The sequence below is a fragment of the Anastrepha obliqua genome, chromosome 4 (assembly GCF_027943255.1).
Source record: "Anastrepha obliqua isolate idAnaObli1 chromosome 4, idAnaObli1_1.0, whole genome shotgun sequence".
Taxonomy (NCBI): domain Eukaryota; kingdom Metazoa; phylum Arthropoda; class Insecta; order Diptera; family Tephritidae; genus Anastrepha; species Anastrepha obliqua.
In genome coordinates, this window is record NC_072895.1 from 116210683 (window position 1) to 116282771 (window position 72089).

The 72089-nt window shown below is 35.1% G+C and overlaps 4 non-coding genes across 4 annotated transcripts; 2 read left to right on the forward strand and 2 right to left on the reverse strand.

The window, feature by feature from the left end:
- Nucleotides 1-6683: 6683 nt before the first annotated feature.
- Nucleotides 6684-6755, forward strand: Trnam-cau (transfer RNA methionine (anticodon CAU)). Its single transcript has one exon. It is a non-coding gene; the product is annotated as a tRNA-Met (tRNA).
- Nucleotides 6756-16105: 9350 nt separating this feature from the next.
- Trnam-cau (transfer RNA methionine (anticodon CAU)) lies at nucleotides 16106-16177 on the forward strand. The gene has a single exon. It is a non-coding gene; the product is annotated as a tRNA-Met (tRNA).
- Nucleotides 16178-25893: 9716 nt separating this feature from the next.
- Trnam-cau (transfer RNA methionine (anticodon CAU)) lies at nucleotides 25894-25965 on the reverse strand. Its single transcript has one exon. It is a non-coding gene; the product is annotated as a tRNA-Met (tRNA).
- Nucleotides 25966-69966: 44001 nt separating this feature from the next.
- Trnan-guu (transfer RNA asparagine (anticodon GUU)) lies at nucleotides 69967-70040 on the reverse strand. The gene has a single exon. It is a non-coding gene; the product is annotated as a tRNA-Asn (tRNA).
- Between the last annotated feature and the right edge of the window lie 2049 nt (nucleotides 70041-72089).

Genomic DNA, 72089 nt, shown 5'->3' on the forward strand with positions numbered 1-72089 from the left:
TTGGTTCAAATGCCAACTTTAGAGATTTGTAGCTCACTGAATACAGTTTCAAAGACACGTTTTTAAAAACCAAAATGGCAGACTCAATATACAAAATAAATAATTAGCGCGTACACTTCTGTTTGGTGCTTGGCCAAGCTCCTTTCGTCCTATTTGTCGAGTGCTTGATGTTGATCCTCTTGATGTTGTTCCACAAATGGAGAGACCTGCGGTTTTAGGACGACTCGAAAAGGCAGATATTTTTATGAGGAACTTTTCCATCGCAGAAATACACTCGGGAAAGTTTCCCATTGCCTGCCAAGGGGCGACCGCTATTAGAAAAAGGTAGGTTGATTCATTTTTAAATATTGTAAAAATTTTCTAATCAATCTTGGTGGTTCTGAAATCGAATTTGTGATTGAAAATGGGATTCTTATTTTGCCTTCTGTTGGTATAGAGCGGTGTCATTACAGTTAAATTTTCAAATATTTGATTTGATTTGAAAATTTTTAGCATTTTTCATTATAAAAAAAACTTAAAAAAAAAATCCAATTTTTATTGTAAGATTTAAATTAAAACGAGTCTGGAACTCGAACGAATTACATTTTGTTTAATTTTTTAATTTTTGTAAAAGTTTGATGTCATATTTTTAGTTTCGAAATTTTCTTTTACTGCACAAAGAAGTCAGCAACTCGAACGAATTTCATTTTGTTTTATTTTCTAATTTTTGTAAAAGTTTGATGTCATATTTTTAGTTTGAAATTTTACTTTTACTGCAAGAAACTGAGCGGCTATAGTGATCTGAAATTTTGTTTATCCATATTTAAGGGTTTCTAAAGCTGAAAAATTTGGCTAACTTCTGTGTGTTAAGAAGTCGGTTTCTAGCCAAATATTTGGTTTCAATGCTCCACAGTGCGGTGCAACCTGCCATAACGCGCGCAAAATCAGTACTTTATTGAAGCGTCCTCTTGGTGTGAGCGCACCATCTCAAGAATTAGTCTTGTCCACTAGTCGCCGAGGCTATTCGCTTTAACGCTTGTGTGGGCATACGTCAAATCACTGGTTTGTGGTGATAAACCAGATACGATCCTCTCTATATTGAATATTCAAATTATCACAATTTTTTTTAACAATTTTTTATCTATTAAAATGTAGAGTCTGTAAAATGAGTTTATAGCTTTCCAACAAAGATGATTTCTGGTCGAATTTTCTTTCTTTTCACTCCTTCCCTCTGACTGCCAGCATAATTTACTTCTTTTTTTGCAGTTATGCATAAATATTCATATGCAATTATCAATTATTAATTATGTTCGTTTAATTATCCGCGAATATAAAGGCAATCCATATGTGATGATATGCGCGAAATGCAAAAACAACAGTATTATCAAGCACATACATACGTACATGTAAATTTGTGAAGGTGTGAGGCGCAGGAGAAATCGCGTTAATGCCCGTGGGAATTGGAAAATATTAATAGAGGGAAATATGCATGTGTGTTTGTGTAGCCAGATTTGAGTTACTTGTGCCTGTGTGAGTATCTACATATATGCCACTCTGTATATGTATGTGTGTTTGTGTGTTATTCGCACATTTTCCAGCTCATTTATTTACTTTGTGCAAAAATTCAATTTAAGCATTAATTACTTTAGTGTTTTGCTATTGTGTTTATGCGCCAAAGCATAAGGGATAAAGCGGTTTTAATCGAAAAATATGCGATGCATATAGTTATGATGAAATATGCATATGTATGTGCGCATAGTAAAGTTGTGCGGAGAGAAATAGCATAGTTGCGATGAAGAATATCCAACTGTGGTTTAATTCATTTTTCTCCAGTACAAATTTTTATTCTTTCGTACAAAATTAGTTGAGCTTTAAAAATTACAGTTTAAAAAATTTCTTAACTACAAAAACTCAAAAGTATTTTCAATCTAATTTGAAAGCTTAAAAAATAACAATGTTTAAAAAATGTGCGCTGCTTACGGCAGTGGAATTTGGATTTTTTGGCTTGACTATAAAAAACTATTCTAAGTAACCAATTGCTTCTATTTTTGAATATATGGCTCATATTATTCTATATAAAATGGTCCCGGTCAGTAGTAAAATCACTAAAATCACACAAATTCACTTCCAATAGCATTTGTTAGAGGTGAATGGATTGCGCTATGGAGAGGTGATTAACGATTTTTTATGGCCGGAATTGGATGGTACGGATCTGGACAACGTTTATTTTCAACAAGACGGCGCAACGTGCCACACAAGCAACGAAACCATTGATCTTTTATGGGAAAAGTTTCCGGACCGTGTTATTTCTCGAAGAGGTAATCATAATTGGCCACCGAGATCTTGTGATTTAAAACCTTGTGACCTTTTTCTTTGGGGTCACGTGAAAGAGAAGGTCTACGCACACAGCCCAGCGTCGATTAAAGACCTCAAAGATGGAATTCGTGAGGCTATCGAGGATATAGGGCAGCCACTTTGCAATTCGGTTATGGAAAATTTCATGAAAAGAATATTGTCCTGTAAGCGTGGTCGTGGTGGTCATTTGCCTGATGTTAGTTTGCACTATTAACGGTATACTTTCCTCTTTATAATGAAATAAACATCCGATCATTTATACTAAAAAATAGCATTTTTCTTTGAATATCAAAATAACACCTCTTATTAAAAAATCCTATTTCTTTTATTTAAAAATTAAAATTTCTTAAGATAATATTTTTTTTGTAATTTTATAATCAATTGCACCAGTTGTAAAAATATTTTCATCTACTTTTAATGAGAAAATTGCGTAAATAATAGGTCTATGAACAAGTTCGTGCGGTTTTTTTTCGAAATTTGAATTTCGGATCATTCCCATGGCTTTTAAACGTTTGGAAATGGTTGATTGATCAACTCCCAAAGTTTTTGCAACCTCTTCTTGCGTTTGAGCCGGATCTTGATCGAGCAATTCCTCCAATTCGGTATCCATGAACTTTGGCGGCGCGGCCAAAATCACCACTTTTAAAGCGTGCAAACCACTTCTGGCACGTTCGCTCAGCTAGAGCATGCTCACCATAAACTTCCACCAAGATACGATGACTTTCGGCTGCTTTTTTCTTCATATTAAAGAATTCCCCGCAAAAACACATTATTTGGCACGAAGTTCGACATTTTCAAGTGTGGTAAAAATATTGTTGTTTACGCTTCAAATAAAAAACTTATACTGACGTTTGTGCCTTACGACAGTAGCTCTCCAATGAATGTTTGGAAATGTGGATCGATGGAATAATAATCAAGTTACGCCATCTGTTGTAAAACCGCACGAACTTATCCATAGACCATCAATTTTTTTTTGAAAATTTTGTAAAACTAAATTTTTTTGGAATATTTCCTGATATTCCGGTTCAGCCTTTGCACTGGGACTACCTAAAAAGTCATCCGGTCAGATTAATATTAGAAATATATCTTAGACTTGCCATCAGCAGCATCTGTGCAAAATTTGGCTTAGATTTCACAGCTTCCTACATCTCAATAGGTGGTACGAGAAATTATTAGTAGGTACATTTCAACATTAGATTCGCCATTTTTAAAGTTATTATTTTATTTATCTTCTGCTTGGCTACCATAATAGTCTGATTAGACTTTAGAAATGCAGAATCTTCATAACATGTAGGCAGTTCTTAATTATTAAAGTCAAAGGAAACCCTTCTAGCGATTTTGAGGTGTTCATTGAGGATAGTGCGGTTTTTCTTAATTTCTCCCGATCTAAAGTATTTAAAAGAAATGTAATGATGCAGTTTTATTTTAAGTCTAATTATATAACAAATGTAAATAAAAAAAAATTATTTTCAGTATTTACTTAAAAAGTTATTCACGAAAAACCAAAAAAATGCACTGCCAAAAGTGTACATACGTCATATTAAGACACTTATTTTGCTCTTATTTTCTGCGAATACTTAACTGAAGAGTACCGTTTGTTTTATTTTGTAGGATCTACTTTGCATTCTTCTTAAACTTTATGGTATTCTGTCTTTTGAAAATGTGTACGATCGGAAAATGTCGCTCCGCAAAGAAATCTCTACTGATTTGAGAAAATTAGTTGTTGAGTACAGAAGTAATAAGAAATCCTTTAGTGAAATAGCTGATTTATTTCCTTTAAGCAAGTCTACGGTACAAACTATTTGTAAAAACTCCAATTCTCTGGAGAGTAAGCCGCGTAGTGGCCGGCCCAAGAAGCTCAACCGGAGAGATGTATCCTTTATTCGCAAAGCAGTGAATCCGAAAATACATGCTACTGATTTGGTCCAGGAGGTAGCCAAGTGGTATCAATTTGTTGTCCACCCACGTACAATAAGCAGGGCCCTCAATAATAAAGCTTACAACTGCAGAACTCCTCGCAAGAAGCCCCTTATAAGCGAGGAAAACCGAAAGCTTCGTCTGGAGTTTGCAAAAAATTTTGGAAACTAGTTTTATTCACCGATGAGTCCAAATACAACATATTTGGATACGACGGCAAAGCCAAAGTTTGGAGAAAACCAAACACTGTCATGGATCCTAGGAATCTGATTCCTACTGTAAAGCATGGTGGTGGCAGTGTCATGGTTTGGGGAGCAGTTGCAGCCACAGGAGTTGGAAACCTCGTTTTCATTGAAGGAAACATGGATTGCTTCCAATAAAAGACCATTTTGGAACAAAATCTGATGCTATCGAGGCCTAGGCTCGAGCTGGATCTTCCAGCAAGATAATGACCCGAAGCATACTGCGCAAATCGTCAAGAACTGGCTGCTTGCTTACGCTCCACGGCAACTATATTCACTTGCACAAAGCCCGGACTTAAACATTATTGAGCATGTTTGGAAAATTTTGGAGCGAAAGATTCGGAAGCACACTATTACTAGAGCTCCAATCCTCAAAGAGAAGCTGTTGGAGGAATCGCCGAATATCTCTGTGGAGAAGCTTGAAAACTTAGCAACTTTAATGCCCATGCGTTTGCAAGCAGACGTCGATGCTGGTGGTGGCCCAACAAAATATCAATTTCCACAAATTTAATCAGTTTTCCTAGATAATTCTTATTTTCTAAGTTCGTATGTACACTTTTGTCAGTGCCTGTTTTTGGGCTTTCGTGAATAACTTTTAAAGTAAATACTGAAAATAAGTTTTTTTTTTACATTTGTTATATAATTACACTTAAAATAAAACTGCATCATTACATTTCTTTTAAATGCTTTAGATCGGGAGAAATTAGGAAAAAAGGGGTCATACGGACAGTTTTGTCTGCAACTGTATGTGCATTGTTGTTATTGTTGTTGTAGCAGCATAAACGTTCCCATTTACATTTACATGTATTGCTGTTAAAGTGACAGCTCTTGGCCGAATATAAATCTGGTTCGTTCCGGTAAGCGAGAACCGAGTATTGTGGGAAGTAGTGGCCATCAGGCACCAGAAAAATTGTTTGAGGTATCTCCATGGTTTAATCGCGTCAAAGAAACAATTCCTTTATTCATATTGAAAATCGGATTTGACTTATATTATTCGGTATTTGCATTTCAGAAAAAGGGGTAATAAAATAGCAATAAAAATAATAAAAAATATTTATTTTTTTAATTTTGATTTTTTTTTTGGCGAACCTTTGGAAAAAAATTCCATTATTAATATTGAAAATAGAATTTGATTTATATTTTGCGCTATTTGCATTTCAGGAGAAGGGGTAAAAAGATAACAACAAAAATAAATTTTTTTTTTTCAGCGAACCATGCTATTTTTCTGTCCACAACTGTACGTGTACTGCATTTGTTCTTTTATGCAAATTAGTTACTCTACAACTATAAATTAAGCCGCAGTATTTCTCTATAGCAAACTATTATGAATGTATGGGTGCGCACTCTGCTTATAGTTATTGTTGTTGCTGTTTATGTTTTGACGCTATAGTGATGGCATTTTATTTATTTTTCATAGATATTTAAATGCCGTTATCAACATTAAATGCATCAATTAATGTAATTACACAGCGGGGATATATTATAATTTGCGTAAATATGAATGTGTGCATGTACGTTTGTATTCCTTTCGGAGAGCCGACGATTTGAATTTGGCCAAAATCAGATTTCTGCATAACCCAGAGCGCCATTTAATTTCACATATTTTGCCTTTGTTTATTACGCGCTTTCAGCTTTTCAATAGCCAATTAACGCGCACTGCTTTAATTTTATTGCTCCATTATCTGCTGTGCTGCGAATATTTTGGTTGGCACTGTGCCAATCGAAATTTGAAACATATTTAGAGTACCTACTATTTTATATGCACAGCGCGCAATGAGCCAAAAAGCGATTACCGGCTAATTTGTAATTCTAATAACAAATTTAGTCATTGCCGTCTATGAATTGGCAAGAAATAAAATTTAAAAAAATTAATAAAAATCGCATCTATCTACTCATATAAAATGGGTTTTCCATGCAGAAACCAATATATGAATTAACTTTAGATATAAAGCAGCAACAAACTAAAAATATTTGTGAGCATTTGAAGTAGAAAGAGTTTTTTGCCTTTTTAAATAAATCGCTATAAAATATTACGTAAATTTCCATAGTTAAACAACTCTGAATTCTTTTGTTTTTTTCTTTATTTGCATTTCCCTAATATTTGTTATTTGTCGTCATATGATTAGTATGCGTAAAAGAGACAACAGCAGCGCTTGCTTATATGACTCGTTTGACAACACTAACACACCAAGCAGAGTGGCGCAGTGGAAGCGTGCTGGGCCCATAACCCAGAGGTCCGAGGATCGAAACCTTGCTCTGCTATATTCGCTGGCGCTTGATTTTTTTTTTAATTTTGCTTAATTTTTTTATATCTATTTTTTTATATATTTTTTATTTCATTTTGTTCAGGGTGTTTTAAAACTCATAAAATTAATGAAAATAATGATATTTTTTTATTTATTTTTGTTTTTAAACTCATAGTTTTTTTTTACTTTAAATTCCTAAAAAAATAGTTAAAATTCATTTTTTTAAATAAACCACCGACCATAATTTTTTGGTCATTTGTGAAGGGAAACCAAAAGTGGAAATTAAATAATTTCGCTTTGAAAACATTTTGCACCAAATATAAGGAAAGAAAAATTCGATAGAGAAGAGATCAACTAGAGAATAAATACTTTTGATCTAAAATAAATAATAATGAATTTCTATTGTATAAAAACATTTTATACCGGAAAGAGAAATTCAATAGAGAAAAGATCAAATAGAGTTTAAATAATTTTGATCTAAAAACATTTCATACCAAATTTACGGAAAGAAAAATTTGTTGGAAATAATCAAATAGCGTTTAAACAATTCTGATTTAAAACATTTTATACCAACTTTACGGAACGAAAAATTCAATAGCCATTTTTAAGTCATTGGCGGCACTGGTAAAAATTAAATTAAAAAAAAACTAAAATTATGAATAAAAAAATAAAAATAAAAAAATACGACTCCCATTTTATTGACCATAGAATAAATTTAAGGAGCTGAAACAAGAATTTGTTTGAGTCAACCTTATTTACAGGGTGGAATTTTATTTTATTCGTCTGGTATTTACGCACGAATATTTGTATGTATTTAATTTATTTTCGATGTATTTTCCATTAAAAAGGCAAGCTTTACGCCTTTGTGGGTGTTGATTTTGAATAAAATAGAATTTTTCAAAGAAATTATTGTAATTTCTCTTTATTATGATAATATTGGTATGGTTCAATTATGTATGGAAAAAAATATCGGCCAAATGGCCGCCGCGGCTTCAGCGGCACACCTCATAATTGAGGTCCTATGCCATTATTGTGCCGAATTATCGCATCCTATAGCTCTTGGATTTTTGCTGGCTTATCGACGTACACCTTTTCTTTCAAATAACCCCAAAGAAAGAAGTCCAACGGTGTCAAATCACATGATCTTGGCGGCCAATTGACATCGCCGCGACGTGAGATTATTCGGCCATCAAATTTTTCGCGCTAAAGAGCCATTGTTTCGTTAGCTGTGTGACAAGTGGCACTGTCCTGTTGAATCCACATATCGTCCAAATCCATATCTTCCAAATCGGGTCATAAAAAGTTCGTTATCATCTCACGACAGCCAAAACTATTCACAGTAACTGTCTGACCGGCCTCATTTTGGAAAAAATACGGCCCAATGATGCCGCCAGCCCATAAACCGCACCAAACAGTCACTCTTTGTGTGTGCATTGGTTTTTCGGCAAATACTCTTGGATTATCATTCACCCAAATGCGGCAATTCTGCTTATTGACGAATTCATTGAGGTGGGAATGTGCCTCATCACTGAAATCACGAAGTGCGCGATATGCATTTTGATTTGAACGCCCGTTTTCATAATAAACCTGAATAACTTTAACGCGTTGCTCGATTGTGTATCTTTCCATGATTTAAATTAAGTTAGTCTGAAATTGAAAAATGTCAAATGAAATGCAGAAAAAAAACTTGACGTTTAGGTGTAGTTCACATTCAACATCGGCCCTTGAAATGTAACCACCCTTTACATGGAACAGAATTTGATTCAAAAGACTTCCATAGCAGGTTTTGCAATAGTCCCATTTGTCAAATCCCCGTTTTGACTGCATTTTTGTGAGTTTCAGCATTTATTTCACCAATGGCAAGCAACTTCGATTTCACGCTTCAATGCTTGAATCGTTTCTGGTTGGTGGGCGTAACATTTATCTTGAATAATAAATTTTCGATATATCGCGAATATTATTTTAGCTGCCAAAAAAGTTAAAATTTCACCGTTAGATGGACCACCCTGTGAAGAAGAAATACATTTTTAATTTTTTTTTATTTTTATATATTTTTTATTGCAGTTTAATTTGGAGTTATTCTGAGAATGCCAGAGAAACTTCATGCGAAGATTTATATCATATTTATACTTGAAATTTCAAAATTCAGAAATAAAAATTTCGCAAAATGCTTGCACTTATCTTATCTTAGATGTGTTGGGAAGTTGGAATGGAATATTTCATTTTTCACATTTGCAAACAAAGATAGAGCAAATAGTCCCGGAAATCCTTGTTAGTAGAAATAGTTTGATACGAAATATTGGCTACCTGAGGTCAAGTAACTAATTATCAACCGATCTACGAAGGAAAGATCAAAAAGAAAAATTCTTTCTCTTACACTTTCCCCCATTCGCCAACTAAGCAATTTGAAAAAACCCATATCACTACAGATGGCGTTTTTTGAATTACTCTGACACTCATCATTTGTGCTTACCTGCCTCCTCTTCCCTTTCCTTCCCTTCCCTTACATTTCTAGCTGCATTCACACTTTAATTTTTATTTCATTGTGACTTCCTGCTTAACATAGTCGTCACAAATTCATACCTTTTTGCTGGTGTTTGACCCATAGGGAGCTGCAATGAACGCGTGAATAAAAGTGAAAAAAGTCCACTTCCGTTAGAACTTATGAATAAATAAAAGATGAAATGTTGGTTTAGTTATGACACGCCTTAGGGGAGACGGGTTCAGTGCACCCTTTTTGACACACTTATGGGGATAACCAAAACTAGAGAAAAAGTGCAAACAAATAAGTTTTAAGTGCTTTTAGTTTTAATAGTAAAAATATGAAATTAAATGAGATTAAAATTTTAGAAATGCTGCGTTGAGCTCGCTTGTAAACAGCGAAGGCATCAGCGAGGGGAATAACAAAGGTGAAGTAATTGAATTGAAATCGAGCAGTGGCGTAGTGGAGGGGAAAAGTAGAATATAACGAGAAATGACTGAACTAGAATTTGTAGCAAAAAAAATGGCTTTTATAAAAAATATGAATACAGTAAAACCTCGATATAACGAATTTAAAGGGGTTGGACAAGCGTTTTGTTATATTTATGGAATTACAAAACCCATATCGGTACAAGGAAAAATACAAAGTTTTGGGGAAAAAATCGTTACAAGTATAGTTGGTTTTTTATTTTTATTTCCACATCAAACAATAAAGAAAGCATAGGCTGTTTTGATTTTTATTAATAATTATAACATTAAAAGTTTTCAATTCGTACACAAATTTTCTGTTATTTGCTTTTGTGTCAACACTTCGTTGCCCATGAGACTTTAAACGAGTCAAATATCCAGAAGTAGAACTACATTCCACACTGGAAATCTAGGAATTTTTGATGATGATGATATTCAGAATTCACTACGTAGAGAATTTTGCTAACGGGACTCTAACAGCCAATATACGTATGCAGAAGGGTTTCATGCTCAAAATTTCTTCATTATATTCATTGTGCGTTTTTGTGTAGAAAATATCACAATAGCGAGGCTTAATTTTAATTCATAATAAACTAGAAATGCAGTATTTTTTCAGGAGGCTCAGCAAATATTTTCTTGGATTGAATTTTTCGTTTTAGCAAGGTTCGTCATATCGAGGTTTCACTGTACATATATACAATATACTGTATTAATACAATCAGAAATCAATTGAGCTCTAAGCACCCTTGGTACTGTAGTACGTTTCACAAGATAACTGCCATACGTTGAGCTTGAAGTTCGGACACTCAGAAGATTTTAAAATCCTTGGAATAATTTCGAGGAACCTGTGACGGGTCCGAGTATGGTTTTGGATCGCTTTTCGGCTGCACGTGTACAAGTGAATTTCAGGCCCCCTCAACAAGCTTTGAGTACATACAAAAAATATTGTGCCTAAAGCGGGTGTAGATGGGAATTTCGGTCGAAGTTTTGCAGAAGCCATTAAGTGGATTCGAGATCTCATGCACAAAACCAACAGGCGCCGCTTGAAGCAGTCTCAGCAGATGTGAAACAAGTAAATTCTTCTTGAAATAGTCTCACAAGATGGTGTCGGAGTTGTGCAAACAAAAAATAGTTACGAATGTTGGTTGGATTGATGACAAGACAAGTTCGACATCCGTGCCGCAATTGTCCACAATGTTTTAGGTGAACGCTACCATGACGCATATGAGCTCTGTTCAATTAATCTGACACCAGTCACGACTTAAAACCGACCTGTGGACATACGCCTCTGAAATGCATAGAGTTGGAATCGCGTGCGGCTATTAAAATCACAATAAAAACAAGAATGGATTGGAGATTTACCATTTGAATAAGTATGGCATTCAAAACCCCTTTCAATCCTCCGCTCGCTTATTCGTAAAATATTTAACCGCCCTTGGTGTGGGTGACAAACACCTCTGCAAACTTTTTCACGCCTGCCAGGTGTTGCTGACAGTGGACAAGTGGCAACAATTAGAGTAAAAACAAAAGCAACAAATTTGCTAGGAGCTAGAAAAAAGCATCACAGCAAAATTTGAAAGATTCATAACTGCGAACAATAAAATGAGCAACAACAAAACAAACAAAAATTATCATAAAAGGTCTTAGACGTTTTGGTCACAACGCACAGCAACAACAATATAGGGTTTACCAATAAGGGCGGGTCTGTGCGGATCTGGCGTGAAATAAGCTGTGTGCCAGGTATTAATGAATTTTTTTCAAGGAATAGAATGGAATATATCGAGAAAGGTAAAATTTTATATTACTCTGTTGCATGAATTCGGCTGCATTTGTTTAAGAGTTTGTGTCATGTCGACTTTGGGGGAATCAGTCGGATGCGGCATATTGGCATAGGGCTGTTATTTCAGAATACTCTACAAGAAAAAGTCTAGTGCCGTCAAATGGCGTCAACTGGTCTATGTTATACATACAGTGACGTTCACAATAATAGCAGTGCGATATATTGTATGGTTTTGAATATTTATTTATTTATTTTCTCATTTTTTATTTTTTTTTATGAATTTATACGACAAAAAAACTATATGTCTCAAAGTTTCAGAGTGTGCACAAAATTTAAAATATTAAAATTTTTTTAGTCAATTTCATACTTTTTTCTAAAAATTTTCTAGGAAAATTCTGAGTATGCAGTTTTGTAGCTTCTTTAATTCTGGCCTATTATTGTGCTAATTTAAAGTAGCTCAAAGCTCGCGTTGTTTTTTAATAAATTTTTTCGTTAAAGATGTTGGGTATTTTCTTCTTTCTTAAAAAAAATTGTCAAAAACCAACGCAATTTTTTAGCCCTTGGACACTTGCATTTTTTGAACCAAAATTCCATGAGCTATAAAACTTCGTAGTGATTTTTTTTAAATTCTGATTAAAAAGTGTGAAAATTTGCTTGAACTATTTTTATTTGAGCTGATGGCTTTGAAGCCCTGCTCATATTTATTCTATTTAGCTTTTCATTTATTATAAGTTTAGTAAATAATAATAATTTTTAATTTTTTTAAATTTTTTCAAAGTTTGAAAATTGGATTCATATAGTTTTTGCAGGAGAATGAACTATATTTTGATAGAAATAAATAAAAGCTATTAAAAAAAAATAGTCAAAACTTTGCATTATTTCAAGCTGCTATTATTTTGAACGTGACTGTTGTATACTTAGCTGAACTCCTTCTACAATTTGTAGTTGTGTGCATCTTTCTGTTCTTCCCCAAATGCAGAGAGCTACCGGCTTATGCCGCCTTCGAACGGCTGTTGGCTTTTTATGCAAACCCTTTTTCTCTATTAGAACACCCTTTACTTCCAAACCAGCAGCAAGTAAAGCAACATTAACAACAAAGGGGCAAACGGCGAACAAATGCCACATCAACACCAACAGCTTTGCGCACTTTGTCACATTTTCTAATTTATTTAAATGAAGTTTTAGCGATGTTCGCTGGCACTCAGCGCATCCCTCCGCCAAGCCCAGCCAACTTTGTGCCCCACTACATCCAATTCGAGCCCTTGTGAATTTTTCTGCCATTTCTACCCTCGTTTATGATGCCGCATTGTAACAGATTTTCCATTTTGCATAATTTCATGCAGCAGCAATGGCTCACCTGCTTGTCGTTTGCTGGAATTGCCGAACTGCTGCTCCCCACAACACCTCAACGGGTGTTGTTGTTTTGTAGTTATTGTCAACTTTTACTGCATTTTGGGGTTAAATTACCGGAAGCGCGTCACAATAATAACTGCGTGCAACCTGCTGTGATTGTTGATGACTGCTGCTGCTCCTGGCTGCTGCCTGTAAGCTGATGGCTCCTGACTCTTGACTCCTGACAGTTTATTGCTAAATGTTGTTTGCATTGTTGTTGCTTGTTTGCATAGAAGTTGTGTGTGTGGGAATGGCGCGGCGCGTTGGTTGTTTTTACAGCCACCAAAGTTTGTTATTCTTTGCTGCCGCCGCATTTGTGCCAGCATTACAAATGACAAATACAATTAAGTTAATGTAGTGTGCGTGTGATGAACACACTCTCCTGCTCACATTCACCCTCACTAACACAGCTTCAATACTAATACAACCTTATACCTATTCACACATTGTTTTGTGGCTTTTAACGCCAACAAATGTTGCCACCATAAGTAGTTTTGCCTTCTGCTACTGTTGTTGCTATTGCTTCTCTGCTGCTCCGGCTGTTCGTTGTGTGTGTTGTTGTACAATTGTTTTCGTTTATAATTTGTTGAGAAATTAAATGAGTTGAGCACAAATTGAAATACATTAAATGTAATTAATTTGGACGCACACACGCACACATACACGCATGCGGCGTGCGTAGGTGAGAAAATATAATACATAAAGGCAAAAACAACGATTTCAGTTAACTTTATTAAAATAATAGATTTTCGCACTAATGCACTCGAACATACCAACATAACTGTGAATTAATATAATGCAGGTGTTCTCATCTACAACACAAACACACACACAACCATAATTTTTACGTTGGCACTCGCAGATAGACATGCCTACTGGCACAGTGCTGTATTTGCAAATTTCATAAAGGGGCCTTATGACGGGGCGGCATAAAGATGGGGCGGTGATTTTTGTGCAGGAAAATATTAAATTAAATATTTATTATATATATAGGGTGTTTTTTCTTGGTGCAAGAAAACTTTCGATATCGCTAAGAGCTGAGAATGGCAAACCGTGTTGACATTTCTGTCCAATATGGTTTGGTAAGTCATCATGAATCGCTTAACGCCAGAACAACGCTTCAAATGTTGGAAATTTTTAGTTTGAAAAAAGAAAGAAATCTGTTCACGAAGTTCATAGAGTACTGGCGGCCTTAGCGGTTCTTATTTATTTCGCAATGAGCAGGTAGCTGCCGTTGCGCTGAATGGCCAGCGCTATCCAGCCATGCTGACTCAGTTTTCGTTGTCAAGAACTAATCAGCTAAACATCGACGACATTTGGTTCCAAGAAGCCGGCGAAATTTGCTATGCAGCGCGCTTAACAATCGATTTATAGCAATATTCATGTCACCCTTGACCCCATACGGCCAGATTTATTGGAAAAATAGTCAAAAACTGGACTGACCGAATGTACCGCGTAACTGGAAAAAATAAATCCCATGAAATGTCTACCAGATTATTATAAAAGAAAATTCATTCCATAAGTATTTCTGTTTTTCATTATCATTTTAAGTTCTCAAGCGCTTAAACACCCACATTCACTTTTTCCATTCCGATGGAAGTAACTCCAAGAAGAATGCTTTGAATGCATTAACTACTCCTTCAAATATCGAAAAACCTTGCCTTCGCAATTTAATTTTGATGTGTGAAAACAAGAACAACTCATCAGTACTGATGACTCATCAGTTCGATGTTTCAGATGCTCTAAGATTCATTTATTTAGGTTGAAGTCCACGTGCTGAGTAAAACTCCCATTAAAAATGTCAGTTATCATTATCTTAGATCTATTATTGAATTATTCGTGTTCTTCGACATTCTTTAAGTCACTTGAGTAGATGATCTTAAAACATTAATCATATCTTTATATTCTACATTAACGATGGCATTAAAAACTGTATATATATATACAATATATAATTGGCGCGTACACCATTTTTGGGTGTTTGGCCGAGCTCCTCCTCCCCTTCGTGGTGTGCGTCTTGATGTTGTTCCACAAATGGAGGGACCTACAGTTTCAAGTCGACTCCAAACGGCAAAATATTTTTATGAGGAGCTTTTTCATGACAGAAATACACGCGGAGGTTTGCCTTTGCCTGCCGAGGGGCGACCGCTATTAGAAAAATTTGTTTCTTAATTTTGGTGTTTCCAAATGGTAGTCACGCACCAACCCATTCGGCTACGGCGACCAAACCATTAAAAACTTCTTCGAAAAATTGGTTTCGGTTGCTTTAGTGATTCTAGCTGAATTTAAGCTGCACTCATTGAAAATTACTATGTCGCAATATTAATTTTTGAGTCCACTTTTAATAGTTAAATTTCCTCAACAAAAATTCAGATTTCTATCCACTTCCACCTACAGCTAAATGCAAATTCAAGTTATCAACAAAGTTGATCGCCGAGATCTAACAAACCGAGTGCCTCCTTCTTTGCCTTTTAGGGGCTTGCTAGCTTCCCGAGCGCCACTCGCTTGAAACTCACAAATACGCCGCTGTACTTTCGTTTATTATTTGCATTCTGATTGCTGTGTATATTTGTTTTTTGTGTTTTTTTTTTATATTTTTAACAGGTTTTGTAGCACACAGTTTAAATGGGATTTGGATATTGTTCGCTTCAGCCAGCCTGTTATTCAATCTCATTCATCGCTAAAGCTATTCATAAACGCATGTAACGCAGAAAATTGCCGACTATTTTCGAACAAAGCGAATTAATTGCGAAATTCTCTGCTAATTGCATATTATTAATTACATTTTTCTTGATGGGTGGAAGATGGCGATGCGATTGGATAGACTTTTGAAAAACTATTATTTACGGTAATTAAACTAAATATAATGGAAGTATGTGAAAATTGGATGACATTTTGAAAATTTCCGCTTCACATTCCGCTTTCGACGTTTTGAATATTTCTACTTTAAATTTCAAAAAATTATTCGAACAATATTGGGTAAGAATTTAAGAGCTGGACTTAGAAATTTACTGAGAAAAAAATAAAAACCACACAAAGATTCATTACAATTTATTATAGAACTAACGAAAAATTTTCTCATTCTCAGTAACATTTTGTAAAAATTTGAAAAATAAGCCAATCATTTTTTTTAAATGCGCAAAGCGCAAACTGCAAAACTTGTTGTGTAGCATAAGGGCAGTGCAAGCGAGGGGCAAGGGCATGACCAAGTAACGGCTCACAAATTGGGCGAGTAACGGTATGTAAGCAGAGTGGCGCAGTGGAAGCGTGCTGGGCCCATAACCCAGAGGTCCGAGGATCGAAACCTTGCTCTGCTAGTTGATGCGAACAAATTTTTGCAGTTCTTTTTTTGTGTTTTCAATATTTTTAGTTTTAGAAATAAAATATGAGTTTTAATAATTTTTTTTTGTTGATTTTCCTGCCAGTCAAGCAATAATTTTTGACTGAGCATTAATGAAAATTGGCAACGGTGTGTGAATTTTAAGACCTACTACTTTTGTGAGGTCTTCAAAAAAGTGCATGCAATTTTTCTTTATTTTTTGTTATATAGTTGCGGTATTCACAAGTGGTCGTAAATGTCGTCTTGTTGTATTTCGTAAACCTTAAGGGGGGAGCCTGGTTTATGAGGTCTAAAAATTGCATCTCTTTGCGATTTTGTTTTTAAGGAAAAAATTAATCTAGCACTGCAAAATTTTTTCTGTCTTTTAATGAACATTTAAAAAGTATAAAAAATTTTTGTACTGGTTAAAATAAGTTGAAAAAAATGTTTAACATAGAAATTAGTAGAGCGCTGCAACGCTGGAATTTCCAACTGGCGTACAAGATACAGCTCGTAATTATTATCTAAAGCAAAAAATTCAAATGGATTTCTAATTATCATGATTTCTTATTCTAGATGAACTAAGAAAACTGAGAGAAATTCCAAAATTTCAACTTTTTGGGGGTTTTAAAGAAAAAAATGCCTTTCTATAAAAAAAAAATCACTTCAACTTGGTATAAAAATCTTGAAAATTTTTTTTTTATCTATTTTGTAGAAGAGAATTTAATACTGAAGGGAACAAGCTATGATTCATTTCAAAAGGTTCATTAGTTTTTTTTTCATTCATGTACGCCAATTCAAAGAAATCATAAAAATGAAAAGTCGAGAAAAGAAGATAAAGTTTGTACTATAGCTGTCCGGTCACAGCGTAACTACCTAACGCTCGCCTACCTTTGGCTTTGTATCTACGGAAATATTGAGAATTAGGATCTGTAACTTTGTGTGAATATTCTGAAATATATAAGGAATCGCTTAAAACGAAAAAAAAATTGATTTTTTTGACCTTATAAACCAGGCTCCCTCCTTAAGCGGTTGAAAATGTATTTAGGTGGGTCGCAAGGCGCCATACAAGTCATATTATGAATTTTCACACAGTGAACAAATAGTTGGTTGTGGTACCAAGTTCTCGAAATATTTATTTAAGGTCCAAACAGTACTGTTTGCAATTTTTAAAAAGCGTAAAAAAATTATTTTAACAAAAAGGCTACTATATACTTTTATAGGAAAACATCTTTCGGTATTGTGTGGTACAAAATTTTGTTTTTGAGTTGAAAATAAAAAAAATTAACTTTTCTATTAACATATTTTTTTATAAAATTGTTTTTTATTAAATTAGAAACTTATTCGTCAATACTCTGTGGAGAAAAAAAAATGATTTTGTTCATAATCTTAAAAAGTTGAGTTGTTAAATACTCAATTTTAACTTTTTTGAAAGTTTTGTGTGCTCAGAAGGAAATATGTGAAATTTTGTAATTAATGAGAACGAAGCTTGACGACCGTTGTTTTTAAAGAGGTAAATTATTAGACTATAAATGCAAAATACAAATTTAGATTGAAAAGTTCTAGGAAACAATTTTTTTGTATATACAATAATTCTACCTATAATGTCAAAAATCTAAAAAAAAAACAATTCCCTCCCACGAATCTCCATGCATGAACAACAGAAAAAGTATTTTCTAATAGCGGTCGCCCCTGTACAAGCAATGGCAAGCCTCCAAGTGTATTTCTGCTATGAAAAAGCTCCTCATAAAAAATATCTGCCATTCGGCTTGAAACTGTAGCCGAATCAAGACGCGCGCCACAAACCTAACAGAAGTGCAAGCGTCTATTATTTATTTATTTTTTTTTTTTTATTAGGTCCTCAAAGTAAATATTAGGTGGGGCAAAATTAATCATCCAATTTTGGTTTTGAATAATTTATGTAAAAATGAAAAAAAATTCTAGGGATGGAAATCTTTATTTTGTTCCATATTATAAATTCTCCGATGAGGTGATTAATTTTGCACTACCCTAGACTTAATTTCAACTTACAACAAACCAACATAAAATACGTTTATTTTTTAATTTTATTTTTTAGCTCATTTATTTTTTTATTACTGATTAAAATATCTGAAATGTCCTACATATCTTCACTTTTATCCCTCAAAACTCGATTTGATTTCTTTACACTCTCCCTTTCCAAGTGAGTGCGAGCGCTTAACAAACGACTTAACCAGACAGCCACAAAATTCACACAATAAACTGCTTTATTAAATTTTTCTAATCAAAAGCAATAAACAAGATTTAAATTGTGTATTATTTCATGCGAACTGGGTCAGCAGTCAAGCAGCCGCAAACAAATACTTCCATGGCCAAAGTCAAATGTTCTCTCTCTCTCCTATATCTACTTATACATACTTACATACGAGTATTGTTGCTCATCGTCTGTCTTCTGATGATACTCATATGAGTGGCTGACAGCAAATCTATTACTTCGTGTAATAAGTGAACATAATATTGAGTGTCTGTATGTACGTATGCATGTTTGTAAGGGCTTGGCGGCAGAAATAGTAATGAGAATCGTGATGGGCAAAGGGTGAAGTGCATGTGCGGTTGCAGAGAGTGAAAATGAATGGAAAACGTCATTAGTGCATGTTAACCTATTTTACAAACTAATTGCCGAGTTCAGCTCTTCTTTCACGAAAAAGCGTTGGTAACAGAAATGAAATATTTCTCGGAGTATATAATTGAAAATTTCCATGTGTATATGGAACTAGCAGGGATGCTGAAATATGATACATAGACAGGTTTAATAAATATATAAATAGTCTTATATACCCGATGCACTTTTTTGCAGTTTTTTGGAATATAAATTTTAAAACAATTATTAATATAAAATTATTATTAAAATATTAGAAATTTGTATAATTTATTAAAGTAAGAAAAAAAAAAATCTCTTCTAGTTCGACAATTGAATTTTAATTCGCAACTCAAAGGCTTATACATCTCTCACGAATTCATTAAAGGTGATAGCACTAGACCAACAACATCAGAAAATCACGACAATAGAAAGTAGACAAGAAAAAGAAAAGGACGAATGGCGTTGAACAGCCTACATGCCGTTGGAGCTACAAAAAGAGCTCATTTATCCAAGGTGGTGGTATTAGACCAACAACAATGGTTTGTGCGTTTGATTGTCAAAGCAAAGTATTGGCAAAGTAGAAAAGAAAGAATGAATTCGCCTTGTTTCATTCTGGGCTGACAGCTACATGGACACGGCGAATGAAAAAACACTAATCAGCTGGTCTACTGATATCACCTTGAATAGATTCGACTTGATAATACTTAAACTTGTAATAACAGTTTTTTTAACAAGCTGTGGTTGATAACTAATGAACGATTGAATTTTTTTATATGGAGACATTTTTTTATATGCAGAATTTTTTTTATATGAGGAAAATGAGAAATACCGTTAAGGAAAAAAATGATCAAAACTCAAGTAGAGTTTTTAGCTTGCACTTTGTACTAGAATATAAGGGGCTACAAAACTGTGCACTTGAATTTTTTTCTGATTAAAAATGTTTATGAATCTTGAAATTTTTTATGAAAATTTTTATTTTTATGAAAAGTTGTCGAATTTTTATGAATCTTGAAATTTTTTTTATAAAAGGAACAACAGCGTCAACAAAGTTATCAAAAATCAACCAAAATTTTTTATTGTAACGTGAATTCAGTGTTTGTAAAAAAAATAAATAGTCAAAATTTTGTAAAATGTCGCTGTGCCTTAATTGTGAGCACTTTGCATATACTCGTACGTACGATTCAGATTGGCAAAATTTTTAAATTCTGGGCAATACAGTGGAGTCTTGCGCCGCCTGAACACTCTTGAGTGCCCCTTCAGTGTCTCTTGAGTGCCTTTTGAGTGCCCGTTTTAAAGAAACTAAGTCGAAATATGTACTGGGTACAAAACTTATATTGAAATGCATGTAACTACAATTATATATGTATGTGCCCCAATACATGCACATCCCCCACATAAACGCCCTTATTTGGATGTGTTCGCATTACATATGTCCGCTTCCCTATACTCCTCCTATTTGCACGCTACATTTACGTTTGTGGTCGAAAGTGATGGTTTAAATTAAAAGGAAAATAACCAGCAATCTATTACTAAGCTAAAAATTGATACACTTCTGCCTGCTGAAGGCGGAAGTCCGGCGGCGATGCGAATGAAGAGCCAGTGAGAAGCTGAAATGATGAGTTGACCGACGTCCAGAGCAGCTGCCGGCATACCACTGAACAGGGCAGCTATTGCCAACAGCAACTACAGCCAGGCAGTAACCAGGAGATTGCCAAAAGCCAACACGGTAGCGCTCTTTTATATACGTACGAATACATACATATGAGTTAGTCTACTCCAAAAAATGCCAGCAAATTTCTGTACGTATGAGTTTGTGAGCATTTTTTATTCGTCTGGCAACCAGCAATTTGCCTGTAATGAAGTAATGCGGTATAGGCAACAACGTGCGCGCCAGGCTGGTCAGGAAAATAATGGCAACACATTTGTAAGTGTCTGTTAAATTTTTTGGTTTCTTATTTGTTCCACCACCAACATTAGCGCGTTTTTTCGCTTTTATTTTCGTCCGCCTTATTTAATGCATATACACTGGTGCTCACAATAAGAGCAGCGTGCCATAGTGGTAAGTTTTGACTACTTATTTTTTTATATATTTTTTTTATATAGAAATGTAGTTTAAACTACAGCAATAATCACACAAATTTTGAACAAAATTAAAAAAAATTCCAAAAATTTTTATCAAAATTTTAATTAATTTGTTTTTTATCAACACCTTTTTTTAGTCTTTATAAAAATTTCAAGTATGCAACTTTATAGCCCATTAATTGTTGGTATAATAAAGTGCAAGTTTGAAGTAGCTAAAAAATCACTTTGATGTTTGAACTTTTTTTTGCAAGCGGTATTGTGTTTTTTGACCACATAAAAAAATTTAGAGCACGGAAGAAATTGCATAACAACGTCAACAAAAAAATGAATGAAAAATATAGAAAAGCAACCAAAATTTATTGTTCTGCAAAACTGCATTCTCAGATTTTTTCTAAAAATCCTGACTGACACGCAAACAATTAATAAAAAAACAACTTTAACTAAAAACTTAAAAATTAAAATTTTCATTCAATTTAAACAAATATTAAATTTTTAGTTGATTTTTATTTAAAAACAAATTGACTAAAAATTAAAAAAAAATAAAAGTTTTAAATTAGAAATTAAAAATTAAAAATTAAAGAAAAGAGTTGAGCTCGCCTAGTGCCTTAATTTAAAAAAAAAATTAAAATTTTAAAATTTTTTAGTTAACATTTTTTTTAATGGAATGAATTATACATATTTTCGTAAAAATTAAAATTTTTTATCTAAATTTTAATTATAAATTACCATAAATTTTTTTTGTAACTAAAAAACTTGTTTTACAAAGTTTGAAGCTTAAGTTATATGGTTTTTATTGTATTTGAATGAATTATATTTTCAAAAAAAAAATTAATAAATAATTAATAAATAATCCAAACCTTGTCGCGCAACTATTATCGTGAATGCAGGTGTTTATTCTGCGAGTATTCTGGGTAGAGTTCTTTGGATCACATTCCATCACAGCCATCATGGCAAAGCTAGCGACGTAGGCCATACTTGCAACACAGCAGCCTGGGTATATTTGTATGGATATGTAGCCATGCCGTACCGCAACAGTGCGGCCACTCCGTGATGGAAATCATCGTCAACTATTACGTCGCTACGATGTGGCATATCATCTTCATTAAGCAAGCGTGCGGCAAAGGCACACAACAATAAACAACACCAACGAATTCTATGTATGACACCGCAGCGTGCCAACAACAGCCGCACTTACCCCACACCACCGCTCGGTCAATAAGTCACTCTTCCCTTCGCTTTAGCGGCTGCGGCCAGTTGCTGTAAATTCATCAAAAACAAAACCAGAAAAAAAAAACGGGAATACATTTACAAGGAAACAATAACACTGCACCATAGATATTTTACATGCAACGCTCATTACCGCAAATGACCGCTTCCCATCACACCGCCTACTTTGGTTGCCCCATATACTTACCGACGCGGCGCTTCTCATTCACTTTCATTGACTTTTTCCACCTTAATCCTGTAGGCTGGTTTGATTAAATAACCTTAATCTACTGCGCGTTATCCACTCTATGCACTCTCTCCCCCTGATGCTGCAGATTTATCATTTTTCTCGTGCTTTAACAGGCCCAACCGACAGCGCGTCATTCCACTCGGTTGGCAGCAAAAAATGAATAATGATGGCTCATCATGTGCCCATGCATGATGGTCAATAATTACGCACAAATACACATACCCGCACTGGCATACTTTGAGTTCATCCTTTGCAGTTGTGTAACTGTATACCCCCTCAGCGTCGCATTTGTTTGGCATAATGATAAGTAATAAAGGTGTAGGTACGGCGCTCGATTTAAGAACTCCTGCTTGTGAATTCTCTGGCGCTTTATTTGAGGCTGTTTATGCTCTTTAATTTGAGTCAGCGTAGTTTGTTGGGGAGTCGTAAGTGATTTATATTAAGTATTTTAATTTATTTTAAAGTATTTCTGAGTTGATTGATACCGCAGGTTAGTCGAGAATTCGAAACGAAATCTATACTCACTACTGTGGCTATTACTTCGCAGTTGTAGAAAATCTCTTAACAAGATAATATCATGCGACTAAAACAAAAAAGAAACAAACATTTTGACAAATTCTGAAAGTTTGCGGTAGTTTTGTATAATTTTTTCCTCTGCAGCGATAATACGAAATATCTTCTGGGGGAAAAATGATCAAAAACCAAGTAAAATTTTGAGTGACTTCAAACTTGCACTTTGTTACACTAAAATTGAATGGCCTATAAAACTGCGCACTCAATTTTTTTCTCAAATTCCGAATAAAGATTTTAAAAATCTGTGAAATAAAAATTAAAAATAAAGTAATAATAATAACACAAATTTTAAAAATATTTAAAATTTAAATTAAATTTGTTTTTAATTTTAAAAATCTTTAAAAATCTTGTACAAAGTTTGATTGTTATGTCTTTATTAGGGACTCAACTATATTTTTATAATAAAATAATTACAACTTGTGGTGCTTCAACAATAATTCCAGGGGTGTAGTAAAACAATATTTGTAGTTCTACTCTTTTTAAAGGACTTTGAAATTTGAAGGAAGTGATTAATTAAAAAAAAAACTATTTAACAAAATCACAGTAATGTAGAATTATAAAAAAGGTATCGAAAAAGGGAAAATGCTCTGAAATTGACAAACAAAAACAGTGTGGTATTATTTTTGGAATACATATTGAGAATGTTCTTTTAAAACTTCATAATTAATTTTTCTTGCAAATTTCCAAGAGCCATTTTTTCAACTAAAATATACTCAAATATTTTCCAGAAATTTCGCACAAAAAATAGAATTTTATTTCTCAAATAACTATTTTGTTTTCAAATTATATTTGCCCTAAAAAAATACGAAAATAAAACCAAAAATGTTCAAAAGAGCGGAAAATATTTCACTTCAAAAAATTCTAAGCCTTAATTTTCAATAATACAAGCGTAAGTAAGCAGAAACATCGAATCCCCATTACAAGAATTATAACCTTAGCCGCAAAACACTTTTTTTCCAAATAAAAAATTTTTGAAGTGAAACTTCTTAGGCGTCGATGGGCTAGCGAGAATGGAGAGTAAAATTTCAAGGCCATGCAACGTTTTGGGCATTTTCGTTCCGCGAGAGAGAGGAAAAGGAGAGAGAGAGCTATGCCATATATATAGCTTAGAAACACTTTAGGCTATTTTTCCAGGGTTTTTCCTTGTGGTCGCTAAGTTCTATTTGTATTCTCTGCAAATGTTGTGAATTTATTTTGATGTATATTCTTTCTCTCTCTCTTTCATTCTCTCTGGTCTCTCCCTCTTTCTTTGTCTGCCTTGAAAGTTTCACTAAATTGCTAAAAGTAATCGAAGATATTTCATTTCCACACCATAATTTTCAACATTTCAATATTACAAGATGAACTTCCTCCATCTTCCTCCTTCGCGGTATTAAGGGCGAGTCGGACGAATGCGATGCAACAAACGCTTCAAAACGTCAAAATAGAAAATTGCATTGACGGTGTGGCCCGTTGGCACGTTGTGAATACTAATTTAGGGCGGACGGAATGTTCATTGTCATTTATGTCCTCACAAGCATCTCTGAAATGTGTAAACCACTCATGAACTCTGGCGCGAGATAGACAAACCATCGCCATAAACATTTTTCATCAATTAAAATGTTTCAGTAAACGTTTAACCGATTTTGAAACCAAATTTGGTGTTACCTCTTTGTTCGAAACTCAGTTTTGTACCGATGACACAAACATACTGACACTTTAGACGCAATAACTTCGCTTCCACTGAGCCGAGTATCACCAAGCTCTTACTGGATATTAGCTAGGGATGTAACTTTCACCGCACCAACTCATTAAAAAGATGGCGCCATCACAAAAATTTTTATGACACCAGTCTTGTTTATTTTGGACTTCACCTTGTAGTAAATAGATATGTACACCGAATCCTATTACATGAATCATATCCAGAAAGTTTTAGGAATTACTAAGGCTTAGCTATTATTGAAAAAAAATGTGAGAAAAGTTTTTTCCAAATTAAAAAAAAAAAAACAAATTACAATTTTTTAAAAAGTATGTTTAAAAATAAAACTCTCTTAACAAGTTTAAATTTTAAAAGTGCATATAATTCCAAAAGATTATTGTGTATATTAAATTTTTTTAAATAGTGAATTTTATCCTAAAAAATAGAAATAAAAATTGCTAAAAACAACCAAAGATATATCACCCCAAAAAACTCTATACGATAATTTTACTCTATTTTTCATATCAAAATTATGAAATTTTTTTTAAATTTTTTTGGTTTACCTCTTATTATATTCAAGCCTATAAATATACAATACCAATTTTTAGAAGAACTTAGGACAAAGTATGCACCAAAATACTTCGATCTCCTGACATTGAATCGCTCATGTATCCCGTACTTTCTTAGCAATTTTCAGTAATAGCTGTCAGAAATAGCCAAAATTAATGAGCTGACATATTTTTTTAATGCTAATTTCAAATATACACACATAAATTACACGTTTGCCGAATAATTTCATAATAAAAAACATTTTTTGAGTTAAGTGTGTAGAAATCATTGTGACTACTGGCTTTTGTGTAAAAAATGCATAACGGTTTCTATTAAAATTAAGACAATCGAAAAAAATATGTCGTTTTTTTAGTTAAGAGTGCAGATGTGATTTTTCTGAGTGCATTTTTTCAGTGGTGAAAAATTATACTTCATTACTCTGAGATATCTATTTCATTTACACGCCTTAACTAATACGCCTTTACAGTAAACGCCTTTAATAACAACTATTTTGAAGATAATTTATTAACTTTTTTTATTTGAATGGACATACATACATAATTTCTATTAGAATTTAGATTGCTAGGGAGGTCTTTAAATAAATTTAATTTTAATGAATGTTAAAATAGAAATACGATAAATATTTGCACAAAATCCAAACTTGAGATAAGAAACAAAGAATAACAAATTTATTTTATTTTAGTTAAAAAGTATTAAAAATAAAAATAAAAAAACTTGCATTGCACACCATCGCATTAGCAGAGCAAGGTTTCGATCCTCGGACCTCTGGGTTATGGGCCCAGCACGCTTCCACTGCGCCACTCTGCTTATATTCCGTTACTCGCTTAATTTGTCAGCCGTTGCTTTAGCGTACTCCCGCCCTTCGCGTGCCCTTCCGTTTCTCTATGAACGGGAAATGACAACATAAATCTATTCAATTTTTTATTTTTAGCCTATGACGTTGTACATACTTAACTCATTTCAAATAAATTCACTATCAGAAATGTTGCAAATGATAACAGTTATCGTACTGGCAGGTAAGCCTGATTTGCATATTGGATAGTCTTAAAGCCTGCTGATTGCGGTCGCAGTAAGCAGTTCGTAGAGTTTGACCAACTTTTGTAGCCGAAGCTACTACCAGCCTAAAGAATCAGTCTGTACAACCTCCTTTACTCCTCCTTTACTTTACTACCAGAATATCAGTAATGCCTGTCCATATTCAAGACTACGCTGGAAGGAACTCAAATATTCAAGCGCACTTGATTCCACTACCTCGACAAATATTTATAAGAGCGGTGGATTTTTTGCCTCTTGCATTATTTCGTTTTTATTTTGAAAACTCGTATTTTTCTCATTTCTCACTTATTTCTCGTTCATTCTCAATATAGAACAACCGAAGTGGCCAGCATAAGCAGCTACTTTATTAATTTCAGATTCATGTAGTGATAAAACTTAAAGCTCGCACACATCCAAGCAACCATATTGCTCTCCTACATGAATATGCAGCAAAAATTATGTATTGTTCGAAGCGGAAAGTGCACAAATGATAAGTGGAATGTAATTTATTAAGTTGATTATTCATGATAATCATTTAAAAGGCACAATGAGCGAGTGTACAAGTAAGAAAAATAAGTACATATTTATGTGCATAAGAGCCATGCGGTGTAAAGCCAAAGCTACTCAGCAAACATTACAATTCATCAATTGATAGAAGTGATACTAGTTCGAGAGTGACTTGATTTGTACTAGATGCAAAATTACCAATTAGAGGAGAGTGCAAAAAATATTATTATCTTATGTTTATTGTTATTGTTTCTTTGCTTAGTTTTAGATTGGAATGAAAAACATCCCCTCAAGTTATTATAATGGCACTACTTATCGACACGTTTTGATTAACTATTTACTTGTTTACTTTTTAATTTCAATTAGTTTTTTAGTTAATTTCATAACAAATACCATAATAATGTAAATTAAAAACTTTGTATAAGATTTAAAAAATTCGAAAAATTTTCATCAAATTTTTAATTTTAACTTTTTATAAAAAAAATTGGGTACACAGTTTTGTAGCCCATTGAATTTTAGTACATCAAAGTGCAAGTTTGAAATCGCTGAAAATTTTAGTTGGTTTTTGATAATTAATTTTTTGTGTCAGACAGTGTTGCCTATTTTCTTTCATACAAAAAGCACCTTCAGGAGAAATATTGTTGAAAAATCCAACTTCAATTTCAAATACTAAAATTTAATGGGCTAGAAAATAGCGTTCAGTGGTTTCGCGGAAATAATTTTCCCGATGAAAAAGCGGGACTTGGTCGCAAGCACACTAGCATAGATTTTGTAATGAGGAAGATGGAACGCCACTTTGAAGTAATACGAAAACGCTTTTAGGGTAAAGAACGGTTCCGAACGAGCGGGAGTTTTTAGTCTCAGGACATACCACTGCTGCGACGGAGCTTTGATCATGGATTAGGTATTTTTAACTTCCTTATCCAGAAAAATTCTGATTCAAAATTCAGTGATTTTGATGAAAAATTTTCGAATTTTTATAAATCTTGAAACTTGCATTTCAAAATTTGAAACTTGGATTATTATGGCCATTGTTATAGAACGAACTTTTTTTAAATAAATATAAATAAAATAAAATTAATATATAATAATTTGGGAGGATGCAGATATGTATTGTGAATGAAGCCATATTAAGTCGAACAACGAATTTAAAAATGACAAACAAATTTCAGTAATATTTTAACTCATAATAAAATATTGTTTACTAAGTGCGAGTTTGAAAACTTTAGCTGATTTTGGTAAATTTTTTTTCTGGCGGAGTTGCCTATTTTATTTTATATAAATAATACCTTCAGGAGAAAAAATTGTCAAACATCGAACTTAAATTTAAATTGTAAAATTTAATGGCTTGATATGCTAGTTATGTAAATTTTTTTTAAATCTGGTTCAAACTTGGGTGATTTTAATGCACATTTTTAAAATTTTTCTGAAACTTATAATATACAAAGTTTGAATCTTGTTGGCAGTGTTGCCCATTTTCTTCCATGTAAAAATCTTCCATGTCAAATCAGGAGAAAAAATTGTCAAAAATCAAACTTTAATTTGAAATACTAAAATTGGTTGACCTGCAAAACAACGTATACAAATTTGTTTTTGATTCTAACCCCAAACTCGGTAATTTTAATGAAAGCTTATCGAATGTTTATAAATTTTATATAAAGATTGTAACTTGGTTTTTTATGAAAAAAAAATATATATAATAATTTTGGAGGATGTATTATACTTAAATTTTAATCTGACAGATACCTGTAAAATTTGGAGAAAACTATTTTTTTTTTTCATAAAATCTTAATATAATCCTTTAAGAATATGTCAAAAAAATTTTAGAACGTAAATTTAAGTATTTTTTATATTATAGATCGTCAACCGTGATGACTCTATTCTTTGCGTTCGTGCGCTGGGCTGGGAATTTTCGTGTATTCAAACTTTAGACGCGTTTTTCTCAAAACAATATTTTTCGAAATGGCGTACACGATAAGTCGAAAAGTTATTGATCTCCCTGAAATTTTGCACACATCTTTTTTATGATATTACTTTCTATGTGAATTTACAATTCGAAAATTTTTCGAAAAAATAATTTTTTCGAAGCAAAAATATTAGGAGAATTCGCCCCAAAATTAATTTTGTTTTTAAACATTTTATTCCGCGAATTTTTTTTTCCATTTGGTTTTTTGTATTCAGGTCATTGACGCCGCTGCTGCAATGCCCGCCGATTGAGAAGCCCCGCTGCGACCTTTCTGGAAGAATTGAGTGTACATCCGTAATTTTAAATGATTAAAATAAAATAAAATTTATATTATTGTAATGTATAAATAAACTGCCAATTTTGAAAAAAATGTATTGATTTCTTCATTTTAAATAATTTTAATGAAAATCAGGGAAAATATGGCCGTTTACATGTATCTGCCCCCTTAAAAATGAAATGAAACGAATTTAAATATAATAAAGACATTTCCGTAAAAAAATATTTACGAAACTTTCCTTTATCTATTTGCATATACTTTTTCAGCGCATCCAAAACAGGAGATTTTTGGACTATTGTGTCTTTTTGTTTATTATGAACTAATTCATTAACTGATATGGCACCTACGCAAAGGCGGACAGTTTACATTTCGTAATTTCATGTTAAAAAACCAATTGCTAGCATTAAAAAGATAGACCAATATTTAACTTACTTCACCTGCAAAGCGAACTGGCAGTAAAGTAGTTCTGCACTGGTGTGTTTGTCTGCTGGGAGAGTACGAGTGAATGAATGAGTGCTTATATTTTATAGTTCTCAAGACGGAAATGAATGCAGTGCAGATGAGATTGAACCACTTAATAATGTCGTTGTTACGCTCTTTGCTCCTTTTCTGATCTTAACGTCATTATTACGGCAAGCTTGACCGTACAAGCACGCTACTGCCTACATATACCCATATGCATTTGTATAAGTAGAGGTATGTATGTATGAAAATTGCAGAGAAGGAGGTGCCTTGAACACAATGGCCTGGCATTTTTAACATTTTATGCCCGAAATGAAATTGTGCGCCAACGAGACTGAAAACTGTCGAAAAACTGACTGCACAACCCCAAAAATATGCAATATTTATTTCGTAGGACAGGCACAACTTCGTAGTGAAGTGGCACAAGGACGGGAAAATTGGGTGTTTTTTTTTATTTTTTTGTATTTTGTAATTTTGCTACTTACAAGTGCTTCAAGTACAATACAAAACTAGACACTACGTAAATTGTGTCAAGTGTCAGCTGGCTGCGTTGACCGACATTTGCAACATGACGAAAATGTTCAAGAACAAATTGTAACGTTAAAAATGACCTCAAATGGAGTGAATGAGCCTGAAATGTGTCAAGGGAGTGGGGTTGGAGTACGTTAAGAAGAAGTATGTACATACATACATGCATATATTAGATAAAATCGAGGTTTGGTAAACAAAGTGCTTAAGATTGTGGAATAAGCAGGATGATAGGAGCAGAAAATGGCTGGCGAATTTTGTATGAGCAGGAAGTTTTCATTTCAAAGCGTGATATAGAGATACATAGCATAGTATAATTGAAAATGAGTATCAATGAACAGATTACGTAACAGGTTGGTGAATGGGTCTGCGAAAACAAGTGAAAATTGCGCAGAAAGTTTGAAAATTGAAAAGTTAATAAAAAATTAAAATAATTGAAAATTAGTTTCAGTGAGCAGATTAGGTAACAGGCACGTGAATAAGTGTGGGAAAACAAGTGAAAAATGAGTAGGAAGAAATTCTACGCAGAGATAATGCAAAGAAAAAAAACTTTGAAACTACAAGAATTAGTTATATTACAAAAATAATAACTTTCATAAAGACTTTTAGGAGCTTCTTTTATTATAAATAAAGTGGTATAATTATAAATCGATTTTTAACAATTGCCACACAATTGCCTCTTCCTTTTTTTTCACCTATTTGGTTATTTCCCCACTGTTTTGAAGTGGGCGAGCGAGAATGGAGAGTAAAATTTCAAGGTCATGCAACGTTTTGGGCATTTTCGTTCCGCGAGAGATAAAAAAGATATAACGTAGAAGAAAAGAAGAGAGAGAGCCATACTTTATATATATCTTAGATACACTTTAGGCTATTTTTCCTGAGTTTTTCCTTGTGGTTGCTAATTTCTAGTTAGAAATAACACTGCCTACTTTTTGGCGCTTGGTTGTTGGTGCAAACTTGAAGGAAATATATTTTTGATGCCCTTTTTGGCGTTATATTTCCTTGGCGCCTACTGTTTGGAGTAGTTTGGTTTCAATTTTTTTGGCGTTTTTTTTTTGGTGCCTAGCTTTTGGCGCTTATTTCCGCTTCCTGGCTAGTGCTTGTGAGTACTATAAAGTGCTATCCATTCCGTTGTCGGATTTATTGGCCTTGCGGTAATTTGCGCCATTGCTGCGGTCCTGGAATCGCTGTGTTTGTGCGGGTGATAAACGCTCGGAGTAGTGCGCGTTGTTGCCACGGTTTGTGTCCGGCGTTTACGTACACCGGTCGACCCTTCTCCGTTTTTTGTAAATTTTGTCTATTTGTATTCTCTGCGAGTGTTATGAATTTATTTAGATATATATTCTCTCTCTCTCTCTCATCCTCTCTCGAGTCTCTCCCTTTTTCTTTGTCTGCCTTGAAAGTTTCACTTCTGTTATGTGTACTACGCGACACGCACTTGTTTTTCTCTGTATGGCACCACAATGGACAAATTTGGATTTTTTGTCCAAGTGGGCTCCTCGCGTAAGCAGTCTTTTATCCTATCCTTTCTTATTCTACCTCGTAGTGCGCTGTTAGTATGATGAAGGTATTCCTAGTCCAATTTATTAGCAAAAACACATTTTAGTTAATTACCAATTTAATTAAATTATTACTAATTACAAAGAAATTTTTACAAATTAATGAGATAAATGATTTTGTCTTGCACGGCAACTCATATCAGCCACTAACTAATACAATTACCGAGTAGCGTTGAGGCTGATATGAAGTCCAGAAGACAGAACGATAGCACCTCAACATTTTGAAAAGCTTTGACTATTTTTCTTTTTTAATATTCATAATTTTTTTATAGAAGTATAGCTCATTGTCTAACTAAAATCATAAAAATGCAAGTTTGCGACTTTATACAAAAGTTAGAAAAATTCCGCAAAATTTAAATCACAATTACATGGATTTTAATAAAATTTCTAGAAAAGTTTCTGGTATGCAGCTTTATAGCCTATTAAATTTTAGCAAAGTGCAAGTCTTAAGTTGCTAGAAAATTCCTTTGATTTCTGATAATTTTTTTTCTTGACGGTGTTGCGCATTTTTTTCATAAAAAAAATATTGTTGCGCATTCGTTGTATGCAGACACCGTCAAGTTAAAATATTATCAAAAATCGAAGAGGGCTTTAATGGACTTCAAGCTGGCACTTTCTTATACTGGAATTTAATAGGCTACAAAACTGCGTGCCCAAAAAAAGTGTGAAATTTTTATTGCACAAAGTTTGAAACTCAGACTTATACAATTTGTTATAGAATGAAGTAGATATGTTTTTATGAAAAAAAAATTAATTTATTTAAAAAAATATAGTCACAAATTCAATTTTCAATTTCAATTTTTAAATAAAAGTATTTACGTGTTGACCTTAGAATGTCCCTCATTATATCCGAAAATATCGTATAAATGATCCGATTTGGTTCATACTAGCAATATGTCTTCCCAAACTAAAAGGAAATATGTCAAAAAAAAATTTAGCCGTTAGGTGGCGCTGGGATCGTAATACTCCGCAAAACCGAAAATTCAGAATGTAAAAGTACTATTTTTTCCAAAAAATTAAGGGGTAAACCGGTTTAGGAGGCCAAAATTTTGGTGTTTTTCGAGAATTTTTTGAACAAAGACGGAATAATCAGAAATCGTTTAAGTTTAGAGGATATTTGATTTATATTTTTAGGTACACTTTTAAATTTTTTTGAAGCTAATTCCGCGGGAGATAGTGGCGTTAGAGCGTGCTGTCCATGGACGATCGCCATCCGAGTGTCTTGCTGGTGGGAATTCCTGAAGTTGCAATTTTTCTCTGAAATCAACAGCAATTTTTTTTATTAACAACTAATTGTGGTAAAAAAATATTGAAAATTGCATGCTTTTGTTTGAACACAAAGTAGTTTTTTTATACCATATTTTTTCATCTAGTTTGCTTAAAAAACCATATTTTAAATAATAATATAATTCCAAAATTAGGTTCATATAGATTAAAATTGAATAAAGAAAAAATCCCGAAAAATTTTAGAACGATTAGTCGATAACTTTTTAAGCTAGAATGCCCACCAGTTGAAAAAAAGTAGTTTCGAGAAAAACGTCGCTAACGCGCGCTACGGTGCGGAACTTACGTGTTCATAGAATAGGGAATAATGCGAATTTCGCTTTAAAATTTTTACCACATATTCTTGAGTAGTTATACTAATGATTTATGCAATAAAAAAATCGATTTTTTGATCGATCTAAACCGGTTTCCCCCCTTAAGCCACTTACTGCAGTTGTGGCCCAGATTATAGATTATAGTTTACCGAGATTTATGGAAATTGTATTAATAGTCTAATTTATTGGACCAGAAATGCACAATTATAGATGCTGGATGTTCAAGTTAAAGGAAGCATAATGCGTTTAGGGTGTTTGAATGCTTTTTCGAACTCGACTAAAGTTCCAAACAGAGTCCAAGAGAAAGTGTAATTAAAGTATAAATAAAAAAGTTCCACTCCTTTATTATTACTACTGAAAATTTGCAAATTTAGGCTTATGATAAATAAAATCCACTTTACGTGGACTAGCTTTGAAAATATTGGAAGCTTTATAGAGTGCGTACCTCTGAAATAAGAGCAATCCAAATGCAGAGCGAGAAAATTCAACAAATAAATTCTTACACTATTCCTAAATTTGACACTAAGAGTAATAAGAATTGGCTTATATGAAAGAGAATTGAATTTTAGTTATTACGAGGGGTGCCTTTTATATGTCGGGATTAGAGAACAAAAACAAATTTTAATCATCGAAAATCACTTTATTGCTTTTCAAAATATTCTCTATGAAGATCTATACCCTTTTGCATGCGTTTGAACCAATTGTCGAAGCACTTTTCGTACTCTGAATGAGGTACCTCCAAAACATGCATTCTGAATGCCGCAAACGCTTCTTCAGGTGTCGAAAAACGTTGACCTCTCAGTTGGTTTTTTACGTACGGGAATAAAAAGAAGTCATTCGGTGCCAAGTCAGGACTATACGGCGGATGACCCATTAATTCGATGTTTTGGGTGCTCAAAAATGCAGTTGTTTGAGCCGATGTGAGAGCTCGCATTGTCCTGGTGAAGAGTGATCCGTCTTTGGCGATTGGTTTTCCTAATTTCTTGGAAGACAACTGGCAAACAAATGGTTGTGTACCACTCAGAATTTACTGTTCTGCGTTGTTCTAGGGGTACGGTTGCGACATGTCAAGTTTTTCCGATAAAACAGGCGACCATTTGCTTGGAAGTGCTTCGTGCGCGAACAACTTTTGCTGGATTTGGCTCATCTTGAAACACCCATGCAGTCGACTGCTGTTTACTTTCGGGCTCATACGCGTAAATCCATGATTCATCACTTGTCACGATGTCATAGACGTGTTTCGAAGCCCCGCGATCGTATTTTTTGAGCATTTCCTTCGACCAATCGACACGAGCCTTTTTTTGAGCGATTGACAAATTGTGTGGGATCCAACGCGAACAAATTTTTTTGACAGTCAAATGTTTATGCAATATTGAATGTATGCTGGTCCCACTAATGCCTAAGATTGTCTCAATCTCACGATAGGTCACATGACGATCTTGCAATATCAGTTCGTGCACAGGATCAATGGTTTTCGGAACAATAACAATTTTGGACGACCTTCACGAAATTCGTCTTGGAGTGAGCTACGACCACGATTGAATTCACTATACCATCGATAAACACTGGTCCTTGACGGAGCTTCATCGCCAAAAAATGAATTAAGTTCATCCATGCAATGTTGCTGAGTTAATCCACGTCGAAAGGTGTAAAAAATAATCGCACGAAAATGTTCACGATTTAATTCAATTTTTGGTATGAGATGAATCTTTTAAGTTATTGTAAACAACACAAATAGCGCTGGTATTTCAAAACGTTCTGAGTAGGTAAAAGCCAAAAAATGTCAAACTTTGCGATACAGCTGTCAGTTGCCAGATTGCAACACCAGGGTTGCCAAATCCCAAAATATAAAAGGTACCCCTCGTATACTGGTTTTTCTATGGGGTTTTCAGAGGTGCAGCCTTGAGTTGTATGGAAAATTTGTGTCAGACACAAAAATCGCTTGGCGGGCGAATCTGTTGATGACTTCTATTTTCCCATAATTCTAATTTCTAATATTTTATTCTCCTAATAATTCCATATTCCCCGGAACATACTCGTATATTTCTAATTATTTATTCAAAAATCAGTCAACCCATGGACTAAAAAATACCTATTTTCCAATAACTCAAAGTCCTTTGTTAAAAACTTCATATTTACTTAAGAAATTCTTTCACGAGTGAAATATTTTCTCATTCGAGTTATTCGAAAATTGCGCTTTACGCTAAAATTTTTAAGTGAAACTGCATGAGATATTGAGCAACTGGTAGTTTGCCAAAAGGCGCAATGTTGAGACCGCAGAAAAAAATTACAAAAAACAAAAAAAAGAAAACCACCAAAGAGTCAAGGCAAATATAGAAAATATAGTTCTATTATGACTAGGAAAATATTTGCCTTTGTCGCACATTTGCTTATGAGAAATAGTTGCACTCCTCCACCTACTCATCGTCTCTCGCATGCATTGCCATTTCTTAAATAAATATATAAATAGTTTCGGTAAAGCAACGCACTGAATGTTTCTTTTGAAAATCTTCGTCTTGCCTGACCTTAGTTGGACATTTCCGCATACACTTGAGGCTTTCTACCCAACCGCAAGGTTGTATTTTTGTATTTTGGTATGTACACCTGTGCTCACAATATATGCAGCGCCACATTTTGCAAAGTCTTGACCATTTATTTAGTTTTTAATTGAAATTTTTTACTTTTTTAACTTAGTTTGTGTTACAAAACAAAAACAAAAAAATAGCTAAAGGTTCAAATTTTTTACACAATTAAAAAAAAAATTAACAAATTTTCATCTGAGTTTCAATTTTTTTAAAGAATTTAAAAAAAATACCAAATTTTCAATTGAATTTTAAACTTGCGACATAATTAAAAAAAACTTTAACAAATTTTCATCTAAATTTCAAACCTTTAAACAGATTTTTTAGAAAAATTATTGAGAATGCAGTTTTATAGGGCATTAAATTTTGGCATCACAAATTGCAAGTTTAAAGTCGCTCAAAAAACGTTTTGATTTTTGACCATTTTTTTGTGTGCTGGTCTGTCTATTTCCAGATATAAAAAAATGTAGTGCCTTACATGGAAAAAACTGCTTTTCAGCGCTAATAAGAAATATAATATCAAAATTCAATGTAAACTTCGAGCTACTTTGAACTGGTACAAAACTGCATACCCAAAATTTTTCTAAATATTTTTAATAAAAAGTTTGAAAACTCGATGCAATTCGTTGAATTAAAAAAACAAAAAAATAAGTTAAATAAATAGTCAAACTTTACAATATGTCGCACTGCTATTATTATCCACACAGGTGTTGATGCATCGTAGCAATAGTCGGCTGCCAAATTATTGGGGTATTGTAAATTTTTTATTTTGGGTTTACTTCAAAGCAGTTTTAAGTTGCACAAATGTTGTTGTAATTTATGATTTATGTTCGCCAAGTTTATATTTATTTGATAATTAAAACCTTTCTTGGCTTTTGAGGACGTTGAACGCCTCTACGTTGTCAATGCTACAATACAGATAAGTTTTTCACTGAAGGAGTGTCTCCCGGATGATGAAATCATTCAGGAATTATACAAGATTTTGCATCAATTTATAAAACCAGAGTTGGTATAAAATTTATGGCATACAACAAAATTCAAATTTATCTTGGCCTACCAATGTTTCAAGCAAGAATTCTATCAAAACGCTGTGGGAGATCAGCGAGGCGGAAATGGCCACCGATCTAATTCCATCAAGGCAAGAAAGATAGAAAAGTTAGATACATAAGTCATATTTGGCCAACTTTCTTTTCATGCCTTCAATGTTTGTCATTAAAACCCCGTAAAAAATATATAGCTTTCTAAGGTAAGTTAAAGCCATCATTGAGGTGAATAGAAATGCCACTGAGTACTGATTGGTTTACTAGGTTAGGTTGGATAGGTAGTGATGGTTGCCCCCAAAGAGTGGGCTCACTTGGACGAAAAAAGTTTGGTTCGTCCTTTGTGATATCATTGGAAGAGGGGGAAAAAGGTGAAGGAAAAAGGGACGTGTAGTATGATTATAAGTCGGATATGCCTTAACACTTATTGTTTTGTTTTGGTTTTTTATTTATTGTCCACTTATGCATTCACTTTGCTGTGCCGTTTAAATAGTATCATATTTCTTAAAAGGTTCATTGCACTTGAAACTAAATGCAAACATAGCTAACGTAATTCTTTTATGTGCGGCGCGTGAATTGCTAGAATCATATTGCATAAGTAAACACCGAAAAATTGTTATTGGTTTGCATTGACTAAAATTCCTATAAAAACGCTTGTACGTAGTATGTAAGAGACAAGAAATAAAACAATTGCTTTACAAGCTGGATGCCCGGCTTGAAGTAATAAAATTAAATAAATGAAATAAAAATTACTTTAATAATCATTTCATTACAGACGAAAGGGAAAGGGATAGCGAGGGTTGAGTGTTTGTGGATTATGAACAGTGACTGGTCTGCGGTTGGGTTAACCTCTTTATGCTGTTGATGAAGTTCATCAGATTTTTGTTATCAAGTCCTGCTATATCAGCAGGCGCAGAAAAGAAGTGAGAACCAAGATGCTTGAATCCTAGTCCCGCGAGAGCTGGGCAGCTGAGGAGCAGGTGGTGAGATGATTCCACCTCATCCTCCATACAGCTGACGCAAAAAGGACTCGAATTAATTCCGAGTCTCACGGCATGTATACCCCGCGGACAGTGCCCCGTGAGGATGCCCACGAAATTTGAGAGCTGAGATTTTGTGATCCTCAGAATATTTCATCGAACGCTTCCTATCCAAACGTGGCCAGAAGGACTTCGCGACCTTACACGCTCGTGTACTTGCCCAACGCTCGCTGAGCTGGTGCAAAGCCCATCCTTCCAGGAGTAGAGCGCAGGTTGTCAAGGGGATCCCGATCATCTCCTTTCGCGGGCACACTATCTCATAAACCGTGTCTGGCCAGCTCGTCGGCTTCACAGTTTCCAGCAATGTCACTGTGACCAGGTACCCAAATTATCTTTATATCGAAGAATTCTGATGCAATCGAGAGAGAGAGAGAGACCAGGCATTCCCTGGCCAGTTTTGAATGCACATAATAGAGCCTAGTGCGCTAATTGCCGCTTGGCTATCGGAGTAAATATAATATTTACCTTCTTAACAGTTATTACGCAAGTAAGCGGCCACCTCTGCTTGGAACACGCCGCAGTGATGTGATCTGGTAGCCTGAATTTGAGTTTGATGGGGAGCTCTTTGCAGAATACTTCTCCTCCAACTCTACCGTTCAGCTTCGAGCCATCCCATCCATGAACAGGTGAACTAGGCCCTGTCCCCAAGTGTTGCCCCCGGTCCACTCCTCTCTTGGTGGAATATGGGTGGAGAAAGTTCCGCTTGGACTAAGCGAGGGCACACACTGATCCGTTCTCATTAATCGCTTTATTTCAGTGAAAAAATTTTGCTTTTAGTTATTTTAAATTTTTCATAAGTTTCCCCAATAATTTGGCAACCACCTGTACATGTGCTTCCCGTGCGCGGTTATTGCCTTGATCTTTTGTTTCATCTTACTTACGAAAAAGGACCACATTGCGTTTACCTCTTTCACAATACTACTTTGTATTTCTCCACCACACATTCTTTTCTCCTTTTGGTTTTTTTTTTATATTCCCCTTTGGCCTTTTCATAACGCAAATGGCTAAAATATTTAATATCAATTTATTGAGGCCACAAAATGTAGAGAGAGGCAAGTACGCACACACACATATGCATAAATATTTCCTTTTCTCATATATTACTATGCCGAGAGCAGTAATAGCAGTGAACTACATTCTTACCGCACATTTACCGTTATCACCAACCTTCCCATTTTACTTTGCTTGTTATTTAATATTTTTATGTTTTTTCTTTTTTTTTTAATTTTTTTCTCTTTTTTTTTAATTTTTTTCTCTTTTTTATATTGTATTTAGGCCCTGAATAGCAATTTATATATTTGGCCCATACTAAATTTTTAATAATATTGAAATATTTCCTTCGACTTGTTTGTAGTTGTAGCGCCCCACTGCAGCGCCAGTAGTTTACTAAGAGAATAAAGTAGTAGCGTAAGGCAAGCACAAATGTAAGGCCTTCAAAAATTCCAGCAGTAAATTTTACGCAAAAAGGTTATTTGAAGTGTTTGGCTATAAAAAGCGATAAGGGTGCTTTTTATGGTATGCCAAAGTAATTGATTTCGATAGTTTAGTTTTGTGAGTGTAGGCGTTTGGCAAGGCAGTGCATCCATTTCGGCTACTTTTTCAGCTGCTCTTCATAGATGAGAGGAAATGCTTTCTTCTGTTCATTTTCAACACTTTTTGTTTGAGGTGAAAAGTTGTTATTGAGATTTGTTTTTTTTTTCTTTTTAATTTCAGCTAAATACTTGTTGTTGCTGGTATGGGGTCACCTTGAAAATTTTTAGTGAAATTGTTGATGAGTTAACTATTTTTTACAAATTTGGGCATAGTTTCATGGAAAAAGGTCGGCACGTTTATTTGTGAGAATTTTTCATGCGAGTAGGTTTGGGGATTTAAATGAAAATTTAAGAAAGATTGATGCGAAAATTGATGGGAAATGTATATGTTCTTATAAAAAACTAAATAGGGAAGTGTTAGTGTTAAAAATTATTATATTTTGTGAATTGTTTAGTTCCAATTTGCGGTTGGTAGGTTTAAGAGATCGGGCGCTATTTATATTAAAATGAAAAGAAAACCCGATTTGATTGAAAAAAAGTCTACAATGAACTGTCCTCCATCCGTAGAAAATATCATATCACATATACGAAGATCTTCTAGTCGGATTTTTGGGTAGGGAAATTACATGCAATCTAGCAGGGAGCTCACTGATTAAGGTACCGCCCATGAACTGTCATGCAGCTCCTTTATAATTAATTATCTGTTAGTCTTTATTTCTATTTAAGCGAATATTACTGCATTCGGTGTAACTTCCGAGCCATGGCGACAGAAAAGTGAGTAATAAAATATTTGCTGACCTGTGTCTGCATAGCAGTGAAGTGCCTTTTCATGGTGTCAGTTAAGCTCTGAATGCGCTTGTTATAAACATATTTCTTTTTCTAAGTTTTAAGCGGAAGTTCATAATCGAGGTGGCATCTCTCAGCTATTGAATGAGCGTAGTTCAATCAGTGGTTTTTCAAAATTAATTAATTTCGATCGCAGTGACTAGAAGATCTTTAAATTAAATCTAGTCTAGGAAATTATTATTTTTTACTAAATAAAAAAAAATGATTTTAAGTGATGGAACTCTATATTTCGATCTTTATGCGCTCCATTGCTTGTCTATTTGTATAGTACAGCTGCCTAGTTGTACATTTTCCATGATTTTAAGTAAGGTAATTAAAATTTTTGAGCTATGCAAAGGTCAATTACCAATTAAAAAATCAATATTCCGTGCCGTTAGTGCCACATTTATTGGTAGAATTCAATTTTATATATTTAATTTGTAAAAATTGCTTCCAAAACTTACACCCTTTCAAAAAACTGCTTTATATTGGGTATGGGAATAAGTTTCCGCCCTCGTAAAAGAGGGATCGCTGCTGATACTATTTTTGTGTTCGCTCTAGTAATATACTGATGATTTTAAGGTGTATATGTGAGGACTCGATCACAGTAGTTCACATTCGTTTTAAGTGTAAAGAATCTATTTTATCTGACTTCAAAAATGTCTACGTTCGTACCGAAAAAACAGCGTTTATGGGAAGTTATGCTTCCCTATTACCTTTTCAAGAAAAGTGCAGCTGAAAGAGCTAAAATTTACGGTAATCACACTCCATCAAATGCAACTTCTTAATGAGTGGTTTCGACGCTTCTAAAGAGGCAATTGTGACGTAAGTGCTCGCGATCGCGAAGAGGCACCGAAAATATTCGAAGATACTCAACTACAACAATTATTGGATGAAGACGCATGTCGAAGCTTTGATGATATGTCTAAAGAGTTGGATGTTGACAGATCAACCGTCGGTAAAAGTTTGCATGCAATGGGAAAGGTCCAGAAAGGAGGTAATTGGGTGCCTCATTAATTGCAGAAGAGAGATATCGAGAGACGTTTGGTGACGTGTAAGATGCTTCTTAAACGGCAGAAAAGAAAATGTTTTCTGCATCGCATCGTCACTGGCGGGGAAAAATGGAAATATGGATCTATTATGATAACCCTAAGCGTGGAAAAAGTTGGAGCCTGCCAGGTGAACCAGGTCCATCGACAGCGAAAAAAAATATTCATGCTTCGAAGGTTATGTTGTCCAATTGGTGGGATCAGAAAGGTGTCATGTATTATCACTGGCAATCGTTACCGACTGCAGCTAATGCGTTTGAATTGAGCTCTTAAAGAAAAGCGATCGGAATGGGACAAACTAATTTTGCTGCATCACAACGCCAGGCCACACGTTGCTAAATCGGTCCAGAAATATTTAGAGGGACTGGATTAGGCAATCTTGCCCCACCCACCGTATTCCACAGACATTGCACCTTCGGATTACTATCTGCTCCGATCAATACAGGCAGGCCTTATTGGAGCGGCAAATCGCTCATTCTGGAAATTTCTGTCTAAGTTTATCTCTGCACATAGAGCTAAATGGCATACACCTCCGCTTGGAAGATGCTTGGGCATCAGATGCTACCGATCGGCATAGAGTGCTTGGTTCTGAGGCCATAATTTCCAGTGCCTGTGTCTTCTGGTTTTTTTCCAATTTAACTTATTGTTCAGTTCAACTCTGAACTTCTCTTCGAATTTGATTATCTTAGTAATAACATCTTTGGGTAGCTGGGTAAGTGGAAGCTGCAGCCTTAGCACTTGCATGTTTTTAGATGATAGCACTTTTTCGGTACGCTTGACTGATTGCTGAATAACTAAATATATGAAGCGGTGTAAGCATTACTTCTATCGCAATTGTAGGGTAAGTTCGCATCGCTTGATGAGCACGCGTGCTAAGCGCTGCCCGCACCGTCGAGAGAGTGACTCTTGATGCCTAAGCGACCACTCCATATGTCACCATTGGTCTTATTATCATGACATACATCCATCTCAGGATTCTTGGGCTGCAGTCTCAAGATATTCCTGCTGGTCGTTTGCAGGAACTACTATGGAACATTGACAATAAAATTTCTGTCAGAATTCGGCTTATAAAACTTTTTACAGGCAATACGGGAATATAGATAGATTTGAATGACTAAAATATCGAAAGTTTTCGTGGAGTAAAAACAAAAAACTGAGACTTCTCGACCCTAACTTTATTTTGCTACTCATGTTGTACTTTCAACATTAAATGATCGCTTTTCTGTTCCTATTAGAGAATCAAAGTTTGTTGTACTGTGTTTTATATTATTTTAAAGTTGCAACTCAATTCATTTTTGAAGTTTTATCGTTGTATTCTTTGCACAATCCCCCAATATACACTTAACTTATAATTTTCTCAAATCAATTCAATGCCCCTGTGCTATTTCTTGCCTAAGAAATTAAAGCTCTCTACCTCGTCTCACGTATGCACTTCCTCCATCATTCGTTAGCACTTCGCATCGTTCGTAAAATTTTACCTAATTGAAAACTCAGCACTTCCATTGCTTTGACAAGCCACCACCACCACCACTGACTACTTCAAAATTTAGATTAAACAAAATTTAATTTTTTACTCACTTTTCTTTTGATGGGCTTGCCATCTCCTACATTTTTATCTTTACACTGTGCCTTTTTTAGTAGTTTGTATGTAGGTTCTTAAAGTATTTTTTTTTGTTGTTATCTCGCTGATATTTACTATTTAATAATAAAAAAGCTATAATTCACTGCAGGGAGCACTTCATTTCCAATTTTTCGCTTCTTCTCAAATGATTTTATGGCTATCGTTTATTGACTTTATTTAGCCTCCCTAGGCACCTCAGCGCCGCATGAGTCCATTTAATGTGTGGCCAACAACAAATTCGGAGCGCAGTGTGGCCATTTAATTTGCGCAGTAACCACACTTATCTTAAAAACCGGGTAATTGCGTTTAGATTTATACGGCCTCGTATTTTCATCTACCTAAGAGTTATTTTCTACAAGCAAATCGATGATTCTGCTCTATTTTTTACGAGTGCGCAATTTTGGTAAATTTTGTTTGCTTATGATTCGGTTTTTTAGTTTTCGTTTGCTCTCCTATCTGCCTTTAAATTGGTATTGATGAGCTGGTGGATTTGCAAGCTCCTTTGGCGCCAGGCTCATGGCTGCCTATTGAGATTTTGTTGCGGTTTGATTATTGCAAAATTTATGTGCAATTTCGAGTGCAAAATTTTAATGGCACATCGTAAGCGTAAGTGGAGCAATTTTAATAAAATATTCACTTATTGATGGGCACATTAAGATAAGTTGTGATGCGGGTTGCATGATGGATGGTCTGAGGGATATTGCAATGATATTGGAGCCGCATCTTTGCTTAAGTTGGCAGGGATAATAGCGGATGAACGTAGATTGTGGGGTGCAATTAAATAGTTTTAACTACACACAAAAAGATGGCGACTTCCAAATACTTAGTGCTTGAATTTATTAATTTTTATATCAGTAGCAAATGTGAACGAAATGGTATTTTGACGTCCCCAACAGCACTTAAAAGTTATTGTATGATATTTCGGAAAAAAATGGTGGAGCTTAAGAAACAAATCACTTTTATATGCAATACTTAAATTTACAATGAATATTCAAAACTTTTGCGCCTTTGTCTTTTACGTTTTACTTTCAGGCAAAATTGAATGAACTTAAGCTTTATCGAGAACTTCTCTCTGGTAAGCTAATCGTCAACAATGTCGATGATCGAGAACTGAAGATTAGTCAAATCATTTACGATGACTGATTTCAGGAAGAAGTTCGTTGGAGCAGACAACCACACGAATTGAAGCTGAACAATCTTTTAGACAGAGTTTACGACTGTAATTTTTTGCTGAAACGTAACAAAGTCGACTCATTTTTAAAAGCGAATAATAACTGGCCCTGAAAAAAATAACACAAACGAGAATAACAGCCGCAGAAATCCATTGCCAAATTGTTGTGAGCTCGGCCAAACATCCGTCAAACCCAGATTAATTCCCAGAAAGATTTTCCTGTGAGTTTTGTAAGATTGGAAGGAAATTAAGCCGCAAGAGCTACCATAAGGTGGCGCAAAATTAATCACCCTATCGGAAGATTTATAATTTTTGAAAAAATTATTAACTGGACAGATGCAGGAAAGAAGCGGACAAGCAATGGAGTGCGTAATGGTCAAAACAAAGATTTTCACCATTTAAATTCATTTATTTATTTATTATCTGCTCAACTAAGTTCCCGCTGTTTGTCAATAGATGCCGCCAGCAGTGTGTGCTAGTCGATTCTAACATAACCTAAACGTCATAAACCAAGCTTAGACATATGGTAAACAAACTGCTTCGCCACATTAGTGATTTTGTTTTGGTATCATATACTTTTGGGTTTGTGAAAATGTCTGATTTTGTGCCGAATAATCGTCATTTGCGGGAAGCGTTGATTTCCCTCTTTTATTGGAAAAAAACAGCGGCTGAAGCGCATCGAGAGCTACAACAAGTTTATGGAGATGCTGCTTTAAGTGAAACAACGTGCCGTTATTGGTTCCGTCGCTTCAAAGACAATGATTTTAATGTTGACGACCGTCCCGCCCGCGTGTAAGTTTATGGAGATGCTGCTTTAAGTGAGACAACGTGCCGTTATTGGTTCCGTCGCTTCAAAGACAGTGATTTTAATGTTGACGACCGTCTCGTCCGCGGGTAGGAAGGCCAAAAACCTTCGAAGACGCTGAATTGGAGGCATTGCTCAATGAGGATCCGTGTCAAACGCAAGAACAGTTTGCTTTAGTATTAAGAGTTACCCGCCAATCGATTTCCAAGCGATTGCATGCTTTGGGAATGATTCAGAAACAGGGGACTTGGGTTCCTTATGAGTTAAAACCAAAGGATGTTGAACGTTGTTTTTTCGCCTGTGAACAACTGCTCCAGGGGCAAAAACAGTAGGCGTGACGGGTGATGAAAAATGGATTCATTACGGCAATTCAAAGAAAAGAAAGTCATAGGGACTGCCCGGTCTACATCGTCGCCTCGGCCGAATATTCACGCTGCGAAGGTTATGCTATGTATTTGGTGGGACCAAGTTGGTTTTACTTATTATGAACTGAAAACCAAGCGAAACCACCATCACTGGCGATCGGTATCGGCTTCAATTGATACAATTGAGTCGAGCACTGCGCGAGAAGCGGCCGCAATACGCGAAGAGGCATGAAAAAGTGATTCTACAAATCCGTTCAAACCTACCTGGAAACACTGAAACACTGAAATCCCACCCGCCATATTCCCCAGATATTCCGCCGTCCGATTATCACCTGTTCCGATCGATGACACATGGTCTATCTGACCAGCAGTTCCATTCATATGAAGACATTAAAAAATGGCTTGATCCGTGGATAGCCTCAAAAGATGAACAGTTCTACCGCGACGGTATACGAGATCTACCAGAAAGATGGGCAAAAGTAGTAGCAAAAACAAAATTGGATGATTAATTTTGCGTCATAAATCATTCGTGTCAAACACTTAATTCGGAACTTTACTATTAAAACTGCCAAGAAGGTACTCGAATTGGTGAACACGAAGGATTTTGTGCTCCATCAGAACAGGGTGGGTTTAACATCGCGCTAAAACCTCCGAGAGCTGAGATGGGAGCCGTTCTCAGGCATTAGCAAAATTTTCTTTATGGTTTAAAATTGGTCTCAAAAAAGGCTTGTGAAAATGGGCTTGTTAAGTTTTTCACACTCCATTCGGAATTCGGAGAGAACGTAGGTTCGAGTCTCCGTGAAACACCAGAATTAAGAAAAAGTTTTTTCATATAGTGGTAGGCCCTCGGCAAGCAATGGCAAGCCTCCGCGTGTATTTCTGCCATGAAAAAGTTTCTCATAAAAAATATCTGCCATTCGGAGTCGGCTTGAAACTGTAGGTCCCTCCATTTGTGCAACAACATCAAGACGCCCACCTCAAATAGGAGGAGGAGCTCGGCCAAACACCCAGTGCCAATTATAATATATATATAATAGAGTGAATTTAAGCTTTACCGGGAATCCATGGGCCCCGAATAGCAAAAAGAGAAGAATATTGCGATGGTGCTTGATGGTGGAGATGGTAGATTGAGATGATATTTTTTTAAATGCGCGTAAATCATTATTGATAGGCCCAAACTTTGTAAAGCCCAAATTCCATTTTTTTTTTATTTTTATAAAATAATATAAATATGAAGTAAAATATTATTAACAGCCATTCGCCATTTTTTTTTCGTTTCACTTTTCTCACTTCCTTTCTTAACGGGACAGATACTTGTAAAATTTCGAAAAAAAAATTTTTGTTTTTCATAATATGTTAATATAATCCTTTGAGAATATATTAAAAAATTTTTAGAACGTAAAATTAAGTATTTTTTATATTATAGATCGTCAACCGTGACGACTCTATTCTTTGCGTTCGACCGCTGGGAGAGGTATAGTTACGTTGTATTCAAACTTAAGATGCATTTTTTCTCAAAACTTTATTTTTCGAATTGGCGTACACGATAACTCGAAAAGTTATTGCCCGATCTCCCTGAAATTTTGCACACATCTTTTTTATGATATTACTTTCTATGTGAGTTTACAATTTCCAAAAATTTCCAAAAAAATAATTTTTTCGAAGCAAAAATAGTAGGAAAATTTGCCCCAAAATTCCTTTTTTTTCAAGCATTTTATTTCGCGAATTTTTTTTCCCACTTGTTTTAATTCATTAGAAAATATGACACCGATTGAGAAGCCCCGCTGCGACCTTTCTGGAAGAATTGAGTGTACATCCGCCATTTTAAATGATTAAAATAAAAAAAAGTATTTTATATTATTTTAATGTATAAATAAACTGTCAATTATTTTAATGCATAAATAAACTGCCAATTTTGAATAAAATATATTGACTTCTTCATTTTAAATAATTTTAATGAAAACAGTTTACAGGTATCTGTTCCATTGTGTTGCTGCTCATTCTCTTCTCCTATTTGTCTTATTCCCCACCTACCCTCGCTTCCATGCACTCTGTTTTGTTCACATATTGCCCATGTTTGTCATGCAACTTCCAACACATACATTTACATTTGAATACAGCAATTTTTCGGCCGCATACGACAGCCAGCCAGCTGCCGTGCGGTGTGCAAAAAGTGACAGTTTTGACATTTGAAAAGTTCTCGTTTGCAGCGCATGACTGTCAAATATACCACAGTCACAAAGACTTTGTCGCAATAGGTGCACGCGGATATCTACCGCTGCTCTGACCTTGCAAACGCTCACATACACACACACAACGCACATGCACTGCATAAATACGGCTTGATTCTCGTTCTTACTCCCTTTTCGCTTATCCGAATCTCGTTTTCAAGCACGCCATTTTATGTTTCGTTGTTTTTTATACGAATATACGACAGATATTTTTATGTGCATTTCTTACTGACTAGCATTACATTTATTATGGCATATGAATTTCATATGCAACATTGCATATTTCCGTCATAAACTCTTGTACATTTTTCTTGCCACTCGCATCTTACAATCGAGACGCGTCGTTATGTTTATTTTGCTTCATTTTCTGTTTTTTTTATACGCGGAAGTTATACAGACTTTGCAAAATTGCACTGAGAATTATGCTATTCTGCAATTGTTGTTGCAATTGCATGGCTCAAGTGTAACGTTGAAGTTGATAAAGTTGCCTGACTGGCTTGTGAGTCGGGTGATTTGCGTTGTTGAGATATCGTATGACTCACAGATGTGGGCATGAGTTGAAGTGAAGCATAAAACTACCAACCAAAATGCGTCCAATACACTTACGAAAACACAAGTTTGCAAATTAAGAAAATTTCTTTGACTGTTATTTGCTTTATCAAATTGATTCTCTGTATTTTCTAATTCAATTTTGATCACCTCAAGGGCTCACGGAGAGATCTCTTCTTGAGAGATCGTACTTGCTCATTCAAAACAGGAAACTGCAAAACAAACCCTTTTTCTAATCTTCTTCTTTTTGATTGGTGCGATCACCGCTTACTCGATTTTGGCCGCGTTGAACAAAGCGCGCCAGTCGTTTCTTTCTCGTGCTATCATATCAGACCGTCGGTAAACGTTTGCACGCAATGGGAATGGGAATGGGAGAGGCATATCTACAGACATTTTGTGGCGTGTGAGTTGCTTCTTGAACGGCCGAAAAGAAAAACTTTCTGCATCGCACCGTCACTGGCGATGAAAAATGGATCTATTAGGGTAACCCTAAGTGTCGAAAAAGTTGGAGCCTGCCAGGTGATCCAGGTCCATCGACAGAGAAAAAAAATATTCATAAGTATTCATGCTTCGAAGTTCATGTTGTGCATCTCGTGGGATGAGAAGAGTGTCATCTATTATGAACTCGTTAACCCACTTGAAACCATCATTGGCGATCGTTACCGACTGCAGCTAATGCGTTTGAATCGAGCTCCTAAAGAAAAGCGGCGGAATGGGATACTAGACATGACAAACTAATTTTGCTGCATGACAACGCCAGGTCACACGCTGCTAAATCGACCCAGAAATATTTAGAGTGACTGTATTAGGAAATCTTGCCCCAGACGCCGTATTCCACAGACATTGGACCTTCGGTTTACAATCTGTTCCGATCAATGCAGTCAGCCCTTATTGGAGAGCGGTTCACTTCTGACGGGAGCATCGCAAACTGGCTCAATGAATGGATCGAGTCAAAAGAACTCGAATTTTCCTCAGAGGAATCCGTATGCTGCCTGAAAGATGGGGCAAAGTTGTAGCTTCCAATGGCATACACTTCACAGGATATCTTGTATTATTGAATTGTTTAAAAAATTCGAAACTTTGGCTAAAAAAGGACGTACAATTATTCCCATATCCAATATTATTTGGTGTGTCACAAGAAAAAGCAAGTATATTTGGGGTTTTTTTGGATGCTGATGTAAAACTTTTTGCTCTAAGGATGGCCGTGGATGTGAAACTGTTTGCTCTAAGGGTTTTCGGATGAGACCCTTACAATAGGCATATGAACCTCTTCAATTTTTCCACGCTTGCTGGTCGTTGCCTACAAAAATTAAAACAAAAAAACATATTTGGTCAGAAATACGTTTAGATAGACAACCCGGTATTTCTAGAACTGCAGAAAGAAGGTGGCGCAAAATTCGTCACCCAAAGTTGTTTTTGAATAACTTTACAAAAAAACTAAAAATGAATAAAACAAAAAAGTTCTTTTTTGCCATTTTTTCTTTCATCTTATATATAAAATAAAGTCAACTTTTTGTGTGTGTTCGCTAACCGGCCATGTCTTTGCACCGAATTAAACCAAACTTACACACATTGTTAAGTAGGTATTGAAGATGGTTTACCTATAGTTTGGATGCCTATTGGTGGATAGGGCTCGAGATATAGGTCAAAAAGTGGACCCGGGTAACCTTCGGATGTGTATGTACAATACGGGTATCAAATGGAAGCTGTTGGTGAATGCTTTAGTACAGAGTATTTTTCATGCCGCTCCGTGACTAGGGCCTCGAGATAGAGACCAACACGTGGACCCTAGAATGTGTTTGTACAATATGGATATCAATTGGAAGCTGTTGGTGAATGCTTAAGTACAGAGTATTCTTCATGCCACTCCGTGACTGGGGTCTCGAGATATAGGTCAAAACGTGGACCCGGGTAACCTTCGGATGTGTATGTACAATATGGGTATCAAATGGAAGCTGTTGGTGAATGCTTTAGTTCAGAGTATTTTTCATGTCGCTCCGTGACTAGGCTCTCGAGATAGAGACAAAAACGTGGTATTGAATAAAGAAATAAATAATATGAGAATAAAGAAATAAATAATATGAAAACCATATCCTTTCTGTTCTAAACCATATCTATTCTATTTTAGTGTGCCCAGCGAAGCGGGCCGGGTTTGCTAGTTTCATATAATATTTTTTAAATTAAGGGGAGGTTCTTGTCAAAATCGACCAGAAAACCTTATTTTTTTGTATTGCTTTATTTTCATCATTAAGGTCTTAAAAATGTGTAGGCAGAAGGATATTTTCCTATCTAATTGATTTTACGAGTTGAAGCGTATAGACGAGAGAGCTTCGAGGTAAGGCGCTCCGAACGCCAATTTTCACCGCCTGAGCGGCATATCTATACTACAGGTGGTAAGTTTGTGCCCCTCGGAACAAATTCTTGCAAATTCCTGTCTATTGTGTGCTTGTATACCTGCGTTCGCTCGGTCAAACGAGCGTTCTATTCAGAGTAATGTATTTCAGTTGCGTTTCGAATTTCTGGCAAGTAACAGTGATCGTAAATTCCGAACACGCGAAAATTAGTGGGAGATATTCGTCCGAATCGGTCGCGAAAGAAGAAATTTTATTACGATGCGGATCAAATTGAAGGAGAAACAGAATATGCCAGTACTTCAGCCTAAAAAAAAAATGAAATAGGAATAAATAGTAAAAACTTTGATGCGAAGTTGATTGCGGATGAACGCATCACATCAGCGGAGCCGACTCTATCAGTGTTGGCGAAAAAGGCCAGAATTGGCAAAATCAGCACCAAAGTTCTGCTTTTTGAAGATGAGGAAAGAGTCCTGTACCGTGCGGGATTAGCTGATTAGATGTAGATGTCAAAAAAAAAAGAAAATATTATATACGATTTTTTTTCATCAAACTTTAAACGCGTTTTTTTGGAAACACCGATTCCGCTTCAACGGCTACACCGATTTCGACGTTTGGCGGCTCAAATTAAAGTTTATTCAATTTTTTGTCAAGAATTTAGTAAAGGGTGGTTAAATTTCAAGGGTCGATGTTGAATGTGAACCACACCTTAACGTCAACGACACCGTTAAACTTCTTTTTTTGGGGTTATTTGAAAGAAAAGGTGTACATTGGTAAGGTAGCAACAATTCAAGAGCTAAAGGATGAGATAATTCGGCACATTAAGGGCCATTAGCCTGCTTTAGAGGCTTCAAAAAATCGATTTTTTTGCATAAATATCTTTTCAAACTATCCAAGAATGTGCCCTTAAAATTTCAGAAGGAAATTCAAAATATTTTCGGAGTTACAGAAGAAATTGTGAGCAAGCGTCAAGCAGATATACGAGCGGCCGGATAGTTCGAAGTGCGATTTCTCGGTTTTTTATTTTTACGATTTTTCCTAGTTGGCGGGAGAGATAGCGAAAAAGTTAAACGTCGTAACGAGATTACATCGATTATATTCGGAACTAAATTCTCTTCTAGTTGAACCTAAAAAACCTTAAAAAAGTTATGATTAACTCACTTTTTAAACAATCTAAAGTGAATTTGTTTTTCCAAAAATAGGAATTGTTTTTTTTATTAGCGAAAAATTGTTGCATTTCTCACTTTTTGTTTAATTTTCTTGGTTCAACTAGAAGCTATACTGTACTAAAATAAAAATTTGTTTGGGTTTTTGGTTTCAGATGAAAATTGCGACCTGCATCTTTCCCGCCGCACGACACATGCACACTCGAGGCGCCTCGGCAAAATGCTTGTACCAGGCATAACATCACATATATTTTAATCAAAAAATTTGAGAAGACTGTTGAAATATAAAACAATACAACCAGAAAGTTTCGTTTCATTCGAATATTTCTTTCCTTCCCAAAAAAAACCATGAAAAAATAGATTTTTTGAAGCCTCTAAAGCAGGCTCCTCCTTAACGGCATAGAACTTCAATTATGCCTCAGCGTCATCGAAAATTTGGACCATCGGATGGAGGTATGTCGCCGACGCCGCAGCGGCCATTTGGCCGATATTTTGTTCTATACGTAATTGAGTCATACCAATATTATCATAATAAAGAGAAATGACAATAATTCCGTAAAAAAATTGTATTTCATTCAAAATCAGCACCAAGCTTAACCACCCTTTATTTTTTTTAACGTTAAAACAAATAAAAGGAGGCAAAAAAGGTATTGTTTTCAGAGGGTTTCATTAAAATCGGAAATTCATAAGGTCCACCGCCGCGGACGGCCGTCGTCAGTGAGGGCTGGAGCTGCCATTTTGTATTATTTTTACTCGAAAAATGTTTGTAAACTTAAAAAAAAATGGACAAATAAATGCCACTTTTGTGGACTAGAACCTCTCCTTAATAAGTTAAAAAACAAACTATTTTTTCCTCAAAACCAAAAAAAATATTATATATAGAAAAAAGTACTGTTTCCTTAGTAGCGCCAAGCGAGCAGCTCCTTTCATTTCTATACTCTTTCGAGCAGCTGGTTGTGCCCTCAGCTGTTTCTACACCACCCAACGGCACTTCATGTAAATTGTGCGCCACTCTAACTAGAGAGCGGCTTCTCCTTCTGTTACTTACCCCTTTCCACTTATTTCCACTTCCATTATTTCCTTCATTTCCTCTATCTCACTTGGTCCCTCCCTCATTCCCATTCTGCACTCGCCTCACTATTCACCCACTCAAATTATTACTTCTTATCCATTGCAATTGTTATTTGTTGCATAAATAAATGACATGAAATTGTTTTGGTTGCAAGCAGTTTAATTGAAAAAGTTTCTTCGTCACTTCTCTTTCTCCGCATTTTAATTGAATTTTTTGGTTTCTCAGCATATTCGGGATTGTTGTTGTTGATAATACCCCAAAGTTCCAAACAACAATTTATTTGTGTATTGTTATTTTTATGCTTGTCATTATGTGCCGTCCAATGCTTTGAAAATATATTGCAAAAACAAAAACAAAATATATATATATATTGCATATTTTTGTGTAATTGAAAAAATTACTTATTTATCATAATTACGTAGGGAAATGAGTAAAAATGCAAAAATAATGGGGTTCGCTACTATTGCTGGGATATTTGGCCAAATTTGGATTTTTTGCTTGGAAATCATTTTGAACTTCTATAAAGCCATAATCTTGTTAGCAAGATTGAAGCCGGGCTGGAAGCTGATGAATACACAATGGGCGTGTTCGTGGATATTGCGGGGGCTTTTGGATAATGCCATTTTCGGCTCAATATGTTCTTCTGCCGAACGACACGGAGTTAATCAAACCATTGTAAAATGGATATGTTCCATGCTCTATGAGAGGCTGTTAACCGCTGGTGAGAACACTGATGAACTAATCACCTTCAGGGCCAAGCAAGGATGTCCCCAAAGGCGGTGTTCTTTCCCCGCTGCTGTGGTGCTTGGTCGTAGACTCTCTACTAGCGGAAATGCAGGAACTCGGCTTTCATGTCCAAGCATATGCGGACGATATCTGTGCGCTGACATTGGATAAATTCCTAAGGAGGCTTTGCACGAAAGTGCAGAGGATGTTGGACAAAAGCGATGACTGGTGCATGAGACAAGGTCATTCCGTTAATCCGAACATAACAACCATAGTCTTGTTTACGAGAAAACGGAAATTAGATGGACTCAGCCTTCCAACACTGAAAAGTGTGATACTTGGTCTTTCCGATGAAGTTAAATATTCAGGAGTAATCTTGAATAAGAAGCTGACTTGGGAGACACAGGCTTCACTGAAGGTGAATCGCGCGTTAAGGATTTTTCAACAAAACCGCAGAGCCTTTGGTAAATCCTGGGGTCTGAAACCTGCTGTGGTCCTATGGATATACACAGCACTTATCAGACCAATCATCACTTACGTCTCTGTGGTCTGGTGGCGACGGAGCATGGTTAAGTCCACAATCCGGGAACTATACAGGCTGCAAAGAAGTGTATGTTTATACATCACGGGTGCCATGAGTACAACCTCTAGTGATACCCTAAATGCTATGCTTGATTTGCTCCCCTGGATCTTAAGATACAGCAGGAAGCAATAAAAGTAATGTGTAGACTCCATAAATATGGTTTCTGGTACGAAGACGGAACTTCGGGACACAGAGAAATCTTTAAGTTGCTACCTGAGCATTATCCATTGTTTTTGGCACCTAAAGACGACGTGATACACACATTTTCATTTAAAAGGAAATTTGAGGTCAGATTTGACGGATATTTTCTTTACCGATGGGTCCAAGAATGAAATGAATCAGTTCCGCAAGAATCATGAATTGGATCAGCGATAATGTAGGCAATCTACATCAAGAGCGATAGTCCGGTCTAGAACGCTGCAGAACTGCAAAGTGCTTTGTGACAAGTCCGAACAGAACTCTGTCAAACTTTCTACTAAAACTTCGATCCAAGATCGTGTTCGATATCGGTGTTGCGGACGTACCAAGGTACATTAACAACGCATCGCAGTACCTTATTTTGGAATCTTTGTATAGATTTTATATTGGTTGAGCTTGAGTAGCCCCATAGCTGGATCCCATAGATCCAAATTGGTTTAAGCACCTGCTTATATAAAAGAATTTTATTGTATAGGGATAAGGCTGATTGGTTGCCCATAAGCCAGTACATATTTCTATATCTGATTTGTAACTGTTCTTTTTTCTTTTAAACGTGAGCATTCCATCTAAGCTTGGTATCTAGTGTCATACCTAAGTATTTGACATTGTTGTGATACGGGATTTGCACGCCGTTTATGTATAGTGGATTTTCTTCTGTGTGAAATGAACCGATTTTGTTTCATTTAGTTTATGCGCCATTTAATGGTCCACTCTGATATTTGCTTAAAATAAATTTGAAGGTTTTTGATTGAGTCAATATGGGGTTCTCCTACCGAAAAGATGGCTGTGTCGTCAGCAAAAGTTGCTGTGGAGCAATTTGTGTCATTAGGTAATTCACATGTGAAAATAATATAGAGAATGGGCCCCAGCACGCTGACCTGTGGGATGCCAGTTTTAATTTCCTTAAAGTCGGAATATGTGTCTTCGTATTTTATTCGGAAGAAACGATCCGATAGGTACGATTTTAGAATATTAAAATATTGTGTTGATAGAAGGGCACTTATTTCGGTGAGGCGCCCACCGTGGCAAACTTTGTCAAATGCCTTAGACACGTCCAGAAAGACAACGGAATCCGTAACAAGGGGATTTGAATTTCGATGTGTGTTTTTTTTTTTGATTTTCAACAGGCCCAAAAAATAGTTATTTTCAAAATAAGTCTCATTGAAATCGGCTACGTACAACGATAGCCAATGCGAAAAAAAAATTTTGGAAAAAAGAAAATTGAAATCGGTTCATTAGCCCACGAGAAATCGTTGCCATCGTATCAAAAAAAGTCGTTTCGAGAAAAACGCGTTTGAAATAAAGCATCGTATCGTAAGCGCTTCGGGGCCGACCCGCGGCCACATAGAATCGGGAATAAAGCGAATTTCGCTTTAAAATTTCTACCACATCTTCTTGATTTATGCAAAAAAAAAATCGTTTTTTTTTTATTTTCGCAGAGCGTTCCCCCTTAAACATCTAAAAGTTAGTGAAAAGTACTGCTGAACTCCCATTACCTGATTTTCGCTTATTGGCAAACAGTCAAAAATCCATTCCATTCACGTAAATTTTGTTATCAAACTCGCATACAGCTTCTCAAAAGCCGATTTATGTACTTCATACCCAGTCGATCTTGGTTTCTCATTCGATTTCACCAGTGATACAAAACGACTAATCCTTCAATATGAGCCGACAACAATAAATTTTCCACTTAAAAATGAATAATTGCGTTGAAGATTTTCGAAATTGCAAAGTTAAATTGCCCATACGCAAAGTCATAAAAGCAATCAAACACTATTTAAAAAAAAAAAAAAAACAAAGCATTTACCAAAAATGTTTGTACAACAAAACAGAGCTGCTATGCAGTGTCAAAGCCCCCAATCTGAGTGCACCGGAAGCAGCAGAAGAGCATCAAAGTACCAAAATAAAGTGAAACGCTTGTTTGTGGTAGTACAAGTTAACCGTCTTGTACAAGTGCCGGGGCTGAAAGGATCAAAAAGGCGCCAGAGATACACAAATACAAAGTCGGCAAACCAAACGTTGAGTTTGTGCATATATTTTTTTTTTGTTGGCATATGATTCATAAATATCCGACTGGTTGTGGACTTCTAGCAAATGGAGAGATGAATTGAAAGAGCGAGGGAGAGTTGACAGGTGTTTTGAGTATTTTTCAAAGCAGTGTTTTAGGTTTTTATTTGTGCAGATAAAAGCGGCAGCTGTAAGCAACAACCAACAAATCAACAGTTATACAAATGCGGAGGCGTAGAAACAAACTAAAGTAGGCAGGCTGTATTTAAGAATAGCGAAACTGTGAGAGAGAAGAACTCAAAAGAGTTCTGAGAGTCTGTGCTAAAGTGATTTCTATAGGTATAAAGAAACAAAGACCAAAAATACAACTCTGGCTGTGTAATGCTATGAGCAGCAAATTTTGATGTTTTCTAGATTTGATATTAGTTTACGAATTTAGTACTGAGATAGTCTTCCTCTTCTTCTTGATAAAAAAAATCGAATTTTTGTTATGTTATTTTCTTAAAGTATAGCTTTGTAAAAGTAATGCCAACAAATTTTTAAGTTAATACGCTCCAAATTTAATGACATACAGCTGTGTTCAATGCAAAGTTGCAAAGTTTGGATTTTTTATTTATTTTTTAATTTTTTTTTTTTAATTTTTGTAAATTTTTTTTTTTATATAAATACTTATAGTTTATACTACAATAAAAATGTAATATGTAATTTAGCTTCGTACAAAATAAAAAAAAAAATAAAAAAAATTTCACCAAAATTTGAAATATTTCAATTAAAATTTCAGAAAAATTTCGTGTGCACACTTCTGTAACCTATTGAATTTTGTTATATTAGGGTGCAAGTTTGAATTGGCTGAAAAATCCCATTGATTTTTGTCAATTTATTTTTGCTGACGTTCTCGCGCATTTGCTCCATAAAAAAAAATTGTGTGCATTTGAAAAAAAAGCGATAAAATATTAATGGAATTTTTCAGCGACTTAGGCTTGCACTTTTTTTATTATAAAATTTAATGAGCTGCTCATGCTTTTTTTTAATAGCGGTCGCCCTTCGGCAGGTAATGGCAAGCCTCCAAGTGTATTTCTGCCATGAAAAAGCTCCTCATAAAAAGCATTCGCCGTTCGTTCACGACGCACACCACAAATTGGAAGAGAAGCCCGGCCAACAGAAATATATTCGCCAATTATTTATTTATTTTATTATTATAAAACTGCATACCCCAAACTGTTCCAGAATTTCTAATTATAAACCATGGAATTGGTATTAAAAGTCAGTGGATTTTTTTTTAATTTTGTATAAAATTAAAAAATTGGATTTTTATGCTTTTTGTTATAAAGGGGGTTTTTAATAAGAGGTGTTATTTTGATATTCAAAGAAAAATGTTATTTTTTAATATAAATTATCAGATGTTTATTTCATTATAAAGAGGAAGGTATGCCGTTAATGGTGGAAAATAACATGAGGCAAATGACCACCACGACCACGCTTACAGGGCAATATCCTTTTCATAACCGAATTGCAAAGTGGCTGCCCTAAGTCCTCGATAGCCCCACGAATTCCATCTTTGAGGTCTTGAATCGACCCTGGGCTGTTGGCGTAGACCTTCTGTTTCACGTGGCCCCAAAGAAAAAAGTCACAAAGTGTTAAATCACAAGTTCTCGGTGGCCAATTGTGATCACCCCTTCGCGAGATAACATGGTCCGGAAACTTTTCCCGTAAAAGATCAATGGTTTCGTTGCTTGTGTGGCACGTTGCGCCGTCTTGTTGAAAATATACGTTGTCCAGATCAATATTATCTAATTCATCTAATTGTGGCAAAGAAAAATCGTTAATCATATCTCGATAGCGCAATCCCTTCACCTTTAGCACCTGATATTGGAAAACCCTATGAAATGAGTTGTACATTGATAAAAAATAATGAATATTTAAAAACAAAAAAACAAAATGGACGGGTGTATTTTTGTTACAAAATTGGAATACAAACATATAATTTTTCTTTATTTTTCATAAGAAAAATTCATTCGTTATCCGCCGTTCGTTATACAGGGGGAAAAAAGTAAAGAGTCGAAACTTGTTGAAATATGACGCCCTTTTAATTACTTCGAGAGTATGGTAGAAAATTTTACTAAAAATAAAAATTTTTAAAATTTATATACACATTTTTGGAATGCGAAAAATCAAGTGAGATACAATTTGATCCCATTAGCGCAAAGGGTGTTTCAAAAGTGACGCCTAGATGTCAGTAGCAAATAATGCCTAGGCGGTAGGTATCATTTTTTATACCATCTTTGACATTTGCCAAGTTGACAGATGCGCGATTACGCGATGGACCTTACTTACTTACTTACTGCTGACTTGGTCTCTTCGTGGAGCCGATAGAACAACGGGTTAAAATTAATGGAATTTGGTATGAAAGTTGTCGATCATTAATAATAACATATCGCGAAATTTGTGAGTTTTTTGGACGAAATAGTCTTTCAAATGAGCCGACAATTCAATGTTTGGGAAAAAAATTTCCAGAAATTGAATCTGTCGGGTATAGAAAAAGGACAGACCGACCAAAAACTGGCGCAAAGTGTTGCTGAACAATCTTCAACATCGATATCTCGACGATGCTAACAATAAGGCGTTCATGGATCGACTGTTTGGCGGATTTCACTTTTAGACGTGGCCATGGTGGACATTTAAAGGATGTTAATTATTTTTCATATAAAGGGTGGTTAAATTTCAAGGGCTGATGCTGAATGCAAACCACACCTAAACGTTAAGTTTTTTTCTGCATTTCATTTGATATTTTTCAATTTCAGACTAATTCAATTTGAACCAATGAAAGATACATAATCGAGCAACGCGTTAAAGTTATTCAGGTTTATTATGAAAACGGGCGTTCAAATCAAAATGCATATCGCGCACTTCGTGATTTCAGTGATGAGGCACATTCCCACCTCAATGTATTCGTCAATAAGCAGAATTGCCGCATTTGGGCGAATGATAATCCAAAAGTGATTGCCGAAAAACCAATGCACCCACAAAGACTGACTGTTTGGTGCGGTTTATAGGCCGGCGGCATCAGTGGGCCGTATTTTTTCCAAAATGAGGCCGGTCAGGCAGTTACTGTGAATAGTGTTCGCTATCGTGAGATGATAACGAACTTTTTATAGCCCGAATTGCAAGATATGGCTGTGGACGATATGTGGTTTCAACAGGACAGTGCCACTTGTCACAGATAACGAAACAATGGCTCTTTTGCGCGAAAAATTTGATGGCCGTCGCGGCAATTGCCCGCCAAGATTATGTGATGTGACACCGTTGGACTTCTTTCTTTGGGGTTATTTGAAAGAAAAGGTGTACGTCGATAAGCCAAAATAATACCCTCAATTATGCCTCAGCGTCATCGAAAATTTGGACCATCGGATGGTGGTGTGCCGCCGAGGCCGCGGCGGCTATTTGGTCGATATTTTGTTTCATACATAATTGAACTGTGCCAATATTATCGTAATAAAGAAAAACGGCAACGATTTCTTAAAAAAATTGTATTTTATTCAAAATTAACACCGGCCCTTAAAACTTAACCACACTTTATAATTGTATAAAATTCTTAAGTAAAAAAATTGTTTGAATAAAAATGGTGAAAACTGAAAAAATCTAAATTTTTTTATTTTAAAACAACATTTAGGCGCGTCTTTTGAAAGGCCCTTTACGTACATCATCCTAGAAATTATATAAAAATTATTTTTAAAAATTTTGAAACAAAAAAAGTGTCCAAAGTTTAAATTTTATAAATCTTTGTCCTCTCAATTCTAATAAAATTATATTTGACGTAATCAGCATTAATCGCTCAAATGTGAGTAAGAAAAACAATAACAATAATAAGTGCCTATAAGTGAGAGAAAAGTAATAAAAAATGAATGCGTCGAACAAAATTATTAAAAAGAAAAGAAGTTTAAGTGAAACTTAACTAAGAAACTTTTCTAAATGTTCTGCCGAGTGTTGCAGAACAAATTTTTCGATTTCTTTCAACATACAAAAAAACCCAAACTTTTACTCGGAAATATGCCACCTAATGAAGCCGCGTTCGATCATCTATAAAAACTGCTAGAGTTTCACTTTTGCCGCTCGCCATTTTAAATGTCTTTACTTCAGCACAAATTGTTCTACTTGACCCCATATTTACCCCATTTGCCCCATTTCCCCCCATTGCTTTTGCGTTGGTGTTACGTGATGATGGAACTAATAATCTTGGCAACCGTAGCAAATGACACTACTCTGCAAATAAGTTTAGCGCTCCCTATCTACGCTTTTGCCACTTGCTTCCTTCCTCTAGCTTCAACTGCTTCAATGTTTCTATAACCACACCCCTTACCATTTTCAAATGCTCCAACTTTTGCTCATAATTTTACCATAATCAGGCGCAACTATGCATAGACGTGTGTAATATGTACTATCTCTGCGACGCCCAATTTCCTTTGTTTCAATTCAGTACGTAATTTCTTTTACTTTTCTCCAACGCTTCGACTTCCTGAATTCTGCTTGCTTTTGCGGGCCATCATTAAATGTCCCGCTGCAAAAGTTTTCCTGCCTACTTGGCTATTTTCTTGCTCATTGCTTGCAGTTTTCTTTGAATATTTTTGCTTTCACTACATGCCATGCCCCTTTCCCAGTCTTGTAATATCCGCAAATCAGTTGATTATGTTGGCAGAAATGCCCAAATATTATTGAAAATATTCGCTGGCGTATTGCAATGAATTTGGTGCTCCCTCTACGCCCTTCACCACTTTGGTCGCTGTGATTTGTTCTTTAACGTTCTTTGCTGTGCGTTCGTTGTCTTAGCAACTTTTCCCATTTCGCGCTGCTTGGTTCATCATACGCTCTGCTAGACTAATACACTTTTATTCGTACATTAATAAATACGACTACTTGGAAGTTGTATAATACAATTCGGTACAACGTTGTCACTTGCACTTGCTCTTAGTAGAGAAGATAGTAGAGGAGCCAAATTATGGGAGCGGAGGAAGTTAATGACGTAATGCATGCAGACAGTGGCGTTCTCTGATGGTGGACAGCAAGAGGAATGTAGTAATGCGGTAGTTAGAAAAACTGTAAACAAAATAGGAGTTAAACAACTGGAAAAAAGGCACCCAAGAACTTTGAAAGGGGATAAAATCTGATTTGTAATAAAATTTTCTACGACCATAAGAAGCCTTCCTCCGTGAATATAACTTGAATCAATGCTCGATGCGCCAAGGCCCTCTTGACTTACCATCTGCGAAAGAGGTTCGTGTACAAGAAGAACCCGTAAGAGTAGGTCATCGTAAAAAGTTGCCAGAATTTTAGGTTTACGCTGTCTGCCTTTAGGACTCTTTTATCGATATTTCTTAGAAGTGGACTTTATTATATTAGTAGAGGGAATATATAAAAAAAAATTACTTACATTTGGAATACTACTCAAATAAAATTGAAATAGGATGGCGGGTGGCAAGACGAATTCATTGAAGGTGATTATACTAAACTATATATATATATATACATATATATATTTGGCGCGTACACCCTTTTTCGGTATTGGCCGAGCTCCTCCTCCTATTTGTGGTGAGCGTCTTGATGTTGTTGCACAAATGGGAGGACCTACAGTTTCAAGCCGACTCCGAACGGCAGATATTTTTTATGAGAGGCTTTTTCATGGCAGAAATACACTCCGAGGCTTGCCATTGCCTGCCGAGGGGCGACCGCTATTAGAAAAATGTTTTTCTTAATTATGGTGTTTCACCGAGATTCGAACCTACGTTCTCTCTGTGAATTCCAAATGGTAGTCACGCTAAACTAACAACAACTTTTTGTACATAGGAATATTACGACAGATATAAAAGGAAGATAAAAAAACGAGCTTCGTTGAACAGCCGACATTTATTTGAAGCTAGAAGCTTACGATGATGGTGCGAATGGAGCGTCGTTTCGTCATTTCATTTTTTGCTGGCAGCCGAATATACACGGCGAAAGAAGAACAGAAAAAGCAAATTAGCCGGTCTTCTGCAATCACCTTTAACAGACTCGCCTTGGCCCGTGGTTAATATGACCAAGAAAGCTCAAGAAGTTTAAGCTTCATCTGGCACCAGTTCATTGTTTTCGATAGCAGAGCTTTACAAGTAACACTGCCAAAAAAGGACAAGAATGCGATATGGAAATTATGAAATTGTAAAAGCTATAGAATATTGAACAATTTGTCGTTTTGCGCCTGAGCGTCGCAAATTTTTTACGGTGCATTGAAGTTAGCCTAATTTGATCCGCAATTGATTCAAATTAATTGAAAAAAAACCGCACAAAACAGGTGTTATTTTGGAATGGATGAATGGATTGCGCTATCGAGAGATGATTAACGATTTTTTATGGCATTGGATGGTACTTATGGTTTATTTTCAACAAGACGGCGCTACATGCCCCACAATCAACGAAACCATTGATTTTTTACGGGAAAAGTTTCCGGACCGTGTAATCTCTCGAAGAGGTGATCACAATTGGCCACCGAGATCTTGTGATTTAAGACTTTGTGACTTTTTTTTTGGGCCACGTGAAAGAGAAGGTCTACGCCAACAGCCCAGCGTCGATTCAAGGCCTCTAAGATAGAATTCGTGGGGCTATCCAGGACATAGGGCAGCCACTTTGCAATTCGGTTATGGAAAGTTTCATGAAAAGGATATTGCCTTGTAAGCGTGGTCGTGGTGGTCATTTGCCTGATGTTATTTTGCACTATTAACGGCATACCTTCCTCTTTATAATGAAATAAACATCCGATCAGTTATAATAAAAAATAACATTTTTCTTTGAATATCAAAATAACACCTCTTATTGGAAAACCCTATATTATATTTAAGTTGCTATATTAAAATTTGATCGCGCACCGTTTTGTGAAACAATTTAACCCAATATTTCTTACCCGTGTGGGACATTTTGAAACTTATTTTCAAAAATCTGGAAAATTAAAAAAAAAATTATAATAAGTTGTAATAAAACCTGCATCGAAGGCAATAATACTTCGCTGGTAACACCAGTTCAATGATATCGATTGAACAAAAATGTACTGCCCCCGAACTCTGGAAAATATTAAGTTTGTGAGGTCGATGGATTGTTAAAATATTTTCCCCGGGAAATTTCTATGTGGGTCTTATCAGCCAAAAACAGTGTGCAGTAACGAACAAAAGTATATCAATAATTGATTTCTTTCGTTCTATTTTGTAGCATAGTGTTTCCGTGGTATTCCATTTTTTCTATTCAGTTCCTATATCAAATCAGTTACAGTTTGCGAAAATTCTCATATTTTTTTTGTTGTCATGTGGTTTTCGAGATATCGTCAAATAAAGGTTTTGGATTAAAAAGGTAGTTCAGAAGTATTTTTAATATCTAGAGAATGCCTGAACCGATCAAGACAAGTCATATATCAAATTAAAGGTAATTCAATTTATCTGTCAGCATCTTGAAAACTACAAAAAATAAAAATCAGTGGATTCTCAAATGGCATTAGATGGTTTGGTTCTTGGTTATCGTTTTGGCTAAAAATTAGTGTAATGGCATAATTGGTACACTTTTCCGAAAGTTTGTATTTTTTCGATTTTCGATATAAATTTGAATCTCCTTGGCTTTATGTATATATAATTGTCCCAGGCTTTGTTGTCTTCGATTTGAGATGTGCGGCTTGATATTGCCCTCCAAATGTTGGGATCTGCTTATCACTGCTTGGGCTTACTCATCTTGTAATACTATTTTACAAAGTATTATGCTTACTGAAAGAATCTTTTTTTTCTTAACCCTTTAACGGCTCCAACTTGTATATATGCCACCTGCAAAAATAATCATAACTCGATATAATCTGGTGTATATTTTCGAAATTATAGAAGCGTTAACGCAATTATTTCTATTTTAGTTTATATTTTTGTAGAAAGTTCTAGAATCACTGAAAATTTATGTAAGTAGGGAATATATATTTTATAAATTTTTTTATTGTTGCCATTATAAAAAATAGTTTGTTTTTCTTGAAATTCACAAGAAAATAAAGCAGCTTAAAATTTAATTTCACATATGCTATAATTTTATGTTCAGAGTTCCTTAATTTGTTGCTCTGAATAAGCTGACAATTGTCTAAATGCCGTATCAAATATGATAAATAGTCTTCCAAAATATTTCCAGATTCACTTGAAACTCTGGTGGTAATTTTAAAAAAATAATATTAATACTTTCCACATTATCTAGACATTTTTAGGATTTCCGAAGCCGTTGAAGGGTGAAGAAATGACTCCCATCTTAGCTTGGCTGACTTATTGTGTTCTCCAGTCTTTTCCGTAAATGCTGTTACATCTACTTCTTGGGTAGTCACTCACTAAACCTCCTAAGAGGTCCACTTCCAATCTCAAATGCAGCTCAGGTTAGTCTGTTACTTACGAGAATTACGTGAATTTTACGCTCATTATTTTTCGTGCCAGGGGATCCATTCGGAGAACTCCCCTGAGTAGCGGCAGGCTAATCAACTACCCTGCCAGAAATCAAAACAGATTAACGAAACCAACGCAAGACGAGGCCCTATGCTCCCGAGGAGAGTGAATAAGGAAAAAAAAAATTTTTTTTCGTACACTGAAAATGCCTCAACTTCAAGTGATACGCAATTTATTTCCCTCAAGTTCCATGTTGTCATTGTTATTATTGTAACATTCGCCATACATTTTTTGTGAATGCTGCTGAAATGCCAGTACTTGACCGAATACTAATCATTGTCGCTCTAGTAACTGTCGTCTGCACGATGCGAGTTGCATTTAACCCTCCGCTGCTGACTGCACTGGCTTGTAACCTGCCATGTTAGGAAGCGTTGCTTTTCTTATTAAATTCACTGCTTATGCTTCCCTTTTTCTCTTAAGAAATCCACCCGGAATCGCTATCAATACCAAGCATCTCATCAGCAGCAAAATATCATTATTAACAAAATGTTGCACAAAAGTGCCTGCAAATTCGCTCTATAAAAAGCAAAGAATGCTGAAAAAAAGGAAAACTTTTTCCCAACATTTGCGAAAGTGAAACGCATACACGAACTAGAAGCATATTTTGTTTTTCATATTGTCTACGCAAAAGTTTTTCCCTTTACTACTTTGCCTAAGTTTGCACGCTTTGTACTTAAGGAAATTTTCCGGCAAGCAGCCTGCGATGACACTCATTACTGCTTATCGTACAAAATTTTGTAGCTGATTCGTGTTTTTTCTGTGCAACGTCGGTTATTTCCGCTTTTTTTTCGCTTGCACTTGCTCTGCTTCTAATACTCGTATGTTTTTGCTCCCAAAAATATTGCATCGACTTTTGGCGATTTCGCTTTCGAATGCTTTGTTGCTAAATTATACGCTGTTCGATGGGTTTGCTTGATAGGTTTGGTCTGTTGTTGGTTGTAGTATTGGATGGGGTAGGTTAGAGTTAGTTCCACTCGCTAGGCTTGTTGCCCCTCGCCGAAGTTGGGTTAAACAGCAAATTTTGTTCGGTTATGTACTTGTTCGCTTTGCTCTAATGATGGCGTAATTAAGACGTAATATTTTTTCTCTGATTGATTTTTTTTGTTTGGAAAATAATTTTACTCACATAACTTGTTAACTTTTACTTGTCTTGTTAGATGCTTGCTTTCGGAATTCTCGCTCATTACTGATATTTGTTGTAGCAGTGTAGAGTTTTTTGAATTCACTACTCGTTAAGATGACTTTTAGATGGTAGATGGTGCTGTTAATAGGTCAAAGTTGTTAAATAATTGCAAGTTCTATTATAATCACTAATAACACAGTACAACAAATTTCGTTTTTTTTTATTAGAACAGAAAAGTGAATACAAAGCACAGAAAGTACGTTGTGAGTGGAACATTTTTCTGTCATAGCTTAGCGACTCGTACTCGTGTTTTTTTTACACTGAGTCAAATTTTTCAGATTTACATATAGTAAAATTTCATAAGCATTATTTTTGTGGAACATTTTAGTCCTCTAGCTGCTCTCTTCCATGGTCATTTCGGCCAATTTTTTAAGAAAAGCGCAAAAAGTACTTTTAATTGGAACTTTTGAGATTTAAAATGTTCTACAAAAATGTTTGACAGAAAATTTCAGTGGGGGTCACCAAAGGCACAAAAGACGTGAAAGTAAGCGTTTACTCGTAATTTACAGTAATACTCGTTCATTGTATAGTCGCTTTTCTGCTTGAAAGAATGCTGTTGGACAGTGTAATACGTACAAGTGTCTGTAGCTTTCGCTCACTTTGTTGATTTAATAAATTCGTCTTTATTACTTTCACTTATTAATTACGTTTATGTTTACAAATATGCCGTTTTGTTTTACTTTCACTCCCCTCTCTCTACGACTTTTGTTCGCGCTAATTGCGCGATTTGTTTTCGAGTAAAAACTTTAGCAACATTACAGAAATTACAGTGGTTTGGTATACGAGACGGTGATATAAGCATTTTTAGATTTTTTTTTGATTTTTAATAGCAGAAAAGCCAATATTCTATACAGTCAAATTACATACTTTTAGACCAAACATTTTAAGAGAACATATATTTTTCCTCTTTGGGATATAATTTTTTAAAATTCTACCCTAGGTAGGAAGGTAACGTGGTAGGTAAAGTCGGTTGACACACTTAGGCCTGCTGTAGGCCTCTCCTCACTCTACATTGTCCTCATTGAACCAACCTGTGGCTTTAATATGTCTAACAAGGCTTGATATTTTTATATTGGCTACTTCTGCCAAGTTATTCAGGAAACTATTTCCTAAAATATGGAACCTTTTTCTATCCAGAGCCATACACCCGCATAGAAAGTGTTCTAAAGCCTCTTCTTCTTCAATGTCTTATAGGGTGCTCCCAGTCTACTGGCATGCCTGCCAATCAGACAATGCCCTGTTAGGACCCCGAAAAGATTTCTCACGTTTTTCTCGGTAACCGGAATAAGATGTTGGCATTCATTCCATCAGTATAGATGTTGATTCCGCTTCTATTGTCCATTACCCCATTGTCCCACTTTTCTCTCGTTGGGAAAGTTGTGGTAAAGGATGTATTTAAATGCAACTCTACTGAGCTACAAAAGTCGATTGATGTAGGAAGAGGTATTCGTATAGTATTCTTCCGTGACCCCTTTTGTTAGTGGCTAAGTTAGAATATTCTCTTAACCTAAGTGCCGATTTCGCCGACAGCTGTTTACTGCAGGCCTCAATCGGTAATAAGTGCAGCATGACATTCATCGCTGCTATGGGCGGTGTCTTTAGTGCCCTGCGTATAGAGACTAGCACCCCTTTGAATACTTTCTAGGCGTTTTACTGTTGTTCTTTACTCAAGTGTTGGCCACCAGACTAAAACACCGTATGTCATAATACCACTGCTGTATATAGCCAGTGTACTATTTTAGGGGTTAGGCCCCATTTTGCCAACTTGTGCTATGGCTGCTTTTTTACTCTATCATTAATCGTTTGTTTCCACGAGAGCTTCAAATGCTTCAAAATGCTATCAAATGCTAGTCCTCCTAGCTCGCCTCTTCGCCAATTGACAATGTAATTCCCTCAAAGGTAGGGGGGTTTAGAACAGGCATCCTGTGTTTCTGGTGAGCATGATTAGTTCTGTTTTGTTGGGATTTACCCCAAGACCACTCGATACAGCCCACCGGCTTACATTGTTCAAGGCATTATGCATTATTATGGAGAGGGTATCTGGGAATGTCCCTCTTATTAATATTGCCCTGAGGGGTGGCCCTCCTGACGGATCTGCGTATCGTCGAGACCCCAACGTCGAAATTACGAACCTGCCTAGTAACAACTGTTCTGTAAGTTTCACAATGCCCTCGGCGACACCCAAATCAGTCCTGGCGCTTGTTATGGTCTCCGGTAGGATGTTGTGGAAAACGCCTTCTATGTCTAGGAAGGCTACCAGAGAATACTATTTTTTCCCCATTGATTTCTCTATCTCTGAAACCAGTGAATTTAATGCTGTCTCTGTGGATCTACCTCTAGAGTATGCATGTTGTGATCTCGCGAGTAGGTGTCATGTTTACCCTTATAAAGGCGTCTATTAATCGCTCTAACGTCTTTATTAAAAATGAGGAAAGGCTAATAGGTCTGAAGTCTTTAGGTTTCGTATGCGAGCTCCTACCAGCCTTTGGTATGAAAACTACCGTGACTTCCCTCCACCGTAGGGGGTTGTAATTTAGTAGTAATGTTGTTCTGAATATGGTTGTCAGCCATTTCATAATGTTGCCCATTGTGTGTTGTAGTTGCGCAGGGATTATCCCATCTGGTCCCAGTGTTTTATACGGTTGGAAGTTTTCTACAGCCCAAGTTATCTGGGATTCTGTGTCAATGTTGAGGATGTCGGAATCTAGTACCGCATCCGAAGTTGGAATATTGGCGGTTATTCTACCCTAAAATATAGAAAATGCGTAAATGTGCATAGGATGATGTGTGCAAAGGCAAATATCTGTGAATTTATAAATGTTCGGCGATATGCTTCTTCTTTGTTTTGAGCGTTCTGGAATTTTCTTTCTGCGGAACAATGAAATATTGGCTGTTTTTTTAGCAGCTTGAGAACTATCGATAACCATGGTTTGCGGAAAATGCCAAACTGTATTGACATTTCTGTTCATTTAACGCCTGAACAACCACTCCAAATTGCGGGAATATGTTTAAACAAAAAAAAAAAACAAATAAGTCTGTTCGCCAATTTAATTGAGCGGAGTGTTGAAGAAGTCGCCGCAATGTAGATTCGCCGTCGTTCTCCACTTGTTAGCCTTTGCCTTCGACCACGTGAAAAATTTTACGTAAAGATCATGGCTTACGCGCCTATAAAATACTCCTTGTGAAAGAACTGAAGCCAAATGATAAACGTTTTCGTCGTATTTTTGCTGATTGGGCTCATTTAGATTTATTTTTCAGATTTTTTGGAAAAAGTTGTCAAAAATTGAATTGATCGTATGGACCATGTAATTCATTTCTGCGGTGGACATATGCCGGATATCATATTAAAAAATAAATGCCATGAAATTATCTCCCAGAAGTTAATAAACAAATTTAATTACAACAACATTTCTGTTTTGTATTACTATTTTAAGTTCTAAAACTCTTAAAAAACACCCTTTACATATAAAAGAGTTTTAAAAATGGCGCTCTATTGTATGTTCAAGAGTTATTTTTTCTAAAGTAATGTAATAGAAAATTGCGACTGCACAAGCGAAGCCTTTTTGTTAGAGGACAGGCGATCGACCTAACTGTAACTGCAATTTTGGATTTACTGTGATTAATCTGAAAAGATAGAGAATTGTAGTATATATTTTATACATCGAAAATTTAAATTTAGTTTTTAATTTAAAAATTAAAAAAAAAAAATGTTAAAAAAATTAAAAAAATTTTTTTTTATAAAAATAAGCAGCTCTGTAAAATATCAAAAAATCCATCCATCGGTCTGCCACTATTACTTTAGATACAGTAGAAAAAAAAAACTGCATGCAAATTTAATTAGAACAGAGATAAATTCTTTTTAAATAAATTTTTTTCCAGTGCTTGAGCTACCGTTTGTTTCACTAGTAAAGCAAAAATTATTTAGTTAAAAAAGTTATTCTAACACAAAAATGTATGCTGACTTTTACGTTACCCTGTGCATCAAAAATCGTTAAAAAATCCACTTAATAAAAATATGGGTTAAGGCCTGTATATCTTAAGCTAAAGATAAACAGATAAAATTTCGAGTTGATCGGTTAGAATTTTTGCGAGTTATGAGTTCGGCCAACCTGAAAAATATTGTTTCTAGAAAAACCGCTTAAATTCAAAATATATGTATTCCGACATATTTTTCCATTAACTCTAAGTATTTTAAGATGGCTTTGAAAGGAATGCTTTCAGTAAAAAATCGAGTTTCACCTAATAATTTTTAACAAATACTTTTCCATTTAAAATTAAATTAAATAATGTTCAAAAAAATAATGTACGCCCCCGGGTGGGCTCGAACCACCAACCTTTCGGTTAACAGCCGAACGCGCTAGCCAATTGCGCCACGGAGGCGATATTCAATTATGGGCTCAAGTAGGCACCATCAGCACACTGCTGGGTAAGAAAATTTGGGAAGTCAGCATTAATTGCTTTAAAATATATACATTTCTTAGCTTATCAATAAATTGTTTGATTTTAAGCATAGTTGTTGTTGTAAATTTTCAGAACTCTGCCACGTCAGTGAAAATGCAATGAAAATATAATTCCACTGATAAAACTTGGTTGATATCAATGCAAGCAGATCGAGTGCAACCTGTAGAGGACACCTTCAACAGTGGGACACCTCCCGAAATCGCACAAAAGTCCAAGAAAACAAATGTTAATTTGCATATTTTTAGTTAAATTCTTTTTTGTTTTAGAACAAATCCCTTTCCGACAACTGGACACTTTAATGGCTCGACGCGCACGCTTGTTTTCTGATGTGCGGACAACGAGGATCAGCGAACGGATGAAAAGAGAGTAAAATTACCTTAACGATTAGTTGATATCCACATTTATATACCTTGTGAGCCCGAAAAAATGGACGATTGCCATACGTTTTTTAAATATGTTTTAGAACTTTTATTCAAATGAGGCATATATCACTCTCGAAGAATACATTTTGGTTTTTTTATTTAAAAAAATGTTATTATTTATTGTTGATATCGCCCCTCCCCCGAAACGGCGCTTTTTAGAAGAGGCTTGCGGTGATCACGGTAGCGCATGAGCAGCTCAACTAAAATCCAAACAAATTAAATGATTATTGTAGAAAAATGTTTTTTAGTGAATCTGAACGGTTTATTTACCCAAAAAAAAATTTTTTCTCGATATGAAAACCGCTTTGCACCAAAAAAAAACGATTTTGACGGGTGGAAAAAAAAATTTATTCCAGCGAACTATGCAAATATTTATAAAAAGTGAACCGTTCAGATTCACGAGGTTGAAACTTCGAATAATTAAAAAAAAGCTTATGCAAATCGGCTGAATAATTTTTGATAAATAATGATCACCGCGACCTTAATTTTCAAAAAACACGACTTCGAGATAATCGCGTCTAAAGTTTTGCGTGCTCTTCTCGTTCCAAGAAAGATCGCGCTCTTCCACGGTCTGTAACTTTCGTTCTAGTGCTCCGATCCTTATGATTTTTTGAATTTATATTTTTAAGATGATGCACTTTTAGAATATGCCATAAAAATTTTCGATTTTTTAGTCCAACACAAGTTATATAACCCCTTAAATAAAATTGTTACATTCACCTGTGTGCACAATAAAAGCTGCGCGAATTATTGCAAAGTTTTGACTATTTATTTATTTTTTATTTACAATACATTTTTTTATATTTGCATTTTTATATTTGATTATTTATTTATTTTCTAATAAATTTTTTTTATATTTGCAAAGTTTTGATTATTTATTTATTTTTTATTTAATTTTTTTTTATATTTGCAAAGTTCTGATTATTTATTTACTTTTTATTTACATATTTTTATTTGAAAAATTTTGATTATTTATTTGTTTTCTATTACATTTTTTTTTATATTGCAAAGTTTAGCCTCTTTATTTAGTTTCTATTAAATTTTTCTTATACATCCAAAGTTTTTATTATTTTTTTATTTACATTTTTTTATATTTGCAAAGTTTGGATTATTTATTTATTTTCTATTAAATTTTTTTTATATTTACAAAGTTTTGCCTCTTTATTTAGTTTCTATTAAATTTTTCTTTAACATCCAAAGTTTTTATTAATTTTTTATTTACATTTTTTATATTTGCAAAGTTTTGATTATTTTTTTATTTTTTATTTACATTTTTTTATATTTGCAAAGTTTGTTCCCTTTATTTAGTTTCTATTTTTTTATATTTGCAAAGTTTTGATTATTTATTTATTTTTTATTCAATTTTTTTATATAAAAGTAGTTTATACTACAAAAAAAAAATTAAATTAAAATTTCAAACTTCGTATAAAATTAAAAAAACAACAAATTTTCATTCAAACTTGAAACATTTTAATAAAATTTTTTAGAATTATTTCGAGTATGCAGCCTTATAGGCCATTAAATTTTGATTTAACAAAGTGAGAGT